This window comes from Callorhinus ursinus, unplaced genomic scaffold (genome assembly GCF_003265705.2).
Source record: "Callorhinus ursinus isolate GAN/ISIS: 27379988/994484 unplaced genomic scaffold, GSC_fseal_2.0 scaffold15, whole genome shotgun sequence".
Taxonomy (NCBI): domain Eukaryota; kingdom Metazoa; phylum Chordata; class Mammalia; order Carnivora; family Otariidae; genus Callorhinus; species Callorhinus ursinus.
Window position 1 is genome coordinate 9,511,043 of NW_027397077.1, and position 58,547 is coordinate 9,569,589.

The following is a 58,547-nucleotide window of genomic DNA, read 5'->3' on the forward strand; positions in this document are numbered from 1 at the left end:
GCAGCCCCAAGAGGTAGATACCCTTATTATCCCCATTTTACAGACCAAGAAACTGAGGCTCAATGAGGTTAAGGGACTTGCCCAAGGGCTAGTAAATAGGGGTCCTGGAATTTGCCTCTGGCATTGTGGCTCTCAGACCCCAAACCAGGACTGAACCAGTGTTCATTGTTAGTGCTGATTCCTGGGTTCCACCTCAGCAGTTCTAACTCAAGAGGCTGGGATGGGCCTGGGAATTTACACTAACGAGCACCCTGGGTGGTTCTGATACAGTGGATCAGGCTCTGAGAAGTACTGCCTAAGGGTACTTCTTCAGGCACCCTGCAGAAGCTGCCTCCTTTTGGGCGCCTGGGTGGCTCAATCCATTAAGCGTCTGCCTTGGGCTCAGGTCATGATCCCAAGGTCTGGGGATCAAGCCCCTCATTGGGCTCCCTGCTCACAGGGACCCTGCTTCTCCCTCTCCTCCCTGCTTGTGCTTTCTCTCGCTACCTCTTTCTCTTTCAGATAAATAAATAAAATCTTAAAAAAAAAAGAAAAAACAGAAAACTGCCTCCTTTGATGAGCTGAAAGAGTCTGTCTGCTTAAAGCTGGCAAAGCAAGTCCTGAGATCTGCCCCCAGGCTTGTCCAGCCTGCAAGGGGTCTTGCTGTCAGGACTGGTTTGTGGGTCAGTGGTCAGGGCAGCAGGGTCTGGAGGCAGTGCCTGGGTGAGGGCCTTGGGGAAATTCCTTGCCAGGAAGGGTGTACGGTGCAGCCCTGGGGTCCCAGGATCTGCCCATGTGTTGAGGGTGAGCAGCCATAGGCCCAAGGTTCTGCTGGCTCCTCTGGGCATGGACTTGTGCGGAGACAGGAGAGTGACCTGTCATGCACACAGTGTGGTGCAGTTCAATGCAGCCTTGATTTCGGAGCCACCACCCCGTGCTGTGCTTTGGGAGGGGGCACAAGGGTGAATGAGCCACAATCACTGCACTCTCAGAGCCTGGGGTCCCTCCCCAGGAGAATGCAAGAGCGATACCAGGCAAGCTGAGGTGGAAAAAAATGGGCCAGGAGAATTCAGGGGAAGGACTCAGATCTTTCTGGCTGGGGCATTAGCGAAGCTTTCCTGCAGAGGCTGTTTTTGAGCTGTGCGCAAACGGGCAGGAGGGCTTGGTCAAACAGAGGGCCATGCTGGGCCGAGAGAGCAGTAGCAGTGAGGGCTCATAGGAGGGAACTGGCCAAGCCCATTGGAAGACCCAGGCATTGGCTTCGACTGTCCTGGAGTTCAGAGTTCTGCGACTGGTCTGGGCCCCGGTGCTGGGCTGGTGGCTCCCAGAAAAACAAGTTTATGTGTGTGGGCATGCATGTGTGAATGAATACAAATTCAGCTACATGTGTTCATATGCATTTGCAGGTGTGAGCTTGCCAGGGTCTGCCTTCAGATATATAAAGTCTGCATGAGGCTGTGTGTGCACATGCGCACGAATGGACACATGCTTGTGAGTTCATATGTGAGTGTAGACACGAGAAAGTGTGGTATGGTCACGTGCAGAGCATGCGACGTGTGAGGACATGAAGGTGTGGGTGCGTGCAAGTATACAAATACGTGTGCTGCTCTGGGAGTCAGCCCTTGGGCTTTCTGAGTCGGGGTCCATAGCCCCCGTAAGTGTAATAACGGTTAATGTTGTGGAGTCAGGCCCCCACTTTCCACGCAACACCTCAGCTCATCCTCTCCTCAGTCATATGAGGTGGGCTTATACTAGTTATGTCATAATCTTATTTGTTATTACCCCCTTTTTACAGATGAAGAAACTGAGGCTCAGGAAATTAAAGTGATTTGCTTAGGGTTACTCAGCCAGCAGGTAGCAGAGCCAAGACTAGGCCCAAGCTGTGGGACCTCAGGGCCTCCCCCCCTTACCATTTCCTACAAGCTGCTGCTAAGTGCTTTGTGAAGCTCCTGTGAGGAGATGCCCTGGCATACAACGGGCCTGGGATTGGCACAGACACCCAGGGCTACTCATGGGCTAAGGGGGAAGGGACTGTCCCTGGGGCCTGGCTCTTGTAGAAGGGTCACACAGAGGTGAGATGGGGCAGCCCTTATTTATCCAAAACCCCAAAGAATTTGGCCTGGAGCCAGCAGAGGCCCCTAGCCAGAGCAATGTTGTGTGTCCTGCTCTTTGGACCAGCAGCCCAGCATGGAGGGTTGCCCCAGACTCTACTATCCTGGTTTCTTGGAGGCTGCTTAGAAGCACCTGCCCCTGCAGAAGGCCAGGATCCCAGACTGGGGACCAGTGTCCCCTCCCTGGGCCCTAACAGCCTATTGCCTGCAGCAGCAGCACCCCCTTGCGTTCCTGTCTTTCTTCTTGTGTTCAGGGTGCTGGTTGCCATGATAAAAAACAAAACAGACAACAAAGGGTCTCCCAGAGACATTTTCCCTACCATTTGGAGATGGACTGATCTAAGTCAAATGCCCTTTGGGCAAGTCATTTCACTTCTCTGAGTCTCCCTTCCTCATCTGTAAAATGGGGTTAACAAGAATCCCTGCCACGTGGGTCATGGCGAGAATGAAATGAGATAACGCATGCAGACGCCTCCACACTGCTGGGCACACAGAATGAGCGTGCCTGACACACAGGCACCCTCAGCAACATTTCCACTGGATTCACAACGACAGGGCTGACCTCATTTCTCCCTGTGACCCTGGCAAAGCATCGCATCTTCCTGAACCTCCGTCCCCCACCCCCATAGAGATTCTTTTGACTTCTTCTTGTTGCTGTTAGGCTTATTTAAATATTTTTAAATATAAGCTATTTTCATAATTCTGTGCCATAAAATTCACCCCTTCTAAAGTGTACAAGTCAGTGGGTGTTAGTATATGCCCAGAGTTGTGCAACTGTCAACCAGGATCTCATTCAGAGCATTATCATCATTCCCGAAAGAAACCCCATACTCATTAACAGGCACTCCCCTTTCTCGCTTCTCCTCAGCTCCGGGATACCAAGAATCGACTTTGTGTCTCTTTGAATTTGCCAATTCTGGGCAATTCATATAAATGGAATCGTACAGAACGAGATCTTTTGCACCTGAATTCTTTCCCTTAACATAGTGTTTTTTAAGAATGATCCATGTTGGGGCGCCTGGGTGGTCAGTTGGTTAAGCGACTGCCTTCGGCTCAGGTCATGATCCTGGAGTCCCAGGATCGAGTCCCACATTGGGCTCCCTGCTCGGCAGGGAGTCTGCTTCTCCCTCTGACCCTCTTCCCTCTCGTGCTCTCTTTCTCTCATTCTCTCTCTCTCAAAAGAAATAAAATCTTAAAAAAAAAAAGAATGATCCATGTTGTGCAATGTATCAGCACTTCATCCGTTTTTATGGCTGAACGCTGTTCTACCGTATAGCTAGACCACATTCTGTTTATGCACTCAGCCGCTGGTGGAGATTTGGGTTGTTTCCACTTTTTGGCTGGTATGGATACTGTTGCTATGAACATTTGCATAAAGATTTTTGTGTGGACATATATGTTTTCAATTCTCTTGGGTAGGTACCTAGGTGTGAGGTTGGGCTAACTCTGTGTTAATCTGACTTCCACAGTGACTGCACTATTTCATGTCTCCACCAGGATTAGAGAAGGGCTCCGAAGTCTCTCCATCCTCACCAATACTTACTATTGTCCATTTTTTTAAAAGATTTTATTTATTTATTTGACAGAGAGACACAGCGAGAGAGGGAACACAAGCAGGGGGAGTGGGAGAGGGAGAAGCAGACTCCCCGCTGAGCAGGGAGCCCCATGAGGGGTTAGGGTTAGGGCCCAGGCCTCCAGGATCATGACCTGAGCCAAAGGCAGATGCTTAACGACTGAGCCACCCAGGCACCCCCCTATTGTCCATATTTTAATCACAGTCACGCTAGCGGGTATGAAACGGTATGTCATTGTTTTGATTTGCATTTCCCTAATGACTAATGTTGTTGAGCATGTTTTCATGTGCTTATTGACCATTTGCATGTCTTTTTTTGGAGACACATCTGTTCAAATCCTTTGCCCATTTTAAAATTCTTTTTATTTTAGCCAATAGTGACTGAGCACCTACTGTGTGTTGTCATACTTAGGGACTCTGCTTGGGGCGTGAAACCTCGCCCTGCCCTGCCTCCCAGGGCCGTCGCATTGGAGCATGTGTGTGGGGGAAGGGACACGGATCCAACAAGGGGAGAAGGCGCAGACTGGACAAGGGCTTCAGGTTTCAGAGGCTCTGCCTGTGTGATGCACCCTCCCGGGGGCTACCCTGCCCAATGGCTGCCCTGACACCCCTCCCACCAGTGTGATCAATATCATGCAGCCAGAAGCTGACTGGGAGTGGCAGGGACCCCCTGAGTATGCTCCCTCAGGGATTCTCAATTTAAACCTCCTCCTACCCAACCAGGGCCAGCCACGTAGCCCCTGATCATCTCCACGCAGCTCTGCGAGTTGAGGGCTGGCTGTGGGTTCCACTGAGGCCTGAGCAATAGGAAGACAGAAGGACCCTGCTCTGTGCCCGCTGCTGTGTGCCCTCTGCATGTTCCTTGACCTCCCTGAGCCTCAGTTTTCTTTTTTTCTTTTTTAAGATTTTATTTATTTTTTTGAGAGAGAGAGAGGGCATGAGCAGGAGGGACAGGCAGAGGGAGAGGGAGAGAATCTCAAGCAGACCCCCCACTGAACGCGGAGCCTGCTCACCACCCTAAGATCATGACCTGAGCCGAAATCAAGGGTCGGATGCTCAAATGACTGAGCCACCCAGGTGCCCCAAGCCTCAGTTTTCCTCTCTGTGAAATAGGAGAATACTAGCACAATCTCTCAAGGTGGTTATAAGGCTGAGATGAAATGATGCACATAAAGGGCTTTACACAGGTTGGGGCAGAGGAAATGTTCACTAAATATAACTCATGTTCTTTGTTTTGTCATCTGAAAACTGTGAGGGACAAGATGATCTCTGAAGGCCTGACTCCCTTAGAGAAAGGAGAGGCTGACGGGGCACCTGGGTGGCTGAGTTGGTTAAGGGTCTGACTTCAGTTCAGGTCATGATCTCAGGGTCCTGGGATCGAACCCCACATTGAGCTCTGCCCTGAGCATGGAGTCAGCTTGAGAGTCTCTCCCTCTGCCCCTCCCCCCACTCGTGCTCTGTCTCTGTCTCTCAAACAAACAAACAAACAAACAAATAAATAAATAAATAAAATCTTAAAAAAAAGGAAAGGTGAGGTTGATAAGGAGCGAGGGACACCCCCAGGTCAGATGGAAGCAAAGGGGGATGCCAGACTCCCCTAGCCACCGTCCTCTCTGTGGGGCGTAGCTGCCCTGAGTTCAGAGTTACCCAAAAGAACTTCAGAGGTGGGGCCCCAGCCTGGGCAGTAAGACCATTCCAAGAAGCCCTCCGGCCTCTGTGGCTCTCTGGTCTCCATCCTGGCTTTGCCTCAGCCCTCCTGGCCCATACCATGGCAGCTGGAGCCTTCTCACTGATCTGCAGAGCTCATGGCTGAGGGGAAACGGGTTTCCAGATTGGGTGAAAATAGATCCTTCTCCAAATATGCTCATCATGACTAAGAAAATAAAGAGAACCAAGAGGGAAAAGGGGAGGGAGAAGCCACCAGACGAGGCCAGGCCTGTGTGGGTCTAGAAGGACAAGCTGCCAGACATCTGGGGGTTGGGCTTGTCCAGCAGAGGGTATGTGTGATTACGTATGAGTGTGTGCGTGTTTGTGTGACTGAATGAGTTTGTACATGACTGCATGAGTAAGCGTGTGTGCTGGTAAATGTGAACGTGTGCGTGTAAGTGTGCAGGTGTGAGGAGGTATGTGTGAATGTGTGAGTAAACATCTATGCATGTGTATGTGCGTGTGTGAATGTGTCTGAGTAAGAATGTACAGAGTACATATGTGGGCGAGTGTTCACCTGTGTTGTGTGGTGTACATGTCTGAACAGGTGTCCGTGAGTGTGTATATGCAGGTGTAAGAGTTGTGCGTGTGTGTGTGCACGTGCTCCTGTGTGTGTGTGGGGGGGTGCCCCAAGTCACGTGCTATGGAAGGCAGCCCTGAGGAAAGGGAGAATTCTTTGGGCTTAGTCACTCATGGCTCAGACATAGCCAATCCAAGAACATATTTCAAAACAGACCTGGCTGCATTTGTCATCGGACTTCCTGTTACCCAGTGGCAGAGGAGGCTTCCCCAAGTTGCAGTTGCAGCTTGGCAGGGACCCCTTGGGGGCATAAAATGTTGGAACCTGAAAGGATCTCTGATCTCTTCTCCCCAGAGACTTCATGGTACGCATGGGGAGCCTGAGGCCCAGGGTCACCCAGCCGGGGAGGGGCAAGCCTGGGAACTCAGGCCTTCTCATCTCCATCCAAGGTTTTTGTGCCTCCCACCAAGATACACCTTCTGCCTCCCTGGTCATCCCTCCTTTGTGCATTCAGCAAATGTCTACCAAGTACCTATAAAGTGCCACACACCAAACTGGGAGCTAAGGTACAGATAAGACTCTGTCTCAAGGAGCATCCCTCCCAGGGTGGAGAGGTAGACCACAAGTGGATACCCAAGGTGACGAGATAACTCTAGATCCCGGAAGGCAGGCTGATAGGATCAGAGGCCTGCTTCAGTGGGATGGTCAGGGAGGGCCTCTGCAGAGTGACATTAGTGCTGAGGCCAGGGTAGGGGAGCCAGCTACTCACAGCGGGGTATCCAGACCCATTTCCTGCTCAATCTCATTGGGGTGCATGAAACTGTCAGAAGTGCCACGGGTCAGGGGGCATCAGCCACTCCCCTACCCAAGTCTGTTGGGAAGTGATGGGAAACCAGAGGAACATTCCCTCAGAGAAGGCCAAAGCTGAGAAGCAAGTGGGCCTTGGGGTCCAGGAAAAACCGCTGGAGCCATGGAGGACCATCAGCCTCTACTCAGGCCTCCGAGCTCCTGTCTGGCTGCCATGAAAATGCTAGTAACCACGGATGTTGGATAACAGTGACTACGGACCTAGCTAAGCACTTAGCCTGTGCCAGGCACATGCCAGGCACTTCACCTGCCCCACATACCTTAGGAAATGGGTATTGATGATACCTCCAGTTTAGAGAAGAAAGTGAGGCCCCATTAAAGTCACGTGCACAAGGTCATACCACCAGGAAGGTGCAGAGCTGCCATTTGCACCTGGGCATCTTGGGACCCCAAAGGCCAGAGCCCCTGAGCACATAACTCAGCCCCTGCTGCCTGTCTGACCTTCACATTTCACTTGTATGGACCCTCCTCACTGCCCTCGCCTCCTAGAATCACCCTGCCTGCCCTTGGAGCTCCCTCTGACTCAGGCCTCAAGGCCTGCCATGTAGCCATGAATATTTATGGGTCCACCATTTGCAAGGCCACAACCAACATCACTGTCCTCCCAGCCCCTACTATGTGCCAGGAGCATCGGGACCTTTACATATGTGATCATAGTCTTCACAAGAACCCATTAAGGTCAGGATTATGTATCTCATCTTACAACTGAGGAGATAAAGGGTAGGCTACTGTAGTGGGGTGGGGGTGGGGGGTAACCTGACCCCAGAGCCTGATAGCCCACATGCCTTCCCACAGGGTGCTAGCGAAGAGCTCAGCCTACTTTGCTTTGCTTAAGCCTCCAAATCAGCCTCCCACCACCTGCCTTGACCTAGGCAAGGTTCAAATTCATGCCTCAGCCGCGCTATAGGTCAGTAACCCCTGACCTTTGGGGTTACTCTTGAACATTTGAAACCCCTGATGTTGAAATGGTGAATGCCAAGTGTTCACATCTATACCTCAGGACTGTGAGGGAATAAATGGAAAATAGTACAGCCCCATCATAGCATAGGGACCCAGGACCCTGGGCAAGTGACTTAACCCTTCCGAGATTCCATTTCCCATTTGTAAAATGGGGTTATATCATAATGCCCACCTCAACAGGTCTGGAGTCAGGTAAAACCAAGGTGACATAACAATGCCTGGCTCACAGTAGGCGCTCAGTAAATACTTATGGGTCCACTGGTTGATGGAGCATTGGCCTCAAGATCCCAAGGGGCTGGTGCTGTTTGGAGTTTAGATGGTGGGATGGAGATTTCAACTTTCTGGGTTTCTAGGGCCCTGCTCGAGGGCCTCAGTCTTCAGCCCTCTCCCCAAGTTCCTGGCATTTCAGCCCAGCAGCCTCCCTGCTTTCCCTCTGGATGCTGTAGGGGTGATGCACAGGTCCCAACCTCTCCAGTTCCAAACAAGCTGGGCGGAAGAAGCAGCCATTCTCCAGAGAGCTATGTGCCCTAGGGGAGGGAAGTATCTGCAAAATGGGGAAGTAGCTGCCACAAACACTCTGGTTGAGAAACATACGGGGAAAATCCAATAGGCTGCTGAACTCTGGGGAGGGGATCTCGGGGGGTAGCTCATGCATGCCACCCCCTCACCCGTTGTCCCTTTAGCTTGGGGATGGTGGTGGCTTCCTGCCGGTGTTACTCTCTGGGATGCCTTTCCATTGCCTGTATAACATCTCCACTCTTCCATTACCTATGTCATGGATTCCCTGCATTTAATTCCATCTATTTGAAATACATAGAGTGGCTTCTCTTTTCCTGCTGGACCCTGAAGTCCGGAGAAGTGAGGGCACTTGTCCAGGATGAAAGGGCTTGCCTGTGGCAGCCCACTCTCTGCTTCCTCAGCCCCCTCTCCGTTTGGAGATCTGCTTTCCTCACCCTAGCTCTGGGCTAGCTTCTCTGCTTTATGGAGGTGTGTCTGGGAATGCAGGGAACTGAAGGAACCCATCAGTTGATTCTCACTAAAGTATTCCTGCCTGATACCAGTGTCAGCCAGAGGAAACTGAAACCTCATTGGCTCTGTCCAGGGGGATCTGAGGCTGCGGAGAAGATGCAGCCACAGCTGGAGACATGCCTAACGTGTCTCTCTTCTTGTCTCTGTCCACTTTCCCCCGCAGTACCCCCACAGGCTAAACCAAACCACGCAGAAGTGCAGGGAATGCAGCCTGAAGAGACTGGCCCCCTTCCACAGACAAAGATCAGAGCTGGGGAAGGCAAACCAGGATAGGCACTTCCCTCTTTTGTGCACCGTGACCGGGGGTCAGACCAGGTGGTCCCTGAAGACCTTTGCTCTTTGCTCTCTGAAAGTCCACGGGTCTGTGACTCTTAGAACAAGGGTGTGATATCCCTGGGTTCCGGTCCCAATTCTGACCTGATGTGGCCTTCTGATCCCTTCTCTCTTTGACCTTAGTGTACCTGACTGCTCAATGGAGAGGTTGATCAGGCAGGTCCAGGAGGGCCCTGGAAGGAGACCCTGGCCCACATCCATGACCGGACTACAAGTCCCCAGAGCCTCTCTCAGGAATCTGCTGACCTCAGCATCCCTGCTCAGCTCCTACCCCGTCCATCCTGCTGTCCTAGGCTGGAGCCCACCTGGTCATGTGCCCACTTTCCCCAGCGGCGTGATCTGCAGGAGCCTGAGAGCCCATCCTCCATGGCCCAGACCTCCCACCCACAGGGCCAGGAGCCATTCCAGCTTTGGGAGGCTCTGCCTTCTGTCTGAGGGGTTGCTTCTTCTTGGAGGAAGAGGAGACTAACCTGGCCTGGACAGAGGCCACCGGAGCCCCATACCCCCCTACCCTCCCACTGTCTGGGGCTCTTTCTTTCTTCCTTTCCAGAAACGAACAGGAAACCGGGCCACTCTCTAGAAAGACTCCAAAAGAGGTGCTGAGCAAAGGAGGCTGGTCTCCCTCCCATGAAAACTGAGGTCAGGCCCCTCTAAGGTTTCTGCAGCCTGGGCTCTCAACCCAAACAGGTTACAACGTACCCTGTTCCCACATAAAACACTTTTGAATCCCTTTGTAAGAGTTGAGGTGTGCTACATTTGACAAGTTGTCCTAATATTACCCTTTGCAGACACTTAATGAAACATGTAGGAATTTCAAGCTTCTTGTCACTGAGCTCACATCCTGTGCCATGTGATCTCAATGTCCTCAAAACACTGCACTACTATTTACCCCATTTTACAGGGGGGAAAAACAGGGGGAGAAAGGTCCAGCACCTTGTCTAAGACCACACAGCCAGTGAGCACCGGGCCATCGTCTGGGCCTGTCTCTCCTCGCAGCCTGGACCTCTGTCACCCTGGATTCCTGGCTCTGCCCTGGGGACTCGGGTGAGCGCTTCAGGCCTGTGGGGCTCACACTTCATTAGAACTCAGAGCTGCCGAACAGCTTGGCTGGGGGGACCAGAGCCCTCCTCCTGGCCCAGTTAGGGGCTTGGCACCAGCGCCTCAGGACTCTTCCCAGGGTGAGCTCTAGGGCACGTGGTTTACCTGCCAGGAGCCCAGAGGTAGGAAAGCAAACACCATAAATCATCAGGAAGTCCGTGTAAATATTTTATAGCTGGGACAGTAAATAATGCAGCTCCCTGGACACACCCGACCCAGTTCATCTGTCCCACATCCAGCACCTAGGACACCCTGTCTGGGCCCTTCTCCTGTCTTGCATTTTTTTCAACAAATGCTGAAGCCCACTGCCAGGCACTTTCCCGTGCACCATCTTCACTGCTTAGCCTTTGCCCAGACTGTTCTCTCTGCCTGGAACACCTTTCTCCCTAAGCCTGGCTATTCATTCTCCTCCCTCAGGATTCGCCTCCTCCAGGAAGACTTCTTTGATTTTCTGGGTGGGGTTAGGGGTTCTTCTGGTTCTCCCAGTGCCTAGGCTTCCCCCATCTGGGTTCTGCTCACTCTGGTTTTTTCCTGGTGATTTGTCTGCTCTCCCTCCTTCTGTCAGCTCTAAGAGAGCAATCACATCCTTTGAGTTGAATGCAAGGCTTGGCATAAAGTAAGCTCTCAACAAATAGTGTTGAAAGATGGAATAAATTATCTTGTTTAATCCTTAAATAAGTCTGGGTGGCAGGTGTTACCAGGTTATGACTATAATCCTCATGTTACAGACAAGAAAACTGAGGCCCTAGTGGCAGTGCTGGGACCGACCTCCCACCTGTCTGATCCTGAGCCTAATGCTTTCTCAATAACCCACCTGGGAACACACCTCTTACCCTGCAGACCTCAAGCCCTTGAGTCAGGGACCTTCTGTTTCTGCTCAGGGAGGCCCCTGACCCCTGCTACAGGCTCTGGCATTCAGTAGGTGTTAATTCATGTGTTTGAATGACTACAAAAAGCAAGTCTGTGGTCAGGATCTTGTCCTTAACCTGGAAGGGAATGCACAGTGAGGGCCCGGGGGCAGGAAGCCAGGCAAGCGGACCGTGCTCCCTGGGCCCCAGGGCAGCTCTGAGAAGATGTGTGTCGGGGGAGGGTCTCAGGTTCCCAGATGGAGGCAGCCGTGGAAGGTGCTGGGATGCAGCAGCCCAGATGCCTTTGGTCTAAAGGCACTGCACCACTTTGGGGCCAAGTCCCTAAGCAGGCCATCACTGCCTCACAGGAACCTGAGATGCAATGACAGACGATCCTGTCTGCCCTCTCTCCATCCTGTGTTCGGCGTCAGAATGAGGACAGGAAATCAGGGCACAGGCAAGGCAAGGTGGAACAGGACAGGGATAGCTTAGCACAGGAGCCCTGGCCCGACCCTGGCCTCAGTCCTCGGCAGGAGGTGGGCTGCAGAAGGGAAGGTGAATGGGTTTCGACTTGTATGTCAGTTCCGGCTGGCTGCTGATGGCTCCCTGAAACTGTATTAGGAAGGATTCAGAGCTGTATCCCTCCGGGCTCAGCCAGGAGAGCTGTGATCAGTTAGCAAGACCTGCCACCAGCACCGAGTGCGGCGCACAAGCCCACGGCAGAATTTGCCCCCTCCTCTTTTCACCTCTCCTGGGCTCTCTGCACAGAGTCGGACTAAATAAAGGGTTGCGGGTTCCTTGTTGATTACTAACAACAAGCTCAGTTTGGAGTTACCATTTGTGGAGAGGGAAATATGAACGCTCGGCCTCTTTCCCAGTGTACCTGCAAGAGCCAGAAGGAGAGTAGGGAGAAGAGAATGGGAAAGAATAACAGAGAGCAAGTGGCAAGTCAGATTCCCATCAGGATTTCCCCGCAGTGTGCATGAGACCCTGAGCCCAGGAACAAGGGCAGGTCTGGCTCTGCCCTCACCAGTCAGCAGGAACCAAGAGTTTTCCAAGGCAAATTCCAGAGATAAAATGCAGGCAAGGGCCCAGGCAGTGGGGCCTTGTGCTGCGGAGGGTGGGGGGTAGGGTGGGGGGGGTGGCAGGCCCATGCCTTCTATGTCTGGCAGACCCAGGCATCCCCTCTGGCCCCAGGGCGGGGGTGGGGGGCAGTGCGAGGGGCACACACGGTGCTGGGTACCCTCACATAGCTTCCCAAGTTGTGGGGGAAGAATCTTGTGGGATTAGAGCTGGCAGGGCTGGGCAGGATGGCCCCTCTGGGCAGGCCCCGCGGGAGGTGGCAGGACCCAGAGGGCCCAGTGTGAGGTCCCCAGACCAGTGTGCTGCCCTTGTTCCCCCAGCCTCCCGCTGCCCCTTGGACACCTGCCCCATGAGGCCACATAGGCAGGGCCTGTACCAGTCTCTGCAGCTGGGGAAGAAGCCTCTGGCGGGGGAGCTCCGTCCTTCCCTGGCCAGCTGCCAGTGCCTCTACACCATCTCTTGTCTGGTTCTATCCGGGCCGGTGGCCAAATGTCCCACCCTCGCTCCTGTGGCTTTAGGGCAGCCTGGCCTAGTGGCTGTGAACTCTGGCCTGGAATTCGGAGCAGTGCGGGGTGTGAGGCTCAGTTTGGCTCTGTCCTGCGCATGTCACTCGGCCTCCCTGGCCCTCCCTTTCCCCTCCTGTGAAATGGGGCTACTGATGGTGCCCACGTCGTAAGGGCTTTGTGAGAGGCTTGTCACTTAAAGAACATGGAGTGTTAGCTCAGGGCCTGGTACGTCATGAGCACTTGATATGTGGGGGCTGGAATTACTGTTACTATTTTTCTAATCTGACACCACGTTCATGCGCTCCACATCTTCTGCGGAGTCCAGAGTCTACCTAGACTCCCAGGGGACCCCTTCCAAGACTCGTAGGCATGTAGGCTGGTGGCGGGCCCTGGAGCTGGGGACTTGGGATGCCCAGAACCTGAAGGCCAGGGGCCCTGCAAGATGGGGTAAGCAGGGGCTCCCCACAGCCCTGTGGGCCCCTGGGCCTGCCAGGCTCTGCTCTGTGGACAGAGTCAGCTATCCTAGGCCACTTACAATTCTCTTCTGGCACAGCTCTGGGGACTGAGCAGGAGCAACTATTTTCACGTCTTATTTTGATGCCCAGACGGTGTTCTCAGGCAGCTCCATACCAGCAGGCCATTGCCTAGTATGGTTAAATGTTGAGTTCTTTGGGGAGAAGGTCCTTCCAAAGAAATTGACCTCTGAATGCCGGGTGCAAATGGGTCAGGAGCCCATGGTCTCTCCAGACCCGCCTCTGCTCTGGGGAGCCCGGGCAGCTGGGGAAGCCAACGCGGAGCACAGAGGGCACTCTTGGACATGGTATGAAGCCATAGTATGGAGAGGGCTGGGGAGCCGGGGACCCACAGTGGACTCTGCCCTTGTTCTCCTCCCTTCTGTCCCCCTTCCCCCTCCCCTCAGCCGCCCAGGCCTTGGTCTTATGCAGGAAGATGTTGGCGTGACTTCCGTTGGGGTGGCTAGGAGTAAGGGTGCCTCCAGGGCAGACCCTGAGCTGGGGAAGCCGAGACATGTGTGGTGGACAAACACTTCTGAGCACGGTCTCTGGGCTCAGGGGTGCCACCGTAGGAAAGCCAGTCTTCGCTAAGTGCCTACAGTGTACTTGGCCCTCACAGGGTGGTGCCACATGTGCAGTTGTGGCATTGGGAGTGACCAGGAGAAGCGGACATGGCCCTTAACGGAGTGATCCTGCAGCTAGGGAAGGAACAAAGACATACACGGTCTAAGTCTCAACCCTACTGTCCCCAAGAAGGTCACATGCCAGAATGGTGGTACCGGGCGAAGGTTCCAGAATCAAGAGTGAAGGAGAGGAAGGGTGTTCGAGGTGGCCCAGGAGCCCCCTACACACACCCACACCCCTCCCCATGAGCTGCTGGTCAGGTTCCTGGCAGCCCGTTGTTGAGGGCTGAGCCACCGAGCTCCCAGAGCAAAGGTCAGAAGGGCAAAGATTAACAAAGCCTCCCTGGACCCACACCCACTCATGCCTGCTCATGTGGCCAGAGCTTGTGCTCAGGGAGCAGGCTGTCGTCAGCCTCAGGCACTGCCTTGAGGGAGGGAAGCTGGGCCTGTGGGCCAGTGGAGTCCTCTCTGTGACTCCACCCCTGCACGGCCTGGGCCATTACCAGCATGGAACAGGGCACTCTGGTCCCTGCCCTGTTGGCCCTAGGAAAGCCAGGCAGCATGAATATGACCAATAAAGGCCATGCCTTCATTTAGCCATTCATTTAAAGCTGCTTATTGCCGTCACTCCTACTGCTAGGCTTTCCCTTTCGCCGTGTTCTCTGCTAGAACACTATTCTCCTGATCTGCTCTCTCACGCCTGCCTGGAAAACCCCTTCCCCAAGGCTTCATTTCCCACTGTCTTCAGCACAGGCCTACATGCAGGTTCAGGCCTCTGCATGGAGCCCAAGGCACTGAGGATGTGAGCCCCTCACTGCCCCTTGGGGTACCCTGTACAAGCCCCACAGGCCTCCCTCACTGTTTCCTGGAATCGGCCTTGAATGTCATGAGTTCATTAGCTGGGAGTCTTTGCTCTGGCTCTTCCTTCTGCCTGGAGTGCCTTCACGGCTTCTCACCACCCACCCCGGAAGGAATTCGTCTTTGTCCTTCTGGGCCCCCGGGGCTGAGGGCACCTTTGCTGTGGAGCCTTCCCTGCTTCCTCAGCACCAGTTCAAGGCCTAGCACACCGTAGGTGCTTTTGTGAAATGATCACAGGAAGGAAAGAACAATGAATTACGTTCTATTCTGGACTCTGTTGAAGTCTGTTGCTGGTAACCTGGGCAAGTCGCTTTGCTTATTGGGACCTTAGTCTTCCACGACAGTGTTAGATGAATTAGATGAAATGGCTTGCATTAAGCTTCTAAAAACCTTAGATTCTATGCAGAGGGCTTCAGGCTATGGAAACTTCCCTGTCCTATCCCCCAGTACACCCTGGTCATAACAAAATTAAATCATATAACAGAAGTCGCAGTGATCTATGGAGGATGCATCTGATCCAGGCACTGTGCTAGACCCTCCTCTGGTCCACACTCCCCGAGTCTCTGAAGGCTTACAAAAAGCCCCATTTATAGATAAGAGAGTTGAAGCCAGGAGGAGAGGTGCCTTGCCCAAGGTCAGAGCTGAGTGGTTGAGCTCCCTGCACAGAAGGCCAGCCGCCATCATCCCCGGGGGACCCCTGACCTCCTACCAGGGCCCCCTGTGCTTAGACACTGCCCTCCAACAGAAGCTGTAAGGATTAGTCCATTTACTAATGTTTGCTCCTGGTCTCAGGAGGCTCAGGCTCGGGGTCCCGGGCTGCTTTGTGAGCTGGGAAGCCCACAGGTGTGTGGAAGTGAAGAGAGGTTTCTAGAAGGCAGTCATCCATGCGTTCGGCAGCAGGGATCCTCCAGCTGAGCATCCCTGCCAGCCAGAGGAAAACAGGTGTCTGGCCTAAATCATGCTAGACTCCATCCCCTCTTCTGGTGGAGACATGGGCCAAAGTCCAGGATGCCATCTGGGTCCGGCCCAGGCAGTCTTGTGAACGTCTGCCCCGTTCCAGTTTCCTGAGAAGCTGTCCTGGCCGTGGCCCTGTCAGAACCCACGGCTGGGCAGGAGTGCCGACCCCCACCTCAGCACCCAACCTTAGTCTAGGGAAGGGGCCAGGGACCCTCTGCAGCACAGGTGGCCGAGCCAGGCCCTGGCCTCCTGCCTCAGTCTCCTCCAGCGACTTGTATGGCCTAGAGCTAGGATTCACCTGAGCCTCAGTTTCCTCATCTGTGGGGTGGGATCAGAATGCCTGCTCTACCCAGGTGCAGGCAATTAGACAGCAATTGGGGGCTCTCTGTGGAAGTTGGGGGAGCAGAGTGTCGCTGGGCCAAAAGGCAGGACATGATTCCAATACCCCTTAGAACTGCACTCCCATGTCGGCCACCCCCGCCCCTGCAGACCCTCATGCATATCCGGGAAGGAGGGAGAGGTGGGTTAGGGGAGGCAGAAATCCTCTTCCTCCTTCCCTCACTTGGTCAGTTAATCCTTGTGACCATGGAGACTCTCATGATCACTCCATTGCGCTTCAGAGAAGCTGAACCACCTGCCTGAGGTCACGTGGCCACTGAGGGCTGAGCAGGGAGGGAAACCCAGCTGCCTGGGACTCAGGCTTAACCATGAGGTGCCCCTGCCTCTAAAGCCGCCAGGTTATCCTCCCGGAAGCCTGGAGGTCGTAACTTCACACAGACCTGGGGGCCTGACCCTGTCCCCTGACCTGCCAAGCAGCCCCAGGCAGTGGCCTCCCCTGTAAGCTGGTGCTACCCTTACTTTGCAGGTTGCCCTAAGCATTCAACAAGAGGCTGTTTTGAATGGCTCAGCTTGTCCCTGGCAGGAGCCAATATCATCCTAGTGGCAAAGTAATGCGTACCAATCTGTCACCTCCCTTGTACAGCTGGAGTCCTCAAGGCCCAGAGGGGCGGGCACCTGCCAGGATCTGGCAGCTGGTCAGAGTCAGAGGCATGGCAGGCAAGTCTCCAGCCTGTGGTGCTTGCCTAGGCATCTCCTCAAGCATGTCCACTGGGGCCCGTGTCAGCCTCAGCTCTGCCACCACCCTACCCCGACACAAACTCACTCACTTGCGTGTGCTTAGGCTCACGCAAGCCCAGCCCAGTGGTTGGTTACTCCTTCTCCAGAAGATTTGCCTTGTGCCTACCTCCCATCAGACAAGACACAGGAGGCCAAGCCCGCCCTCAGCTCCTAGGGTTTCCTCTGAGCTGGGGCTCAGCTAGGGGACTATGATCAGTGGGGGAGCCTGAGGTCCAGGTAACCCACGACCTGAAAGTTCTGGAGAAGCGGACTCAGGGGACAGTTGGTGGTATCAGCAACCTGGTGAGGCCTCAGGGGGCAGGGGGAACAGGGCTCCAGGAGGCAGCCTAAAGCCCCCTGCTTGTCCCCTGCCCTCACTTCTTCTTGATACCCTCTTCTCTCTTCCTCAGAGACATGGGGGCTGAAGCTGGTGCTTGGCAGCTGGACCATACCCCAAGCCCAGGGTGTGTGGTTCCCCAGGGATAGAAGGCACACCCTGTTCTGATGTCTGGGGTCTACCTAACCTGGTATAAGGGGTTAGGGAAGGCTTCCTGGAGGAGGTTAGTGAAGCTAGGACCTACCTGAGGACTGAGAAGGTCATGGTGTACCAAGCAAAGGGAACAGCACAGGCAAAGGCCTGAGGTGAGAAATTGCAGGATGTTGTCCAGTGGGAACTGAAAGAACTTCCTTTCACTGGAGCTGGGGGGCTAAGCCATCCTGGGCCTGGGGGTCATGTCTAGACACTGTCCTTTGTCCTGAGAGATCCTTGGTCAGCTTCAGAGTGGGGAGTGCCCACTTCTTGGTATGTTAGGAGTATTGTGTGGTTGCTGTGAGGAGAAAAAGTTGTCGAGGGGGGGGTGGTGAGGTCCTGAGTAGACAAGACTGCAGATGGCCAGACGAGAGACCCCAGTGGACCTGGCCAGGGTGGGCAACAGTGGGGACAAATGAATGGAGAAGCCAGAATGGGAGACTGAGGTACCAAGGGGACAAACACCTGTATGAGCTTCCACCATGACCTGGGGCCTGGCTGGAGTGGCAACCTCTGCATGTGGGAGAGTTGAGCAGCCTAAGTAACAGGGCAGAGAGCTGCCCAGTGCAGGCCCACTTCGATCCATCTGAGCCTCTGGGAATCCTTTCTCCCCTCCCCCTCTTCTGGAACAAAACTTCTGTCTCAGGGAAGATAAGTTCATATTTCTTCCTTTGTACCATGGCTGTGCCAGGCACACATACGGCACCCCCAACAGGGGCTGAAGTTTGGCCACCACCTGCCTTCTCGAAAGCCTGGGGGGAAGTGGAGGCTTCCTTGGGGCCTTCTTCTCTAGATTCCAGAGGCTTCACGAGGGTGGTGTGGAAGGAGGGGCCTTGTGGAACAGGAGGGAAGGCTGGGCATTTCTGCCACTCTCTTCCTTCCAACTACCAACACCCCCCCCCCACCACATGCATACACACCATCTGGCCCTTAGGTGCATACACAGGAACCCAAAGTCAGATTCCACAGAACACTCCCACTGCAGCACCTAAGGCCCAGTATTCAAACCCACTCATGCTTTCCCTGAGTTCCTGTCTCAACCTCGCTCCTGGCTTGCCCTGGAGAGATGCCCGCGAGGCTAGGGGTGGTGCACACATGTGTGTATACACACGGGGGAGCTACCCTCCCACCCTGGAGGACACACCAGCACGGTTGCTTTGCAACACGATGGAACTAGAGCAGACATCAGCATGAACTTCTCAGGCTTCCAGGTTGTGAAACCCGAGGCCAAGTTGAAAGTCTAGTTCATCTTCTTTGCAAGGCCCCCAAGCATGATCCCAGATCTCCCCCACACCTGGCAGCTCCTGTGATTCTGGGCTTGGTCCCCGAAGCTAAGACCTCAGTTCCAGTGCCCATCCTGGGGAAGCTGGCTGGTGCAGCTGGACCCAGTTGGCCTGAGTCCTCACCACACTGGCCTAGAGTGGGAGTGTAAAGGGCCCCACATAAAACCCACCTGAGGGCTTAGATTGTGTACCCCAGCCCTCGACCCAATGCCATCCATTATCCAGAAATTGCAGCCTTCTTCCTCCCCTTCCTCCACTGCTCTGGGATGAGTGCCCAGTGCTCACAGGCCTCAAGGGGCTGGCCTGGGAACTGGCTGTGTTTCTTGCCCTAACGGCTCACCATTCCTGCTGCCCAGCAGCCTGGCTGCCTGCTTAGCTGCTGTGGCCAATGTGGCCACAGGCTCTGCCCACAGAAGCCTGCGGGCAGAGGCAGGGCTCAGGCGTGTGAAGGTGGTGGGGTGGGCAGTAGTCTGAGGGTGAGACTCTTCTCCCTGGGGAAGCTAACCTCTGCCTCTGCCCCCCTGCAGCCTGCTGGCCATTGGGGTGGAGGCGTGTCTCAGCCAAGGGAGCTCACAGTGTGGGGGAGGTGGCATGGATAGCCCAGCGGCCTGTTTCTAGCCCTGGGCACAGGCTAGAGCAGCCCCAAGGGGTAGGGAGCCCCAAGGGAGCTGCTCAAGGTCACACAGCCAGTTAGTGTGGAGGCTGCATGCTAGCTCTTCCTACTCCAGAGCCTCTGCACCATGTGGCTGGTGCCTCAGGAGAGGCCCTGGACAATGCACGTGTGTGGGTGGGTAGACCTGAAGGGAGGGCTCATAGGAAGCAGAGGACCTCCTTGGTGAGGGGCGTCTGGGAGGCTCCCTGGAGGAGGCATCTGGGAAGCTCCCTGGAGGAGAACTTTTTGTAGGGGCCCTGTTAGATGGTTAAGAGCTTGACGGAATGGCATTCCAGGGGCAAAGCACAGCTTGAGCAGAGGCAGAGATTTTGATGAGCAGCGTGTGGGGGGAAGGTGAGTGGGCTGGCAGGGGTGTCCTGGTGCCCCGGGGGGGTCTCTTATACCCCTGGAGGACCTGGGATGGAGGGTGCTGGCTACGCGAGTATGCAGGCACTTGCTCAAGCTCTGCTGGTCCAACTGGCCCAACCACTTCTCTTCGGGCACTGCCCACTGCCCCTGCTCACAGTCCTGCTCAGAAGTATTGGCAAACCCTGGGTGAAATCTGGATCAGGAGCCCAGGATCCCGCCATCCTGGTCCCAGGGCAAAATTATTAAGGGGTCCTGAGCCCCAGAGCCCTCTGTCATCTCCTCTAGAAAGCCTGCCCTGATTGTGGCCTCCAACAGAACAATTTCTAAGATATAACCACAGTGTGGAGAGTAGGTCTGTCTGGGGAGGTCAAATTATCCGAGCAATTATGGGAGACTTCTACTTTCCTCTGTAAGTTTGTCTTTATTTTCCTTATTTGCTGTTTTTCATCAGAACAGCCAATGTGTGTCATTACTTTTCTAGATTTCTGTGATTCTCCCTCCCCATCTCTCATCCCCCATCCAGCCCCCTATCCTCACGATCTTCTCACAGGTTCCCAGCTAGGGGGCAGGCTACGGTGCCTTGGACGACTCTCACTCCCAGGACGTCGGTTGCGCCATCCATCAAATGGGCGTACTCAGGTCTCCCGGACTTTCCTGGAAGGAGCCAGCAGCGGGGGAAGGGCGAGGAGGCGAAGGCGCCGCCCGGCGCCGGGAACCAGGTGGCGGGGCCAGTCCAGCCTCCAGGTGGCAGCCCAACCCGGGAATAGAGCCGGCTCTTTTATAGCCGGGCTCGCGTCACAGGGTTGGGCGGGGCCTCCGGCGCGGCTCCGGAGAGGCTTCCCAGGGGCGGGGCGGGGCGGGGCGGGGCGGGGCCTGGGGCCAGTCGGTACCCGGGCACCAAGACGTGCCTGCGGGGGTGCGCGCGGCGGTCTGGGTGCGGATGGGGTGTGTGCGGTCCTTTCCCGCCCTCCCCACCGCGAGGGCCGCCCTCCCGCGTAGGGCCTGTCCTCCGTTCCCCACGGGCCAGGGCCAAGCTGGGCTCGGTGAGCTGCCCGCTGTGGGGGGAGGGGGAGGGGGGCAGGGCGGGGAAACTGAGGCATGGACAGGCGAGGAGACGAAGGGGCTGGCGAGCCCGGGTGTCAGAGCCTAGTGTGAGACCTAGCAGATCGGAGCAGAGGGTGCTGTTGCTTGGGGGTGGGGGATGGGAGAGGTTGGAGGTGGTGATGGGGAAGAGCTGGGGGCTCCCTTGGGTCTCTTTGACAGGGAGAAGCTGTCGTTCTGTTTCTGCCTCAGACAGCGCTGATGTCCATCCAGTCCCCTTCCACACCCCTTTGGGGGCAGAGGGGCAGAAGAGCCAGAAGTGGGGACTCAGGTGGGCAGGGGCTGTGCCATGGTCAATACAGGACTGGGGCGGGCCAGGGGCTGCATGCTCTTGAGAGCCCCAGCAAAGCCCTGTGCCCCACGCTGTCGGAAAACACGTTTCCCCTTGCCTACCCCAAGTATTTCTCAAGTTTCACCCAAACACGAATGTACGGAGGACAGGACTTGGGGACTGTTAGTTGGGCCTCACCAACTCTTTGTCAGTTAACACTGACACAGATTGAGTCTCACAGCTAGTACCCCTTGAGCTTGGTCTCTCCCATCCTCCCAACCACACACCAGGCCGGTATTACCTTTATCATCTCCATTCCACAGGTGAAGAAGCTGAGGCACGGTTAAGTCACAGGTCCAGGTCAGAGCCAGGATATGAACTTGACCCCTCTAGCCCTTGGCCTGGCATTCTCCTACCATGTGGCACTGTTCCCAAGGCCACTGCACTTCCTTGCCCCCTACCCAGTGCCTGCGGCTGCAATCCCTACTCATGACCATCTTGGTGGCCTGAGGTATGGCCACAGGTTGGGCCATGTATCCAGTGCCCTTTCAATTTGTACTACGGCCAACAGAACCCTCTTGGCTCTGCCATTCCCCAGCAATGGCCCACACACAACATCCCTGCTGGCCTGGGCCTCCTGCTCGGAAATATGAGTGACTCTCTCATGCCAGGCTAGCTCTCTGGGTGTGATGAGGATGGTGCCCGCAGTCAAAGCTTTAGGGACAGGGATGATGATACAGAGAAGCAGAAAGCGAGCGACAGAGGGGCCAGGACAAGGACCAACTTTTGGCAGGGATCAAGGAGTGGGGGGAGACCCTATCCTGCCCCCCAGCTAGGTGGGCCCCAGGGACAGAGGAAGGTTCAGGCCTTTTCCAGGCGGCTTGCCAACTCCTGGACTTCCTGTGGAGGGGCCTAGGGGCCCCCAGGGTTCATGGCCTTTGGGTGGGGTAGGAGCTGCACTGGTCAAGCCAGCGCTCCTCTGGACAAACCCTCCAGGGAGCCCACAGAGGAATAGCCCTGGATATGTGCCAGGAGTAGGAGTCTGGACACTTTCTACCAGTATCCATGATAGGCCCGCTTTCTTGGCTGCAAACCCACAGGAGGAAGAAGAGAAAGTACCACTTCTGGGTGGTTGCTAGGGGCCCAGCCCTGCTTGGGGATTTACACCCGGTGTCATGAGAGGCCATCAGGTCTCTTCAAGGCTGACAGTCTGTGACTCAGCAAAGTGATGGTACCTGTGCCCTCGCCACTGTGAGCTGAGGCTCACCAGGTGTCCACCCTGGTTGAGGTTTCCCATACCTCATCTCACCTAACCCTGACTCAGCCCCTGATATGGGTCTGTCATGAGCAGAGAGGTGTGGTCGCCTGCCTAAGGTCATACAGTTAGCAGGCGATACAGCCAGGGCTTGCTCCCAGGCCTCAGTAGGCCCTTCCAAGTTGGGGAGCAGGCAGGCTCTGGGGGCACAGAGGCAAGCTTGTATGGACTCTGCCCTGGCCTGCCCAGTGTGGCACTCAGGAACAGTTCACCACGCACAGTGGCTCCAGCTGAGCTTAGCCTGTTCTCCCTGGGGCCCCTGGTTGCAGGGCTTGTCTCTGGACAGAAGCCCACCTCGTGCATTCTTCCTCTGTCCTTGTCACACTGTGCCTACACAGCTTCAGCCTCTCTGCCCCTCTTTGGGTGCATCACACTTCCCCTTGAAGTTTCCAGAAGAGAAAGATTAGCTGAGGCCAGTGTGTGCTCACAGCCTCTGAGCTCATGTGTCTGCATAATCCTGAGGGCCCAGAAAGTACTTCCTGGTGTCTAATTTAAATCTTTCTGACTCCCACAACATGCTACCAGCCCTGCTCGAAAGCCATGGTTCTCAACAAGGTGAGATTTTGCTCCCTTGCCCGCCCCCCCCCCCCCCCCCCGCCAAGGACAGTGTCTGGAGACATTTTTATCTGTCACAACTTGAGGGAGTGCTATTGGCATCTAGTGGGTAGAGGGCAGGCGTGCTGCTAAACATCCTGCAAGGCACAGGACAGTCCTCACAATAAGGGATTGTTTGGCCCAAAGGCCGAGAGTGTTGAGCTCGAGAACCGCTGATATAAAACATGGGCTTTGGAACGGGACAGCCTTTTGCTTGAATCCTGTCCCTGGCATTCACTAGCTGTGTACCCCTGGGCAAGTGGCCTCGCCTCTCTTTGAGACATGGTTTGCTCTTCACTCAAAGTGGCACTAATAGTGGCCCTTACCTTGTGGGGTCTTGAGGACTGAGTGGATTGAACACGTCCAATACTGGACACAGGGCCTGGCACTGGGGAGGCTCCATCAGGAAGAGCCATTATTCTTCCTTTCCGTGTTCTAAGGTGAACCTCAGGGTGTGGGAGCAAAAGTCTGGTGGCTGGACCTGGAGATCCCAAAGGATCCAGCTTAGCACAAGGTGGGCCTACTGTTGATGCTGAGGGAGACGGTAAGTTGGCCACTGTGGACCTAGAGGAAGGAACCAGAACAGAAACTTGATCCCAGGTGGGCAAAAGTCCCCGGAAGCTCACCTCGATCACCCTTCCCTCCAGCCCAACCCCAGGGAAGCCATGGGTGGAGGGTGAGAGGACCAGGACACAAAACACTCTGATGAATACAGTCCCTTAGCTCAGGGAAGTGTTCTGGATTCACAGCTGGTATCAAGGAGAAGTGGTGTGTGAGTGGACACAACCAAGACAGAGAGAGACATGGGGTGAGTGGGAAATGGTATTTGGGCCCAGGACACAGCATGTGTGAAGGGTAAGGCATAAGGCTTATTTCCCAAATGATATTCTATGTGGCCAGAGGGGTCCAGGTTGGTGGACAGAGCCTACCCCAATGGGGCATCAGGATTAAGAACCTGGACATACGCCAGTTTTCAAAACAGGTCCCCCTTCCCAGGTATAGGGTACCAGGGCCCTCTTTTTTCTCTGTGGTGGAAAGAATCATAGTTTTACTCTTTCCAGCCCAGCCCCTCCCAGCCCCCCCCCCCACCATCCCCCTCGCCCCCCTTAAAACAGAGTTTTGGGATCCACATCTCCGCCAGGGCTCTCCATCCCTGGAGGTCTCACTAGACTCTTCCTCCTCCCCGTCCATCCACTGTCCCGTGACCCACCTGGTCTGGTCCGGTCTCCCCACCCATCTTCCACAACCCAGGGTCTTCTCACCTGAACAACAGGCAGCCCTTCTGCCCCCATCCATGCTCTCAGGAGCCCACCCCGTTGGGACAGTGGCCACCACCTGCTCCTTGAGACCAAAGTCCTAGCCATGACCTCTCTCAGCCATGAGCCCCTTGATCAACTCAGGCCTCCTCAGGAATTGCCCCCCATTTCCAACCATTAGGCTTTAGCTGGGAAGAGCTGTCTCTCTATCCCTTCTAGGTGATCTCCCAGAAGGCCTGGGATCTGGAACCCTCTTCTTTGCCTCTGGAAAAATGAAATCTCTTGGGAGTATGGCCCCATCGGCCTTTCCCTTTTTGAGCTTTTGGGACAAGTTCATGGGATCCCTGGGTCCCTCTCCATCCTCAGACTTTGGGCCCAGAGGGTACCCAGTGAATGAATGAATGAATGAATGGAGTGAGTGAGTGAATGAATGAGTTATGCCTGACAACCCAGTTTCAAGTATGGAAAGGAAGCTCAGGCGCCTACGAGGGGCAGTGGGGAGCTCTGGAAAGTGGGGGCAGGAGAGAAGATTGGGGGATCAAGGTAGGGGCTGCTCCTAGAATCGCTGGACCAGCAGCGACAGACCAGCGAGAGCCTCCCACCCTGGAGTCTTCCCCGCTCCTCTCAGGGGCCGGGCCGGGACCAGCCGGCCTGGCGGCGGGCACCGGGCCCGGCCGCGTCCGCACTCCGGCCAACAGGAAGAGAGAGAGCGAGGCCGGGCGCGGCGGGCCAGCTGGCGGGTGGGGAGTCCCGGGCGTGGGCGCTGGGAGCTGGGGAAGCCCCGCCGGCGCCTCCCCGACTTCGCTGTGCGAGAGGTGGCGAGAGCGCCCCCCTCCCGCGGGCCTCAGCGTCGTCCTCCGTAAAGTGGGGCCCCTTCTGAGGGGCTAAGGGCGGGCGGGGGCCGAGGTGCGCCGGGGAGGGCAGAGAGCGACCGGCACCGGGAGCCGGAGGCCCGGACCCCCTTCCTCGCTGCGGCGGGGGCGGGGCCTTCGGGGGGGGGCTGGCCCTGGTGAAGGCGGGCCCTGAGCGGGGGCGGGGCCGGGGCCGGCACCTGGGTGAGGTCGCGCCGCCCGGCCCCCTTGCACTTCCGTGTGCAGCGGCGCGAGAGAGGGAGGCGGCGGCACCGGGATCCCCGGAGCGACCCCCGGCATCCGCCCGCCGCGCTGAGGCCCGGACGGGACTCACCGGCCTACGGGCCCGTCCCGGTCGAGCCCGCAGCGAACCCCTGTCCGCGAGCGCGCCCGGGGACGGCGCCCGCAGCTGGACCCCAGCCGCCGCGACCCCTGGCGCCTGGCGGTGCGCGGGAGGTGAGTGAGGGCCGGGCCCCGACGTGGGATCCGGGCTACCCTTAGGGCGCGCCGCCCCTCCCTTCCCCCTCCCCGATCCGGTTCCCGTTTCTGAAACTGAGAAACTGAGCCGCGGCCAGCGAAAGTCCCGTCGCGCTCCGAGACCCGCCGGTGCCTCCGTCCCCCGTCCGTCGGTCTATCCCTCCGTTCAGCCGTAGGGGTCGAGGCCTTCTCGTCGGTCTGCTCCCGGCCCCTCCACCCGCGTCTGTGCCATAGACCCTCGGAGCGTTCGCCCGTCCCTCGCGAATCCCCGGGGCCCTCGGTCGGTCCATCTGACCCCACCCCCTCTATGTTCCCGCGTCCGCGTCTTTCCAGTCGCGATCGGTCAGTCCGTAGCCCTCCGCGTGCCCCACCCCCACCGCACCTCCCGCCGCCCCTTGGATCCTGTGCTCCCGGAGCCGCGCCCCCGGCCCACGCTCGTCGCCCCCTGCCGGTCCCGCCGCCTCTCCTTTTCTACTGCGGACTGGAGGCCGGGCCCCGCGCCCGGCCTCGCCGCCCGCCCCCCAGCCGTGGGTCCCTGCCGGGCCCAGCCCGCGCGGCGCCTCCTCCTAGCTCTCTCTCTCTTCTTTCAGTCTGGGTGTCTCTCTCTGCCTTTCTCCATCTGTCTCCCGCCTGGGCGTGGCTCCAGTCTCCACCATCCCCCTCGTACCGCCCCGCCCTTACGCCCCTCTGAGTCCCCTCCCCTGGTGGCCCCCTCCAGGTCCCATCGGTCCTGGCCCCTCCGCAGTCCAGACGCCACCCCCGCGTGGGGGCCCGGCCAGGTGAGGGGAGAGGGTGGAGGAGAGCAGGGGTGAAGAGGCAGGAGGTGGACACCGTCAGAACTGTCTCACTTCTCCGACTGTCCCATTTGTCCTCGCCTGGGAGGGGAGAACCCCACTGAGCCCCTCCACTTCCATCTGGTCAGAAGGACTTGGTGGGGTGGGGGGCGTCCCCTTCTCTGGTCCCTACCCTGATGGTTGGACTTGACTCCTTGTGCTGAGTCGCCTGTAGCTGAGCATGTAGGTATGTTATGTATCTGTGCCTCCATGTGTGTTCTCTGTCACTGTGTCTGTGGTCCTTTTGCACATGGTGTGACTTGCCTGTGTGTGCGTGTGTATGTCTGGGTGTCCTGAGGCTCTGTGTGCCCTTTGCAACTATGTGTGTACTATGTCTTGGTGTGTTCTTTGTCACCAGACTCCCCTCTGTGTGTTGGTATGTGTGTGTGTCTTCGTGTGCCTGTGTGTCCCTCGTGTGTCTGGAGGGTCCTGTGTTGCACACTGGTTTGTGTCATGGTGACCCACTGGCCATATACATTTGAGCTGTTAATTTTGGGAGCCAGTGGTGTTGGAGTGTCAGCCCACCATGCTCTTGTGTGTGTCTGTATGAGTGTGGATATGAATGCACACTCACTTGTTCTTCCTCTCCCACTGCCACGGAGCTGCTGTGACCAGGCTGACCTGGTCACCGAGGGAGGGGACGGGTCCCTTGAGTTTCCTCGTTCCTGCTGTGGACTGAGTTGGGGTGCGGTGGACAGGCCGGTAGAGGGCAGCTCTGTGTGTGTGTGTGTGTGTGTGTGTGTGTGTGTGTGTGCACACGCGCGCGCACCATGTTGAGGTGTTTAGACAGCTGTACCTGCTATAGGGTGCTATAAGGGATCTGGTGTGTTCCGAACTGTGGCTGAGATGAGACTGGCAGGGGTGAGTGTGTGACTGGTGGGAGACTCAGAGTCTGACTGTATGAAACTGCCAGTCTGGGTGCTAGGGAGTCCCTGTGATTGTGGGGAACCGAGAGTGTGGTGCCTGCGCCCCGGGGTGACAGTGCTGGGAGGGATGGTGAGAGCCCCAGTGTGTGAGAGCATGTGGGAGGCTGTGGGGGTGTGGATGTGCACGTGGCTCCGCAAGCCCAGCCCTAGTTCCTGGGGAGGCTGGGGAAGGCCTCCATCTCTCACTCCCCCAAGCTGAGGGATACCGGAGGGCAAGTCTTTGGGTTTGCAGTGTTGTGACCAAGACCCAGGGCTCTGGACCCAGGAAAGATGTGGGCTCAAATACTCGCTCTGCCTCTTATGGGCAAGGGACTGGAGCTAGGCTTCTCTAAGGCTGCGTCTCCTTACCTGCAGAACAGAAAAAGCTGCTGTGAGGACTCAGGGTCCTATGTCAGTGGGCCTCTAGCACAGGCTTGGCCCACAGGCAGAGCTTAGCACATGCTAAGTCTTACTTGGTGACCACTCACTCCCGCCCCCAACTCTGTATGAGTATGGTCCCCATTCTCTGTGGAGTTGGGCTAATAAAAGCCCAGATAGTCCCCAACCCAGTTTCCTGGCTGTGATGTGTCTGTTGCCCATCCCCTGCCCTTGACCAGACTGCTTACAGGAGGGCAGATGGCTGGCAGAGACCCCATGAACCCTGTTCAGCCCACTCGATGCCTGCCCATTCTCAGCAGCACTGATCGGGGAGATAGGGCTAGGGAGTGATTTGGAGCTTGGCTGCAGGGTACTGACACCGTTTAGCTGCCACAGCTAATTGGAGTTTAAATTAAAATTAGGAATAACGTACAGACAGGCCTGAGGGTGCCTCATTCCCCAGGGAGTGGTGATGGGGGTCTTCAGCTGGAGGAGGAGCTCCCATCTGGGGAGGGGAATCTTTTGTGGAGGCCTGGCCTGGCCTGCAGGAAAAGTGCTCAGGTCTTTCAGCCAGGAGACCCGGGATACCTTGCTGCCTTTGCCATTCCTTCCTTCCAGGGTCTCTCTGAGCCTCAGTTTTTTCAGCTATATAACGGGCCCAATATTAATGGGAGCGTCACCTGGACTAGGAGGTGCGAAACAAGGAATGAGAAAGTGTCCCTGTTCATTCGGTCCTCCCAGTGTGAGTCCAGCACAGGGGCTCTCAGGCCACGTCACTGGGGCCTCAGAACTACCTGGGGAGATGTAGTCTCCTCATTTTGAAGATAAGACAAACAGAGGCTCAGAGACATTGTCCTAGACCACAGAGCAGTGGACACCGCTGCCACGAGGTCTCCTAAGTCACAGGGCGACCTCTTGCAGACAGGAAGATTAGGAAGCGCTTTCTTGGTATGTCTGTAGTCTGGAAATGCTCCGGCGTCTGAGACACAGTGATCCAGCCCCTAGCATGGAGAGGACACATAGCCGGTGCCTTGGAAAAGTTGGGCCCAACACCCCATTTCCACAGAAGAGAAAGCCGAGTCCAAAGAGGCCGAGGTCTCTGAGCCAGACCGGGCCAGCTGATGGGGAGAGCCTGTTTGGGCTCCCACCTCAGCTGCTTCCTCTCGTTCCTGCAGGTCTGCCTGGAACTGGCCCAGGTGAGGGCTACAGGCCTACTTCTGGTGGTGGCTGCAGCAGGCTCCAGGACTGAGGGCAGGGGGGAGCCAGGAGCCCCAGGTAAGACCAGATCCTCCTAGACAGATGGACATATGGACAGTTGTGCATGGGGTGGCCCTCCTCTTTGGGCTCCTCCCCTTCTGCCGGGGTGGGGGCTGGGTTGGGTGGGGGGAGGGTCTCACAGAGTCCTCGGGCTGGGTGTGGGGCCTGGGTGCCCGGAGGGGGCAGCACTACGCCTGGCCTATGAGGGCTCCCTGCCTTGGAGCTCAGAGGCCTGGGCCCGCCAGCAGTTTGGGGTGAGGAGTGGTGCCACTTTGCTGGTTAGTTAGAAAGATGGTGGTGTATGTGCCAAGGGTTGAGGGGGGATACATCAGCTTTTCTGTGGCCCCTTGGCTTGGCCTCAGGCTGTCTTCATCATCATCACACAGGGGGCCTGATGGTTGCCCTGGGCAAGCTGAGAATGGACAGAGGTTTCCTGCACTCTCTTCCACACCCCAGTTCCCTCATTTCCCCAGCCTCTCTGGGGTGGAGGAGAGACTCAAAAATCCCCCTCCCCAACCCCCAGATTCTGGGTGAGTTGGAATACTAGGGAAGGCTGTAATCTCTCAGGCCCCTTATAAAACTAGAGATTCCTTCCTTTGGGGCCAGACTTGCCTCCTTCAGCCCCCAGTGCAGTGAAAACAGTCCTGTGAGTTATCCATTGAGTGTCCAAAGTCCAGTGGACAAGGTTCTGGGGGTGTGATGGCGTTGCTAAGGGCACCTGGAACCTAGGGAGTGATGGTGGGGAGGGATAGCCAAGGTGGTCTTTCCTCCAGGAGGCCTCCCTGATCAGCCCCCACTCCCCTCCCTACTGGCTGTTGGGCACCTACAAGTTTGGGGAGGGGTGTGAATGGACCAGTGGGGGCTGAGTTCTCAGAGCTTAAGTCTGGGGGGCGGGGGAGCAGGAGGTCAGGGTCCTGGCTCCTGGGATGGGAGTGGGCGCTGAACAAAGGCAGGGTCATCACTGGGTCTGCTGTTTATTCAACTTACCATCAAACCTAGAGGGCAGGAGGTAACATGTCCGTGGCTGGCTGAGGGCCTCTGCTGCCTGAGGTCAGGGGGCCACCCTCTCCCAGCACGGAGCCTCATTCCCTAAGACGTTCAACCAGCTAGTCGTGGAGCCAGCCCACTTTCAAAGCTCAAACATCACTTACCTCGCCCGCGCAGACCTAGGTATGCTCACACAAGGACATAGAGACTGAACTGCATTCGGCACCCATGCCCGCAAAGCCGTGAGTGCCCACACACACACACACACACCGCACATGCACACACACGTCCACAGCTTTTCACATGCACTCACCCACAGGCACGCTCAAACACGCACACAGATGCTCACCCAGTCATCCTTGTACACAGAGGCCTGCCCACACACACCACACGGCCCATTCTGGGTCAGGAAGTGGGGGGTCCTAGGTCAGGGTCACAAGCCAGCCTGCGTCTGGCACTGAGGGTGAGGTTTGAGGTGTGGCGGTGACCACAGGTGCGCCAGGGGGCTGGACCACATGGGGAGGTGGGCTCTGCCCAGGCGTTCACCAGCCATCCTGCTCACCTGGGCCAGACCCCAGACTGACCAGGACTCGGTGTGGGGGAGTTGGGGATGAGGGGGAGGGACCATGTGAGCTGTGCCAACACTGTTTGTGGCTGCCGCCACAGAGGAGGAAGTGGGCTGCCTGTGGTCATGGGGCCAAGGTGCTCGCAGGTGGATGGGGGTCCAGTTAGCCCCGCTGTCCCCCGTAGCATCCATGCCTGGCGGAAGCAGAGTTACTGGGCTCTGGCAACCGGGAGGCAAGCAGGATGCTTCTCCCAGAGCGGTGTGTGCATTTTCCAAGGCCTGGGCCCAGGGAGAGGCCTGTCCATCCGAGGTGTTTCCGGAGGCTCACTTCCCCTGGGCTGCCCAGGAAGTGGTTTCAGAGTGGGACTGACCAGCCCTCTGTCTGTGGCCTGCCCCGCCCTGGCCTTGCCTGTGAGGGGAGCAGCGCCTGGCCAGTGGGTTAGGCTGACTGACCAGGCTTCCCACTGCCCGGGCTGACTAGGCCTTGCCGGAGGCCCAAGGAGAGGGCTCGGGGGCTGAGGCCACGACCTCCCCTGCGGCCCCTAGAACCCCAGCTCCTCCTTCCCTCCGAGCTCTACCCTGAGGCTCAGAGCACTAACTCTGGCAGGCGCAGCCGCCTTGTGTGACTTGGCATCTGCTGGGTTGCGTCTCTGGCATCGGGCAGCTCCGAGCAGCCGTATGAATGAACCTGGGCAAGTGGCTTTGGTGCCTGGTGCCTCATTTTTCTTCTCTGACAGATGAGACAACGATAGCATCCATCTTCACGGGCTGGTGCCGGAAACTACAGATAATGTATGCAAAGCAGCTAGCTTCGTGCCTGGCGCTTTATTAGTGTTTAAAGAGTAGAAACTGTAGTTATGTAAAGCACTTAGCACTCGGTTTGTGGTAACTATCCCCCAAAAACAGCAAGTGGTCTTGATGATGGGGTTATTATTGTCTGAAGACCTGGACACCCGCCCAGTGTCACAGGGCCAGGTGGCCGCACAGCCCGGCTAAGAAGCCAGGTCTCAGGCTCCCTCATTCCCCCCTTACATCTGCCTCCCAGGGGCAGTCCTGCAGGGCGGGGAGTGTTCTATCCATGTCCTCTGAGGAGAGGAGCTCCGGGGTGGAGCAGCTGTGCCCACTCAGCAGCCCAGCCCCCTCACTCCCTTTCAAAGGGAGAAAAATAGATCTCATGACAAATGGATGCAGGGAAGAGAAAGGCAGCTGCTTGCTGCCCCCTCAGGCCTCCCCTGGGCCCCTTCCCCCACCATGGTCCCCTGCAGGACGCTGGGCTTGGAGAAGTTGAGGCTGGCGGTGAGGGGTGGATGGTGAGCCCTCCTGCCAGCCTGCCTACCCTTCGGACCCCTGGAGTCTGCCTGTGAACTGGGAAGGGGGTGGATATCCAGGGCTAGAAATTCCCCCTGCACACATATCCCTACATACGTCCTTGACACCTGGCAGCTGGTGGGCAGGGACCTGCCTTCCTGGGGACATGCAGAGGGTCAGCCCAGGGAGGGGGAGGCCCTTTGCTTTCCAGGGCCAAGAGGCTGGGGGCCTCGGGTGTTGGTGTGATAATGATGGTGGTAGAGTAGGTAAGGGCCAGGAGACTGGAGGGAGGGAGAGGGGCAGGGGCCTTGGGCTAGAAGTGTGAGTGAGGGCATGCTGGAGATTGAGGAGCAAGACCTCTGCAGGTGTCAGACAGACCTGGGTTCGAATTCTCACTTGATATTTACTGGCTGTGTACCCTTGAGCCAGCGACTGGACTGTTTTGAGCCTCTGTGGCCTCATCTGTGCAATGGGCATATCAGGGAGTTTCCATTTGAGACCTGAATGATAAGGAGCCAGCCTGTGTTTCAGGGGAGGGGCAGGAAGACGGAACAGCAAGTGCAGAGGCTCCTAAGCAGGAAGGAACCCGGCTGCTCAGGGAACTGAAAGGGGTCACTGTGGCTGGGGCAGAGGAGTGAGGGGAGGGCAGTGGCCGAGGAGGTCAGGGAGGTAACGGGAGCAGCTTGCGTGGGTCAGCCCCAGGAGAGGCGTCTGGGCTTATTGGAAAGCGAGTGACGAGAGATCTGCTTTAGTCCCTGGGGCAGAGGGGCTGTGGGGCTGGATCAGAGGAAGGAAAGCAGGTGCGTGCAGATCCTGGGGAGGGTGATGGGGACAGGTTGAGGGCAGTGGTGGAGAGACGAGAAGAGACAACTTCAGGACAGGACTGAGGGCGGTACCGCGTGGGGAAGAAGCGTCCTACCCTCCCCCCACCTCCACGGCGTCTGGCCCCGCTAGCAGATGAGGTGGCACTTGCTTGGGGAACACCAGGAGGCCTGCTTCACATGTGTTTGAGTGCCTCTAGAGCCTAATGAGTCTGGGGAGGCAGGGGGGCCCACAGGTAGGCCTGGAGTTGGCGGGCCTGGGCCGAAAGCGGAGACCTGAGAGTTAAGAGGTAGCAGGCAAGCCTGGGCTGGGGAGGACGGGGTTCTGTGGGTGTTTGGTAGAGAAGTTCGAGAGGCCCTGGACACAGGGCTGGGATGGTTGTCCCTTGAAGGTCCCTGCCGAGGTGTCCAGGAGGGCAGGTTTGTGGTGGCTGAGCCACTGTTTTCAAAACAGCACCGGAAGCTTTGGGTCATGTCACCGGCTTGTTGGGTAAACAGGCACAGCCGATGGCTGGATCAGCTGTCTGCTTGATGTGGGGCCAGGGCGGGGGTGGGGGGAGATAAGAGGATTGCAGGGGCTGCCAGTACCGGGGCTGGAGAAAGCTTTGGGGTCTCCATTGTTAAGACAGGGAGACTGGGGCCCTGAGAGAGACGGCAGCCAGCCCAGGGTCGGCCGAGGGTCTTGAGCTGCCTTTGCCCAGCCCCGTCTCTTCCCAGAGCAGCAGTCCAGGGCAGGGCCACTGCAGGGCAGGAGGCTTGAGAGTGCCCCTTTACCCACTGATCCAAGGAAGTTTGGGGGTACCTGTGGTGACAGGATGACTGGAAGTGGGCAGTGGGGCAGGTGGGGAGAGGGCCAGGAAAGAGGACAGCGGTGGCAATAAGGATGCTGGTCTTGCACTCAGACCAACCACCTAGGCAGGGCAAGATCATTCCCTTTTACAGCCGAGGATGCCAGAGCACCTTGGCCAAGTTCTCCGGGCACCGAAGGCAGATCGGGTCTGAACTAGACCTGTCCAGCCCACACCCAGACCCCCACTCCGAAGTTCCCGTGTTTACCGCCTGCCGTGGGATGGCACACCCTGGCTGTGCCTCTCTCCCGTCCCTAGAGTGGGGAGGTGTGATCTGGGTCCTGCTCACCTTGTGGGGACGGACGGCAAAAGTCTTCAGTGGCCATCTCACCTTTTCCCGAGCAAAGATGAATGTCAACCGTGGGGAGAACCACGGGTACAGAGGGACAGGGTGGAGGAGCAGACTTGGGGCTGCCCTCTGGGGAGGCTGGCGGAGAAGCCATTCCCATGGCCAAGCACACACCATTGCCCTCACCCCATAGGAGGCAGGTGGCCAGTTCCAGGTTTAGAACTGGAGGGTCCCTCTCTGCCTCCCCCTGGGGCTGCCCCATCGGCTTTGTGGTTTTGGGTGAATTGCTCCATCTCTCTTTGTTAGGTTCTGCCCAGTGAGTCTGGAGCTCAATAGAGGTCGTGTGTGGGGTGCTTGGCATGGCTGTCCTACCCGCAGCAGGTGTACGCCCTCCCCTTCTCCTGTGTACCAGGCCTGTGACCGCCACCTGTGACCCCTAGCCTTGTCCTTGGCCTCTGCTGTCCCCTCAGACAGGTGGGTGGGGAGGCCTGCCCAGCTATCTGCCTGACTGGCCCCCTCCTTCCCTTGTGCACTTTGGACTTTGCTCTGGGCCAGGAGGGACTCTCTCTGCCTCCCTCAGCAGGGAGGCCCAGCCGGCCGACGGCTGCCCTTCCCTCCTTAGCCATTACCCCCAAGGGCTGTGCTAGAAAAAGCTCCATCTGGACCTCCCTGGTACCAGCGCCTAGTCAGATGTGTGTGGGTCCTTCCAGGCTCCTGCGTTTGTGCCCGCATCGGCCTGGAGCATCTCTTCCTTGTGTACCTTGTGCTCATGGTGTGCCGTGTGCAGCTGGATCTCCCTGTGGTGGGGAATGCGTGAGGGTGTCAGAGTCCTGGGTGGCCTGCGTGGGCCTGAATGTCTGTCAACGTGGGGGGGGCGGTGTTTCTTAGTGTGTGTCACTGAGTCATTGTAGGCGTGCGTATGTGCCTGTGGTTTTAACCGTATGCGCGCGTGTCCAGCTGCAAACAGGGTTCCCCATGTGTGACTGTGTGTTTGGGCTGGTGGGTGTGCCCGTGTGTGTGCACATGTGTGGTTATTCTGGGAGAGGCCCCCATGTACCCCCCACCCCAGCTCCTCACAGAGGCCCCCTTGTCCTCAGTCCTACCATGAAGGGGCCTTCGTTCCTCCCTCGGGGGTACCTGGAGCCCTCCCTGCGGCTGACCCCGGGGCTTCCCCAGTCCTAGGACTAGCTGAGTGACTCAAGGCCTGGGCCTGGTGTGGACTCTGCCGCCAAGAGGGCCTGTCCTCCCTGCCCCTGGCTCCGCGTGCCGGCAGGAGTGAATGTGAGCCCGTGACAGCTGGTCCCAAGTCCTGCCCTCGGACTCTTCCAGCCCCTCTGGCCAGGTGGGCCAGCTGCACCCCTGCATGCCTGTCAGATTGGAGCGCATCCTGGTCCCCACTGCACCCCAGCTCCTCTCACTCCCTTCCTTGTACTTACTGCCTGAGCAGCACTCATGTCGCCCTCTAGTTACACGTTTATGTGACTGTCCCCCAACGAGCTGTGAGTCCCATGGCCCTGTGCATCTTGTCACTGTGGTGCCTGCCGGCGGGGCCTTCGGGACTTACAGCCCCCCAGCCCATCGTGTGCGGAGTTATGTTGCCACCAGCGCGTGTTTTCCTGGGAAGAGGACCCGAGTCCTTCACTGGTTCAGGGTGTCGCGCCCCCCCCGCCTTTTGTGAGTGCAGAGGCTTCATTCGTGCTGCCCAGGCCTTACCTGTGATTCCCACTGGATCCCAGTGGGCTGGGCCAGCCCAGCAGTAGGATTTTTGAATGTCTCCTCAGGGCATTCAGATGTGCGGCCAGGGCTGAGAAGCCTGAGCCGGGGACAGAGACCGTGTCCAGAGAACAGACCCGGGTCCTCAGCATGAGCTTCCCAGGCAACTGCAGAGGGTACCTGCGGGGGGAGAGGTTAACATGAGGTGGGGGAGCAGCCGGCTTCCTGGGGGAGGGAGGAACGATTCCCCAGGGATGGCCTTTAGCACTGTCTGAAAGGATATATAGGAATTATGCAGGACACGCTGGCTGAGGGAACAGCATATGCAGAAAGAGGGGCTTGAAAGAGACAGGAGTTCACAGAGCAGCCAGAGGTGAGGTCCAAGGTGGAGAGCAGGCCAAGGCCAGACTGAGGTCTGGGCTTTCTCCAAGGGCAGGGGGAGCCCGGGAGTTTCCACGGGCTGGGGAGGGACCAGGAGTGGTAGCAACTGGGAGGGGGTCACTGGAGAAAAGGAGGAGAGTTCACTGCAGTGGGTTGGTCTGTGTGGTATGAGGGTGGGGGCAAGAAGGAGCATGGCAAGGGGATGAGGGGCTAGTTCTGGGGAGGAGCAGGTGTCGGGAGCATCCCCTGCTCTGGGACTTGGCCATGACCTGAGACCATAGTTGGGCCTCCTCCCAGGACAGGGCTGGGCATAGGGAGGCTGGGGCACAGGCTCCGGTGGAAGGGCATTAGAAGGGCCTTGCTAGCCCTTCCCCTCCCCCACCTCCTGCTCTTCTTGCTGAGCCCATTTCCTGGGTTGGGAAACCCCTGTGGCCTCCTTGACTTGCTTCCGTCTGGAAGGCCATCTGGGGAGGCCAGCCTCCCTGTCAAGCCCGGCTCCCTTGCCCTGTTGCAGCGCTGCCAGAGCCAGCCCAGCCCCCTCCTATCGATCACACTGCCTCTCACTCTCCTTCCCTGCCACTCTCTGGGCCTCATGTGTCCGCCCTCCTTCATTCACCCTTCAAGGCCCATGGGGGCTGGATATTGAACTCCCCCCTGGTGATGCTGCCCTCTCCAGCCAGCCTTGACAGGCAGCAGGTGGTGCCTTCCACGGGCAGGCGGCAAGGGCTGGCCCCAAGGTTGGGCAGGTATGTGTGAGAAAAGGTTGCATGGGAGGGGCGCATCTTCCGCCCCCAAGGGTCTGTTCATGGAAGAGCAGACCCAGCAGGTGCCTCAGCTTTGCCGGCTGGCTTGCTTTGCTTGACCTCAGCCTGCTCCAGCAGACTTTCTCGGAGAGCCCCCCTCCACATTTGCCCACATTCCCCGAGAGCCTGGCCAGGTCTGTCTTCTCAGGGCCCCGCTTTGCTCCTCTGTCCCACCCTGTGGCCTGTAAGGAGAGTCCCATGCCAGGGGAGGGCTGGGGTCAAGGGGACCAGGTGGGGTCTGGGGCCTGGAGACTCTCACCGAAGGACCTTGCCCTTGGTTCCCACCTCCCTGTGAAGAGGAGATGTGCATGTTAGTCTCTAAAGGCCCATCTCTTGGATACATTTTGACTTGTTGGGTTTTATTTTTCACCATTTATAAAACTATTATCAAACAAATTACCATGATTGCTGTAGAAAAATTGGGAAATACATTTCTGTTCCTGTTGGCACCCCTCAGGCTACGTCTCCTACCCCACCCCCTTTGCTGGAACACACTCACGTGCATACATGTGGAGATACGCAACATGCACACTTGTCCTCTGCTCCCTGGGAGCTCCAACCATCAGGTTCACTCTGGCCACCTCAAGGTTGGCCGTGTCCAACTTGCCCTGAGCTGCCTGGGAACAGGTTTCCATTGCCCTGGAGGAGGTGACCTGCCTGCTCTCGTCCGGCCCAGCACTACCTTTCCTTACCTCTGGGTGGCTCGTCTAGGGCGGGGCAGGGGGTGGGGCAGAGTCAGTGGCCCTCATGCCCTGGGACTGGAATCTAGAACAGCCAAGGCTTCCCTAGGTTTTGAGCAGTAGAGGCTGGCCCTGGGGGCTGGGACTGGAGGGAAGAGAGCAGTTCAGGGGTTAGTATCACCCTCGTACAGAGAAGGAGGAGGTCCTCAAGGTCAGGCCTAGGACCAGCCCACAGGGGTTTGGGTGAACAGACTCTGGTTGAGCACCAGGAGATCAGTGCCCTTACCCCTCTCCTTGGTTCCTCTGTCCTGTGTTTGTGTGTGTTGCTCCTGGCATGTTTCTCTGTCTCTACCTTTGCTCCCTCTTTCCCTTCATCAATTCTTTCTGGCATGGCATACTGGAAAGAACATTGGTTGCAACATCAGGCAGGCCTGGATTCAAATCCTTCTACCACTTCCTGGCTGTGTGACCTTGGGCAAGTCACTTAGCCTCTCTGCACCTGTTTACTCATCAGTAAAATACCCACTTCCAGAACCAGCACAGGGATGAAGTGAGCTAATGCCATGATGAGGTTAATCTGGTATGTGTTGGCCTCAGGGAAGGATGATCCTTCTTGTAAGTGGGGGTGCTGAGACTCACCCCCAGATCCTCTGACTCTGTCTGGTCCTCCCTGCTTCGTAGGGCTGCCTCTGGAGAAGCAGGGTGGTAGAGATCCAGAGCCCACTGGTGGCTGGGAAAGGGCTGGCTGGCCTCAGTTGGTCCCTTTGGAGGCCCGTGGGAGGTGTGCCCTTGCCCCCTCTGTGGCCCTGCAGAACAGCATGAGGCTGAGCCAGTGGCCTCCCTTTGGGGCCTGTGGGCCTGGGCCTATTTGCATGGGGGCTATAAATAATCGGCGCACCCTGCTTTTGTGCCGTTTCTTCACTCCCTGGTTTCCCCACCAGTGTTCAGACTCTCTGCAAGGTAGATGGGCAACGCAGGCTCTGCTGTGCAGGGGGGGCACTCGGTGTGCAGGGCCCGACACCTCTCCCAGGGTCACGTGGTGAGGGAAGAAGACGCCGGCTCATGGTGTCTGTCTCCCTCCTGGGGTCTGGGCAGGGCAGTTGGGTGGAGGGCCTGCGCTCTAGTTTTAGTCTAGGAAGTTGGGGCCGGGTGACCTAACCCAGGGGTCACTGCCAAGTAGCCCCAGGGCAGCCCACGGAACACCTGGGTGCCCCTCCTCATGGCACTGCGGCCTGGCTGTACAGGTTTGGGGCCAGAGCTGGGGCTTGCTGTGGTTGTGGTTTCCTTCCAGTGGCTTCTAACTGAGCAGCAGCTGCTCGGATCAGCAAGAGCCAGAGGGCAGGTCTGACTGGCAGCCTGCGGGGCTGGGCTCTGCCTCCCATTCCCGGGGCTTCTCTGATTCCGTCTCCTCCATGCAGCCCCGGGGTGGTCCTCACAGACAGCTCTTGCTGGGCGACCTAGAGGTGGGAGGGGTCATGGAGTCCGAGGACCACCTGGACTGGGCCCCAGGGGGAGGCCTTGGGGAGGCAGCTTGACCACTTGGCCAAAATGACCAGGTCATTTTGCCGCCTGGGCTACCCTGACCCCCTCTGTCCCAGGAGCTCAGGTCCCCTGCACGCGACTATTGCTCCTTTTTCCCTGCCTGCCCCCTCAGCCCTCATCCTCTGAGACATTCAGAGAGCCCATTAGTGCCCCACCTGGGTCTCAAGGTTATCCTTTTGGGAAGCACGAGGCCCAGCCATGTCTGCTGGGGTCAGGCCCTGGGATTGTGGATTCAAACTTGTGGCAAGTGTGTGTTGTGCAGGGGCCCTGCTGATCATTCTGGAACCCCCAGGGAGAACTCCGTACCTTGGAACCCCAGGCCCAGCAGGGTGGCAGGAGGGGCACGGTGTCCTTTTTGGCCTGAAAGTTTGGGACACTCACCCCGACTCCTACACCCAGCCAGCCAGGCCCGTGCAACTTGCCCTTGTCTTCCACGTTAGCTCAGTGCCCCCCACGTGCCCCCCACTCACACGTCCTTGCAGGCACACGTGTGCACACCTTCATACACACCATCTCATGCACACCATGTGCTCGAGCCCAGGGAGGAGCTAGCAGCCGCCCACAGCCAGCTCCTCCCCCCTGCCTACCAAGAGGTCATGGTAGCTGGCTTGGCTGGTCTTAGGCTGAAGGCTTTGGGACCTGGGCTCCCATGTGAGCTTACACACCCCCTCTTGCTCCCGCTGAGGCGGAGCCAGGCCTGGGCCGGAGACACGGTGGGGTCTGCCTCGCCCGGCCCCTCCCCTCTCCTCTGGCTGCTGGCCACGGAGGGCTGGTGGGGCCCCTGGGCTGGGCTGCAGGCTGAGGTCAGGGTTTCCTGTGAGCTCATCTAGGCTGGGAACAGCAGAGCCCGCTATTCCTCCGGCTGCTTTGTGGAGGAGCTGGGGGAGCCATCCCAGGGGTTGGGGGGCTGCTGCGTGTGCACATGTATGTGGGGGGGCTGGGGGTGCGTGTGTGAGACTGCCGCCGTGCTGGCTTCTGCTCGGGAAGGAGCGAGCACACACCCGTGTGCGTGTGCGTGAGTGTTCGTTCAACCACACTTACCGAGGGTCCTCATGTGTGCGGCCCAGAGCCAGTGTGCATGTGTACCCGTGGGCTTGCGCATGTGACCATCCTCCAGGAAGGACAACCCAGAAGACCCTCAGGGTCGCCTTCTCTAGTGAGCCTTGATCTGAGGAACAGCGAGGAATAGGGGAACGCGGGGCTGACCTGTGCAGTCTAAAAAACAAAGTATATGTTCAACTTTAAAATAGTTTTATGTTTGGAAAAAAATTAGTTTGAGAATGCAGGCAGCCTCTGTAGGTGAGAGGCACCTGCCCCCAAGGGGCTCAGGTTCAGAAGGTGAGGGATGTGGCTGGGCCCTTTCACTGCCCTGCTCCCTGAATGGAGTGGGTGCTTTGTTTTTTTTGTTTGTCTGTTTTTTGTTTTTTTAAGATTTTATTTATTTATTTGACAGAGAGAGACACAGCTAGAGAGGGAATACAAGCAGGGGGAGTGGGAGAGGGAGAAGCAGGCTTCCTGCTGAGCAGGGAGCCCGATGCGGGACTCGATCCCAGGACACCGGGATCATGACCTGAGCTGAAGGCAGACGCTTAACGACTGAGCCACCTAGGAGCCCCTGGAGTGGGTGTTTTGTGAGTGGAATCTCGGCTTTAGGCTTTGGCTCAGCCTCGGGCTTTCAGTTTCTCATTCTGAAAAGTGGGGATGGTCATCTTGGCCCTGTCGGTCTGCCTGACTAGTTATGAGCAAACTTTGAAACCAAGAAGGGCTGCAAGGAGCAGGGTGCAGGGAGGTAGGGTTACTGTCCTGCCCGTCTTGGCCGGCACATGCTGGGTACCTCGCCCAGGGTAGTGCACCGCGGTGGGGCATTAAAGGAGGCCTTAAATGAGCCCCCAAATAAATGACCCGGGGTCACAGACTCACCCGCCTCCAGGGCCCAGGTAAGTTTTGGAGAGGAGTTGAAAGGGGGCCCCTGGCCTGGAGTAGACTGGCAGGTACTCAACAAAGGGGGCCGTACCAGCCAGCTTCTGCCCGGTGGGCTTGACGTCACAGCCAGCAGTCTTACCAGGGATGCCACAGATCCAGACTTCTGGAAAACTTCTCAGGTTTCCCAATGGTAGCTAGCACTAGTGTCTTGTCAGCACACCATGGGAGCCAAACTCAATGCGGTGAGAGCCCCTGGGGTCACCTGAGCACCTCCCAAGGCTGTCCCTCGCTGCCTGGCTTCACCCCTTCTGTCTTGGCAGCCCCACTGCAGGCCCCAACATGGCACCGTTCCTGCGCATCGCCTTCACCTCCTATGAGCTGGGCTCCCTGCAGCCCACCGATGAGGCCAGCCAGCCCTTCTGTGCCGTGAAGATGAAAGAGGCGCTCAGCACAGGTAGGACTGGGAATTGGGGCCCAGCAGGAGGCCCTGGAGGACCCGTGCTTTGTTCCCCTAGAACTTCTGAGGGATCCTTCTCTTCTTCACGCTCCTCTCCCTGCCCAGCCCCGCTATGGATGCAGGACTGTAGGTAGAGGCCACTGAGTGCCCATAGAGCCTCCAGCACTGGCTCCCTCCCCCCACTGGTGGTTTCACCCAACAATTTCCTCATGTCCATCTGTGTCAGACTCTGTGCTGGGCCCTGAGGACACTGCCATGCTCCAGGGCTGACTTGGCCTTGCCCTCATGGGGCTCACGGTCAGGTGGGCAGGTGTGGGAGCCAGACATTGAGTCCTGTGCTAGGGAAGCCCAGAGCTGGGGTCAGGGAGGTCTTCTTGGAAGAGGTAAGTATCTCCCACCATTCCTTCTGGCTTTTGCCCTCACCTGCTGACCCCTGACTCATCCCTTAGGTCATAGCTGAGCTGTCCTTTCCTCCAGGAAGAATTCCCTGACCCTTAGGCTGGGGCACACCAGCTGACCATGACCCAGACCAGGTCTAGAACCCTGGCCCTGCCCTTCTTCAGTCTCATCCCAGCTGTGATTTAATGTTTACTTGAGGGATTAATGGGCTCGTGTCTCTGTCCTGGACTGGGCTCTCGGGGGACAGGCACTGGTTTTAACTTCTCTTTCTGCTGGGTTCCTCACCTCCAGCACCGTGGCTGGCATGAGGGGCCTCGGTGTGTGCTCACTGAGTGAGTGCACTAGGGGAGGTGACAGCTAAGTGGGACCAAAGGACGAGGGTCACAGGACCAGGGAGCAGCAGAACCTAGGTGGGGCCTAGTGGGACATCCTCGAGGAGCTGCTGACAGTTCCGTGTTCTGGGGTGTTAGAGATGACACGAGGCTGGAGAGGTGAGCAGAGCGCAGCTGTGAAGGCTGAGGAGTGGAAATAGCCTCAGGAGGGCCCTCAGGGCGGGGTGGGGTGGGGAGCCAGGCCGACTCCCGGGGCTGAAGGCTGTAGGGAGTCGGGGGAGGGTGGGACAGACGGGCCCCAGACAGACCTTTGCCTGGCCATGTTGCAGAGCGCGGGAAGACGCTGGTGCAGAAGAAGCCCACCATGTATCCCGAGTGGAAGTCCACATTCGATGCCCACATCTACGAGGGCCGTGTCATCCAGATCGTGCTGATGCGGGCAGCCGAGGAGCCGGTGTCCGAGGTGACGGTGGGCGTGTCGGTGCTGGCAGAGCGCTGCAAGAAGAACAATGGCAAGGCCGAGTTCTGGGTGAGGGCGCGCGGGCTGCAGCGGCGCAGGTGTGTGTGTGGGGCGTGGGCACATGGGCTGCAGCGGCGAACACGTGTGTGTGTGGGGCGTGGGCACACGGGCTGCAGCGGCGCAGGTGTGTGTGGGGGGCGTGGGCACGTGGGCTGCAGCGGTGAACACGCGTGTGTGGGGGGCGTGGGCACACAGGCTGCAGCAGCAAACACGGCACACGGGCTGCAGCGACGAACACGTGTGTGTGGGGGGCGTGGGCACATGGGCTGCAGTGGCGAACACGCATGTGTGTGGGGCGTGAGCACATGGGCTGCAGCGGTGCAGGTGTGTGTGGGGGGGCGTGGGCACACGTGCTGCAGCGGCGAACACGCGTGTGTGTGTGGGGTGTGGGCACATGGACTGCAGCAGCGCACACGCGTGTGTGGGGTGTGGGTGCACAGGCCGCAGCGGTGCACGTGTGTGTGTGTGGGGGGTGGGCACATGGGCCGCAGTGGTGCACGTACATGTGCGCGGGCGTGGGTGAGGGTGCATGGGCCGCGGTGGTGCACGCATGTGCGCAGGCCCTGTCTGGCCTCCTGAGTGGCTGCGCAGCTGAGACCAGCTCTGCGATTGATCGGATCCCAGCCCCTCTGAGCCTGTGTGTGAACCCGTAAGAGAAGCTAGGAAAAGACCCTACCTCAGGGTCAGTTGTTCAGGGGAAATGAGCCACTGGATGCCAAGGGCTTACTGGAGCGCTGGGCACATGGTAGGTGCTGAAGAGAGCCACCCTCGCCACTGTGACTACTTTTTTCCCTTTTAGTTTCATAGAAGCAGGATAGGCACATGGTAAGACATTTCAAAATGTACGTAGGGGGATGTCCTGGCCACCCCCCGCCCAGGCACCAGGCCCCTCTCAGAGGCACCCAGTGTTGCAAGTTCTGTTTGGAACCTTCACTGATATTCCAGGTGCAGGCAGGCATGAGGCAGCATAGTTATGTGTCTTCGACGGTGAGAAGACAGGAGAAGGAGAAGGCCGAGGGCCACCACTCACCTGCTGGGGAGCCTGGCCTCCACACGCGCACGTGGCCCCGTGTCCCTCATGGCCACAGGATGTCTGCATGGCCAGGGCGTCTCTTGCCCCCTGGGGTTACATGTGGGCTCCTGCAGCCAAGGTATCCCCATGGGAAAAGATCCTAGACCCTCAGGGACTCTGGTCAGCCTCCAGGGAGGCGTGAAGGGGCCAGGCCAGGAGAGAAGTTGACCCAGGGCTGTACCAACCCTTGGCCGGTCAGGCAGAGATATTTGCGGCACTCTCTGTGCACTCTACCAAGGGACAATGTCAGGCACCAGGCGTGGGTCCTGGGAGCGGTGAAGGTCCTGCCTTCAGAACTGTGTAAGGAGACTGGGCATGCAGAGCCCCCTCCACAGAGAGCACCAGCGCGGGGGTGTCAGCATGCATGTGTCTGTGTGTCTGCTGTGGGGGGGCTCTATTCTAAGATCCTTGTCAAGGGGTCAGCCAGGGGAGGTGGTGGGGAGTTTCCCTTCCCACTCTGTTCCTGGGCCATGTGGCCGGGCTGGGTGTGGGCTGGATCCTTTCACTTCCCCAAATGTAATAATACCCCTGGGTCGGGGGTGGGGGCGGGGCTCAAGGGCGGGGCCGTGCCCACACTGGGCAGACAGGTGTCTGGCTAGGCTGCCAGGACTCCCTTGGGCTTGGGGGACCAACCATGGGGGCAGGTTCTGAGTCCAGCTTGGCTGGAGCCTGCCCTCATTTATGCCCCCCTCCCCCAACCCTCACCCCTGCAGCTGGACCTGCAACCCCAGGCCAAGGTGTTGATGTCTGTGCAGTATTTCCTGGAAGATGTAGGTAAGACCCTCCCTGGGCTGAGGACGTAGGTTCAGAGGCTAGAGCCAGGGCGGAAGCTTAGAGAAGCAGTCCCTATCAACAGTCTACCCGGAGCCACCCTGGGAGGGACTCCAGGAATGTTGTCCTTCCTGGAGCTGGGACTGACCTCTCGTGTCTCCACGGTCCCCAGATTGCAAACAGTCTATGCGTGGTGAAGACGAGGCCAAGTTCCCAACAATGAACCGCCGTGGAGCCATCAAACAGGCCAAAATCCACTACATCAAGAACCACGAGTTTATTGCCACCTTCTTCAGACAGCCCACCTTCTGTTCTGTGTGCAAAGACTTTGTTTGGTGAGGGCTGGCTGTGCCTGCTGAGGGTGGGGTGGGGGTAGGGAGGGCCCCATAGCCAGCCCTGACCTCGCCTGGGGATTTGTCTTTCAGGGGTCTCAACAAGCAAGGCTACAAATGCAGACGTAAGTGTCTCCTCGGCCTGGTTTGCACGCCCGTGTGCCCACCAGCGCCCTGTGTCCCTGTGTTAGGACTGTGTGCCTGGACGGGGGCGCCCTGTGTGCTTGAGGGTGTGTGTGGAGATTCCCACATCCGAGTGTCCATACGAGAGCCACGTCCCGCGGGCGCACAGGCGGGCTTTGCTCTGGCTCTCGGAAGCCAGTTCCCTGCGTCGCTTCCCTGCCCCTCACGTTTGGAAGTGTCACCCTGGTAGCCTGAAATGGGCCTTGGTGTGGTGCGTACACAGAAATCAGCCGATGCCACCCATCGTGGCTCTTTTCCCCCAGACAGGCTGTTCGACCTTTTCCAGTACACCCCTGGCTGCGTGCATGCTTCTGTGGGGGTACGTGTGTGTCCGGGTACACATGTACACACCATGGCAGTGGCTCTGAACACGGGCTCTGGAGCCAGATGGCCTGGGTTCGAATTCCAGCTCCACCACTTCCTATCTGGAGGGCCTTAGACAGAATGACTTCACCTCTCTGTCTCAGTAAAATACGGAGAGTAACCATTATGAAGGTCAAATGGGATAAAATGTATAAAGCTGCATTTTAGGTGACAGGCACATAGTAACAGTTCTATGCAGAGAGCCCACTGTCGTTATTATGCATCAGTACGTATGTCCCAGGGTCTTTGTGTTGGGTGTGTGTGTGTGTGAACCCACGTGCTGGAGCATGAGAGAGAGCTTGGGACCCATTTGCTGTCCTGCCTGTGGTCCTCTTGTAGCAACACTCCGTGCCTCTCACCGCTGCGCCCCCCCCCCCCCCCCCCCCCCGCCCCCCCCCCCCCCCGCCCGCTAGGCCCCCTTGAGCCTTCCCTAATCTCTGAGATCCTCCGGATTGGACTGTCCTCCCTGCCACTACTCTTTCCAGGCCCATCCTGCCAGGGCGGGCAGGAGGAGAGAAAAAGCAAGCTGTGGGCCCCAGCCTCTGTGGGGTGAGGGGGTGGGCGGTCAGGGAGAACAGTGGCTTTGTAGAGGAGGGCTGGACTGGCCCAGCGGCACCAGCTCATAGCCCTGCCCCTCCTGCTGCCTTCCCATCCCCCCCCCCGGCCTGTGCCTCCTCAAGAATGCAACGCGGCCATCCACAAGAAATGCATCGACAAGATCATCGGCCGGTGCACCGGCACCGCAGCCAACAGCCGGGACACAATAGTGAGGCTGGGCCCGGAGGGGGCGCCTGCGGGGGGGGGCTTCGCCACCTGGGAGGGATTCAGGCTCTCCCCAGCCTTTCCCTGTGGAGCTCACCCTTCTCCCCATTTTTCCTGGTCCATCCTGGGACTTCCGGATTGCCCAGTCCCCAGTGGAGCCCTTTTAGGGCTTGCCATGCATGGGGTTGGGGGAGAGCTAGGGGTTGAGGAAGGAGCTGACGCTGGCCTGTGACCCTCAACATGTGACCCCCCCCCAGTTCCAGAAAGAACGTTTCAACATTGACATGCCGCACCGATTCAAGGTTTACAACTACATGAGCCCCACCTTCTGTGACCACTGTGGCAGCCTGCTCTGGGGGCTGGTGAAGCAGGGATTAAAATGTGAAGGTGCGTGCTCCCCAGCTCTGGGGGCTAGGGCAGGGCAGGAGGGCCCTCCCCGCTGGCGCCGACCCACCCAGACCTCGTAAACTCCGACTAACTAATGTAGCCGTGGCTCCGTGGCTGGAGGAGGGGGGCTCGGTGGCCCCTCTCCACTGGCCCCGCCACCTCTGCCTCTCCCGGTTACCTGCTATGTGACCAGGAGGCCCCACCCCTCCGAGCTCAGTGTCCTCATGGGTAAGATAGGGTCAGAGTCGAGTGGGGCCCAGAGAGCCGTGAGGGGCAAGCAGAGAGAAGGTGTTCAGCTGAGGCCTGATGCACACTAGCAGGTGCTCAGCAAACATGCCTCGCAGACCCCTGCCCCCTCCCCAGGCTTTAGCGAGGCGGAAACAGGAGACCTCCTAGAGGGAAAGTGACTTGTCTAGGTTGTCCCTAGACATTCTTTAAAGGGTTTAGAATTAGGTCTCATAGCTTCTGCTTTTGTTTTTTCTTCTTTAAATAATGAAAAGTTTGAAGTGCTCATGGTGCTTCAGATGCATTTTTTTCTAAAGACGGGAAACCCAGCAGACCCCACCAAAGCTCTGCTTCCTCCTACTCTCTCCTCCCCTCCTCCCTGCCCTTGGCTGAGCCTGGGGGAAGGGGGACGGTTCTTCCGGAGCCTGCTGGTGGCCTGTCTGGTCCTGCCTGGGCAGGGGCCCTGATGGCCCTGTCTGCTTTCCCCCAGACTGTGGCATGAATGTACACCATAAGTGCCAGAAGAAGGTGGCCAACCTCTGCGGCATTAACCAGAAGCTCTTGGCCGAGGCGTTGAACCAAGTGAGCCAGGTGGGCAGGCACTATGGAACCCTGGCCGGGGGGCCGGGGCGGCGGGGGGGAGTGTTTATAGAGGTGTGGGTGGGGCTTGAGGAATGCCATAAAACTTCAAGGTAAAATTCTAGAATCAATTACAAGTGAAGGCAACACAAATAATCTATTGAGTAAGTGGTTGGGAGGGTGGGGCTCAGTGTACAAAACTTTTGTTTGTAATTGGTGCCTTCGAGACCATCAAGGTGTCCCTGTGCCACAGGAAGTGTGCGTGTGTGTCCATGCACACGCACGTGCACTACCTGGAGGTCCTGGACTTTGCCCCTGCTGGCCTCCATTGGTTTTGAGAGTAGAGTTATGGATGGTGGGGGTCCTACCTCTGGGCTGGGAGTTCTGATGATGGTATGACTGACTGTCTGCCTCCCCAACCTCTATCCCTTCCTCCAGAGACCCTCCCGGAAATCAGAAACAGAGACTGTTGGAATCTACCAGAATTTTGAGAGGAAGCCAGGAGTCTCTGGAGATATTGTCCCAGGTGAAGGTGGGCCTATTTCCCCCAGGAAAGCCCCCACTCCCCACTAGGACTCGAGATGGGGGCCTGACCTCCCTCCGTGGCCAAGACCTGACAGGAGGCACCACTCCTGGAGAGGGAGCCCTTTCTTCTCTGAGGCCCCTCACCCCACCCCACCCCTTGGCCCTAAGGGAGGGGACTCGGCAGATAGAGACCTGAGTCTAAAGCACCATCTCTTGGGCAGACAGCGGGACCTACGGCAAGATCTGGGAGGGCAGCACCAGGTGCAACATTGAGAACTTCACCTTCCACAAGGTCCTGGGCAAAGGCAGCTTTGGAAAGGTAAGGGGTCGTTGGGCCCTGGGGCAGCTCAAGGGACCTGGGCCCAGCAAGGGCACCTGTATCCCCACCCTACCTGGCTTCTTCCTGATGGGGTGGGGTTGTGGTGCCCTGGCCCTTTGGCCTGGCTTTCTCCTGCTCACCATCCTGCCTACCCATCAGGTGCTGCTCGCAGAGCTGAAGAGCAAAAAGGAGTTCTTTGCTATCAAGGCCCTCAAGAAGGATGTGGTTCTGATTGATGATGATGTGGAGTGCACCATGGTGGAGAAGCGGGTGCTGGCACTCGCCTGGGAGAATCCCTTTCTCACCCACCTCTTCTGCACGTTCCAGACCAAGGTGCCCGGCTCTGCCACTGTTATTGCCTCTGGAGCCACAGCCTCTCCCTCAGCCCCCCGGGGCAGGGCCACGTCCTCTGCGCCCCCGGGTCCTCCGGGGCAGAGGTGTCCCCTACTTCCTGTTGGGGCTTGCCCCCGGTGGCCCTCAGTAGACAGCCTTCTACCCTTTACCGTGCCCCTGTTCACCCCTCTTCTCACCGCAGGACCACCTGTTCTTCGTGATGGAGTTCCTCAATGGGGGGGACCTGATGTACCACATCCAGGACAAAGGCCGCTTCGAGCTCTACCGTGCCACGTACGTGAGGGCCCTGTTGCGGGGGGAGCCCACTGCTGGTCTACCATCTGTTCCTTCTTCCCTCTCCCCGGAGAAGCCAGCCTGGGCTAGAGCTGGGGATTGGGGGACTTGGGGTAGCTGGGACTGTCCCCAGCATATGGGAAGCCATGGATGGTGAGCGAGTGGCTGGTGGCACAGCACAGACGTTCCAGGGTCCTGTCCCCTCTGTAGCCTGGGCCCGGGCAGCCTTGCAGATGGTGATGTTGTACAACACAGGCCCCTGGTGTGTGGCCCCCAGCCTGGCATGTACCCCCCAGCTGTGTGTGTGTGTGTGTCTCTGTGTGTGTATGCACGTGTGTACATCTGTATAAAGGTATACACTCTTAGGACAGAGAGTTGTCTCATTTGGAGCTTTTCCTTCATCATTTTCTTTTTAGCCTTGTTTGCCAGCCCGTTCCTGCCTGATACAAGATGTGCTTAATCAGGCCCAGGTTGTCCATGGAGTTATTTGCAGCATTTCCTGACCCTGGGGGCAGGGATGGGGGCCCAGGGAGAAGCAGGAACTGGTCACAGAAATCCCAGAACACTTTGTCTCTCTCTGTCCTCCAGGTTTTATGCAGCCGAGATAGTCTGTGGACTACAGTTTCTGCACAGCAAAGGGATCATTTACAGGTGCCGGGGGGGCGGGGAATGGGGGGGTTTTAGGAGGGAAAGCTCCAACCCCATCGTATCCTCCAAAATGCTCTGCGTGAGGCCCAGCCCAGCCATGGCCCCGTCTCCACTCGGAGTCAGGCTTTAGTTGGGTATTTGCCTAAGCCTCCTACTCCATTGCTCGGATTCCTGTGGCCCCTCTGCTGAGGCTGGCCCAGCGCCAGGGACTGGGAGCTCGTTGCCCATACTTGGCGCCATTGGCGGGAGCGCGGAACTGCCTGGGACGCCTTCTCCCTTCCTGGGAGCAATCAATCTTGCTCCCAAGCCCCATCTGAGCCGTCAGTAGGGCCGGCTTCCATCAATTCTCGCCCAATAAATGACAGTCCCATCCCGCAGTGGATGAGTACAGACCCCATCAGTAAGGCTGATGCTAAGCTCTGGGCACTGATGTGGGACAAAGCCGAGATGCGTTGTCAAGGGGAAATGGAACCCACGGGACAGTGTGGATCGAATGTTGGGGCTCGGGTTTGACAAGATGCTGGGGGGAGCCGCAACTGTAGTGTGCTTGCCCGTGCCTAGGACCGCTCTGGGGCGGGCCTGGTCACCGAGGTTAGTGAAGATGGACTTCTGCTGTTTGCCCTTTTCTAGTACCCCATGTGCATCTATTATCTACTGAAACCACAAACTGTATAAAACAGACATGGTCCCTGCCCTTATGGAGTCAGGCAAACCTGAGCCCAGGGCCACATCCGTGGCTGACCGCTAGGTGACCCTGAGCGAGTGACGTCGCCTCTCTGAGCTTCAGTGTGGGCTTTAGGAAGTCAGGTGGTGTGTATCCAGCACGTGGCACACCAGCAGGTGTTTCGCAGGAAACGCCTGTTTTTAGCACCTCTTTCTCCTTCGGCTTCCTTTTCTCTTCCTCGTTCCCTCGTCCTCCCTGGGGGAGGTCCTAGGCTTACAGGGTTGGAAATGGAGGCACGGCGGCTGGGAGGAGAGGAGGGGAACTGGCCCCCGGTGACTCCCTTTCCTGCCCCCTCTCAGGGACCTCAAGCTGGACAACGTGATGCTGGACCAGGACGGCCACATCAAGATTGCCGACTTTGGGATGTGCAAAGAGAACATATTTGGGGACAAACGGGCCAGCACCTTCTGCGGCACCCCGGACTATATCGCCCCTGAGGTGAGTGGGCGTGCTCCCGGCCACCAGCCCGGTCCGATCCCTTGCGTCAGCAGGGTTGGGAGACAGTCCCGGGCCACAGGTGGGAGGATGAGGAAGCCTGGCCAGGCCTCCTGCTCGGGCGCTCCTCTCAGCTCCGGCCCCCCTTCTGCTGCCCCAGATCCTGCAGGGCCTGAAGTACTCATTCTCCGTGGACTGGTGGTCCTTTGGAGTCCTCCTCTACGAGATGCTCATCGGTCAGTCCCCCTTCCATGGTGACGATGAGGACGAACTCTTTGAGTCCATCCGTGTGGACACACCACATTATCCCCGCTGGATCACCAAGGAGTCCAAGGACATCCTGGAGAAGGTGGGAGACCCTGGGCCAGGCTGGCTGGGGCAGGGACCAGCAGACATGCGGGTCATAGGTAGGCCAGGAGACCCTCGTCTCTGGAATGGCAGCCTCACTGACGCTCTGGTCCTAACACGCTGGGGGCATTGCTCGCTCTGCACGTTCCCAGGAGCTCCTGAGTCCGCTGCACCGAATCAGCCTGGTACAGTGATCATGAGCTTAGGGTCAGGAGACAGACCTGAAGCTGAACTCTGAGTCTGTCTCCCTATCTGCCAAATGGAGGCTGTGGGAGAACCTGCCTCGCAGAGTTTTGGGGAAGGGAACATAAATATGTGGTGCTCGGGTCTGTGCCAGGCAGATCTTAAACACCCAGTAAACACCACTGCTTTTGGTCACGGGCCCAGGGCAGAAAGTCCTGGCAGGCCTCCTGCATGGCCTGTTATGTCTGGGGGACCCAGGAGGGTAGCAGGCCAGAGAGGACCCTCTCAGGTCCAGAGGCCCTGGGCTGGGCTACAGGGCTGGGCTAGACCTGCCTGGACACCCCTGGGCCTGCTTGGGGTTCGCTGGGGCTCTGGATTTCCTGACGTCCTCGGGGCTAACCAGGGCCCCTGCTGGGTTGCAGCTGCTTGAGAGGGATACAACCAAGAGGCTAGGAGTGAACGGGAACATCAAAATCCACCCCTTCTTCAAGACCATCAACTGGACTCTGCTGGAGAAACGGGCCATGGAGCCGCCCTTCAAGCCCAAAGTGGTAGGTGATCCCACTCCTGTGGGGGTCACCCACTTGCTGTTGCCCTCCACTGCCTTCCAGGCCCTGCCTCTCCTCTCTCTTCACTTGCATGTTTTCCTCCTCTCCATTCTTCCAGCAAGCCTGCTTCCTTGGCAGCCCCGGCACCTTCTGTCTCTGCCTCTGCCTTTGTGTTCCCACCACACCACCCCCCCGTCAGTCAGTCAGTCAACAAACAGTGGGAACTGTAGGTCCAGCCACCCTTCAGTAGACCTTCTTTAATGGCGCTGTATGCAGGGGACTATGCTTTGGGAATCAGAGTTAAGGCTTCTCCCTCCCTCCATTCACCCAATCCATCTTCCAATACATCTTGGAAATGCTGAGTGCCTCTTGGGTGCAAAGCACAGAGCGGGAGGCGCAGAGCCAGAGGAGCTGCAGCTCCTCGGAGAGATAAGAAGCTTGCTCACTGATGATGGTTTATGATATAAGACAACAATGCAAGAACTGTCACAAGACCACACATGATCAGTTGTCACCAGGGGAGTCTGTCAGCAGGAGCCCAGATGCAAAGAACAGAGTGGGTCTGAGAAGAAGCGGGGATATGGGTGGGGGGGGGGAGGGCAGCCGGGAGGCATTCCAGACGGAGGAGGGATGTTCCCACAGAGGCCCGGGATCTACAGAGGAGCCAGCAGGAGAGCAGAGGCAGGTTGGGGCCAGAATTCTCAGATAAGGAGTTGGACTCCGTGGCCCTTCTCTGACCGCAGCTCTTCCCTCTGGCTTTCTCTCTGTCAGGACCCCCTGGCAGCTTGTGTAATGTGCCCCGCATTGTCCCTTGAGGCCGGAGAGCTTCCCCAGCTCCAGGGAGCTCAAATTCGGGGGCCTCCTGGGCCGGGCACCTTATTACTGGGCCAGGCTGGCTGGAGGAGAATCACACAGTCTGCTCGCAGTCTCTTGCTTTTGATAGAAAGAGGGGTAGATTTCTTTCTCTGCACCAGAAAGCACAGGGCAGGTGTGTGGGTCCGTGGGAAATGGTTGGGGGCGTAGGGCGAGCTGTCCAAGGGGACCTCCACACCAGGAGTGCACATGCCGGGAAATGGGCCCAAGGCTACCCGTTTTCCAAAGAAGCCAGAAATCTGGATTTTTACATCAAATTGCCCAATTTTAAAATGACTGGCTCAAATCCCATTAAAACCCAATGCCAGTCAAAATGATTGTACCTGCCTGCTTAGTTTGGCCTAAAGGCCACCGGCCTGAGATCTCTTCTATTCCCATTTCATTGTATCCTTAGAAGCGGAGAGTTGGCAAACTTTTCCTGGAACAGTCTGATGGTACATATTTTAGGCTTTGCAGGCCAGACGGTCTCAATAAAGCAGCCGTAGAAAATATGTCAACGGATTGGTATAGTTTTGTATGAATAAAACTTCATTTACGGACACTGGAATTTGGGTTTCATCTCGTGTTTACATGTCTTAAAATATTAATCTCCTTTTTGATTTTTTTCCCTAAGCACTAAAAATGTGAAATCTGTTCTTAAGCTCTTGGGGCCTATAAAAACAGGTGGTGGGTGGGGTTTGCTCATGGGCTGTCGTTTGCTAGAGCCCTGTTCAGGACGATGCCCACCTCTCCTGATCCAGGCTCAGGGCTCTTTGTTGGCTTCCTTCATCCCCTTGGGGGGATGATAAACTGTCCAGCTGGGCTCCTCTTTGGCTGTTGGGAGAGACTCCCTTTCTGTTCTCACTCTCTCTCTCTTTTTTTTTTTTTTAATGCAACTTAGTTAACATATAGTGTATTATTAGTTTCAGGGTAGAGTTTAGTGATTCATCAGTTGCATATAACAGCCAGTGCTCCTCACATCACGAGCCCTCCTTCATGCCCATCACCCAGTTACTCCATGCCCCCCACCCGCCTCCCCTCCAGGCACCCTCAGTTTGTTACCTAGAGTTGAGTCTCTTATGGTTTGCCTCTCTTTCTGTTCTTAATAAGGCCAACTCTGGCCTAGCCCAGCACCACAGGGATTCTGAGGTGTGTGGGAGGCAGTCTTGGGAACTTGGGGACCTTTGGAGGGCCACCCCTTGGGTCCTGCTCATGTGCCACTTCCTTCTGCCCGCAGAAGTCCCCTGGAGACTACAGCAACTTTGACCAGGAGTTCCTGAACGAGAAGGCACGCCTCTCCTACACTGACAAGAACCTCATCGACTCCATGGACCAAACAGCATTCGCTGGCTTCTCCTTCGTGAACCCCAAATTTGAGAGATTCCTGGAAAAGTGAGGCTTCCAGACATGCCCCCCAACCCACCCCAGCCGGGAAGCCTGGGTCAGCCAGCATGGCCTGCTCACACAGCCTGGGCAGAGCAGGCTGGGCGGTGTCCCCATTCATCGGCACCTGCCCGCCTCCCACAATCAGCAACAGTGTGATTGTCTGGCTTCTGCTGCTGCTGCCGCCTGGCCCCCAAGAGGGGCCTCAGCTCCTGTCTGACTGGGCTCTTACGGTACTTCTGTGAACTGTGTGTGAATTTGCTTTTCCTCTGCCATCAGAGGGAAATTGTAAATCCTGTGTTTCATTACTTGAATGTAGTTATCTATTGAAAAAATATATACACACACACACACACACACATATATAATAGGGCTGTATATATTGCTCAGTAGAGAAGAAACGTATGGGGGACTGGTGATGTGTTGATTTAAAAAAAAATACACACACACACACACACACGTATATATATATATATATATATATATAGGAACAAAAAAATGAAAAAGGATCACAAACTGTTTGAACCGCCAGGTTCTTTTATCCGTGTGTCTAAATAAACACCGAATGGTACTGACCTGGCTGTCGGGACACGTCTGTCCCAGGAAGCTGCTCCCACCTCTGGCAGCTCTGTCCTGGAAGCTGAGTAAGCTGTTAGCGACAGACACAGACCCCTGGGTTTTCATGCAAATGTATTTGTTTTTATGGGTTTCCTGTGGCTCCGAGGCCCTGGGCCTGAAGCAGAAGGCTTTTCTGGGTGGCTGAAGGGACCCCTGAGTGTGTCTGTGGGGCAGTGGTTGGGAGGAGGTGGGCCCAGCTGCAGACAGTGTGTCAGGAGAGTGAGGGCAGAGAGGCGTGAGCAGAGGCTCAGAGGCTGGCCCAGACTGGGGAAGAGGAAGGAAATAGAGCTCAGGCCTCAGGCCCATCTGGATTCAAGTCCCAGAGTAGCCAAAAGATGTGGGCATGTCAGTCGTCTTAAGCCTCAGCTTCCGCATCTGTAAAAGGGGGCAAGGCAAGGGGATGCTAGCTGGGACTCCACATCTCATTGTTACGTATCCCTGTCCCTGCCACAGAAAAGTCTGTGTTAGTTCTAGAAGCTACTTCTCCAGAGTCCTTGTTACCTGGGGAAGGGGAGGGGAGCACGGAGGGAGAAGAGGATGAGAAATGGCTGAGTGGCCGTATGGAGGCTGAGGGCCACGCCCCCGTGTGCCCACAGTGCCCCGAGGACAGGGGCTCCACGACTCAAGAGGTGGCGGCCCTGAGCCCTGAGCCTGGGCAGCTCTCCCTTCCCACCACCTCAGTGTCTCCCACTCTCTGGCTCCCCCGCCACCCCGCCTCTGTTCCCCTGCTCTCCGGGGTCCAGGCCTTCTGGGCCAGCCCCTGGCCCTCCAGCCCTAGAGGTGGGCCAAGTGCCCCGGCGCCTGATTGGCTGGCCCTGACAGCCAGCAGCCGACTTCCAGCAAGTTCATTTTTCTGGGCTGAGGTACAAGTTTCCAAGGCTGGGGAGAGGTGGGAGGAGATGGGGTTGGTGCTGGCCAGGGGAGGGGGCTGTGGGGGTGGGCGGGGCAAACTCCCTAGAGAGAATAAAGCCCCCCTCCCCTCTCCATCCACCAGCCGTCTGCTTCAGGAAACACCCTCATTGAATCCCTGCTCTGCCCTAGGGCAGGGAAAAGCCCGGAAGTGAGGCTTGGTCCCTTGGGCTCACAGTCAGGTGGGGGAGCCAGCATGGCATGGGCTGTGCTGGGGCACCCCTGTCCCCGACCTCTGCTGCGATACACACAGGCACCAAGAGCTCCCCTGGGGCTGTCCAGAGTGGGTTTAGAACAAAAATACGGTTGGTTGGTGTTTGAATTCCCCATTGTCTGTCAGCTCCAAGGCAGAACCTCGCACCGAGAACCCCAGCTTCCTCCTGTGTGGAGAGGGGTAAGTGGAGGGCATCAGGGAGAACATGGTGCCCAGAGTCAGGAGCCTGGAGTTTGAGTTTCCACTCTGCCATCCTCAAGTTTTTCACTGGGACTCCATTCCCTCATCTATAAAATGAGACAATCCTGCTGCTCTGAGGAGCTCCTGGTTCTGGGGACCCCCTTAAGGACGGATGCTGGTACCCCACGGTGCCAGGCAAAGCCCGAGAAAGGGCAGAGGCTGGGCCTGTGAGGCCCACCTCAAGCAGCTGGGGGACGGCGACGGGGAAGCAGCCTCCGGATGCTGCCCAGCTGCCTGGGAGGCTGGAGGCTGTTGCCTCCAGGCCTGTTCTCAGAGCTGGGGAGGTGCCAGGCCTGACCCAATGGCCTCAGGAAATGCCTCTTGTGGCTGGGCCCCGAGCCACATTTTCCCTGGAATCTGGAGGTCCTCTAGAAGCAGGCAGCCTCTTCCCCTCCACCTACCAAGCAGGTGTGCAAACAGCAGAGCCGTTGGCCCCCACGGCAAGGGCCAGGGGGAGCGCTATGCTCACTGCACACCAGGCCCCACTGTCAGAGCTGGGCAGGGTAACACGGATGCAGGAGGGCTGGGGCGGGTGGGGGGGAAGGAGCATGGGCTCTCCTGTCAGATGGCTCTGGGTTCAAATCCCTCGTGTCCCTAGTTGGTGACCTGAGTGACAACCTCCCAGAGCTTCAGCTTCCTTTTCTGTCAAATGGGGATAACCATGCCGCTGTGTGTGGGAGACGATGAGGTCTGTAAGTGTACCCCACGGACACACAAATATGCTTTGTGATCAGCAGCCACTGTGACTCCCTCCCCTCAATGGGATGAAACGTGCTCAGGACAGAGGGCCTGCCAGCCGGGCTTCTCACTGGACTACAGGGGGAGGCCACTTGGCAGTTTGGATGAAAACCTACGAGGCACCCGCCCCATGTACCAGCCATCCCCCTTCTTAGGCAGAGCTGTGCAGAGGACCCTCACCCACAGGCCCCACGAGGCTGGCCCAGGATGCCTGGCATTGCATGGACTAATTGGGAAGTAAGCAGAAAGCCCAGCAGTGGGGGAGCTGATTGGATACCAGCAAGGCCAAGGGAGCAAAACGAGCAAGTTAGAGAGAAAGGTTCAGAATGATTCCACCCTGTAGTTCCATGTGCCAGCTTAGGAAGGCACCCAGAGGTCTGGAAGCACAGGGCGGGGCTACAGAGAGGGGTGAATGAGTGAATGCGTGAGCGAATGACCGCGGAAGTCCCTTTAAGGCAGTGGCTCTCAAATCCGGTGTACTTTGCGTACGGAGGAGACATGGCCACCATGCCAAGTTCCAAGCAGCAGGTCTCAGTGCTGGCGGCACGTTGGAACCCCCATGCCTGGGCTGCCTCTGGTCTAATAAAATGGTGATCTCCAGAGGAGGACCCGGCCTCAGTATTTTCAGAGCTCCCCGGAGGGTCCAAGCTGCATCAGGATCGAGAGCCAGGAATCTGCATTTTGCCCGGTCATCCAAGTGAAGTCAGGAAACGCTGCTCTGAACAGGCCACACCCTGGAAGGCAAAGTCACCAGCCTGTACCTCCCAGACCCGGGGTCCCAGAGGTCCCCGGGCAGAAGGCCCCGACTGGCTGGGCTACAGCGCCCTCTGGTGGTCATCCGGCTGGCGGGCGCTGCTGCCGGCTCAGGCCAGGGAGGACCCGCTCTGCACTACATACTGTGTTGTGTTCTTAACCCACCTCTGTGTCATTAGTCCCTGGGGAAAAGTTCCAGCAAGCAGGTGTCGGGGGACCATTTTGCAGAGGCTCAGGGATGCGAACGTTATACATCTAGATGTTTACCCTGACCTTTAACAGGGTCCTGGGGCTAGTCCATATCTCCAATCCAGTCTGGCATTCATCCCAACATTAGGGTCACATTTCCTCAATTTATTCCTTATTAAGGTGTGCACAGCTGATATGAGCTGGGAGGTTTATCGCAGGTTTTAATAGCAGGAAATAAGGAGGTGTGTCGCATTTGCCAAGGTGGGAGGGGCTAGTGGGCTCCAGGACTTCCCTTTGATGCTCTTGGTCAGCAGGCTGGGGGTTTGCCCCTCTGCAACCCACCACGTACCTGCCTTCTCCTTGGCCCCTCCAAGCTGGCTGGGACCCGGCTCCCTCCTGCACCCTGAAGGTACCCAGCAGGGGACCTCAGGTTGCCCTGTGTGAGGCTAGAGGCTGAAAATCCAGTTTTGGTTCCTCTGAGTCCTGACTACCCTCCCAGGCACCTCCTTATCTCCTTGATGCTGGCGAAGGGGAGAGGCACACAGCTGAAAAACGGAACCTGGTGGCAAAGAAGGGGCAAAGGAAGACCCCCAAAGGTGGGAGCCAGGCCTGAGTCAGTACAGCGCAGGTGAGGCCAGACCTGTGAGGTTTGGGGCACTGGGCTACTCCCTGGATCTCTCATATGATCGAATCCAACCCTCGCCAGCTGTAGCCTCAGTGATTTGAACCTTTGGAACTTTAATACCAGTCCCCAAATCAGGCATTTTCAGCAGGCTTAGAAGACCCCCCAGTTTCTTCTCTTTCCCTGCCGAGAAATACATATTCCAAAAGCCCTGCCATTAGCCGCTCAGCCCACATTAAGCAGCATGCAAAGCTCAAAGCCTTCTGCGGAAGGTATTTTCCTTATTCATTTTCCTTACACCATCCTGTGCCTCCCTCTCTGCTCCCCTGCCCCTGCTCTGGTGCAGGGAGGGGCCCAGGGTGATGAGTAGGCACAAGCAGGGGAGGCTGCCAGTTCTGCCTTGTGGACTTAGCAGCGGCGGGTGACCAAAGTCCAGGGATCTCAGAAGACAATGTCCACCAGCTGGTGAGTGGCAGAGGCCCAAAGCCTCAGCTGAGGGTTGGGACCCCGTTCAAGAGCAAGGCAGCTGCGGCTGGCAGAGTCCAGTACAAACCTGCCATCCAAAATACTGGCCAGGCCTCTCCAAGCAACTTCCTGGGTTTTAAATTATGAATTCAGAAACAATTAAGTGAATTAGGCGCACTTTGTGTCAATAATAAGTTAAAAATAACACACTTCA

At 57.5% G+C, this 58,547-nt stretch overlaps 1 protein-coding gene across 4 annotated transcripts; it reads left to right on the plus strand.

Moving 5' to 3' along the window:
* Positions 1 to 25,135: 25,135 nt before the first annotated feature.
* Positions 25,136 to 54,160, plus strand: PRKCD (protein kinase C delta). Of its 4 annotated transcripts, none has more exons than XM_025884871.2 (19): positions 25,136 to 25,357; positions 28,670 to 28,769; positions 40,932 to 41,065; positions 42,129 to 42,328; positions 44,105 to 44,165; positions 44,335 to 44,497; positions 44,588 to 44,619; positions 45,721 to 45,806; positions 46,060 to 46,189; positions 46,905 to 47,005; positions 47,432 to 47,525; positions 47,740 to 47,837; positions 47,997 to 48,170; positions 48,373 to 48,464; positions 49,053 to 49,115; positions 50,136 to 50,274; positions 50,432 to 50,620; positions 51,225 to 51,353; positions 53,440 to 54,160. In XM_025884871.2, exons 3-19 carry the CDS (start codon positions 40,951 to 40,953, stop codon positions 53,596 to 53,598), a joined length of 2,025 nt encoding a protein of 674 aa, XP_025740656.1. In that variant the 5' UTR covers positions 25,136 to 25,357; positions 28,670 to 28,769; positions 40,932 to 40,950; the 3' UTR covers positions 53,599 to 54,160. The 4 variants fall into 4 exon arrangements, with proteins under 4 accessions (XP_025740656.1, XP_025740657.1, XP_025740658.1 ...); XM_025884872.2 differs by having other exon boundaries at positions 47,432 to 47,519; XM_025884873.2 differs by having other exon boundaries at positions 46,905 to 46,996.
* Positions 54,161 to 58,547: the final 4,387 nt, after the last annotated feature.

Coding starts and splice junctions, on each gene's coding strand:
- PRKCD (XM_025884871.2), top strand. CDS start 40,951: ATGGCACCGTTCCTGCGCATCGCCTTCACCTCCTATGAGCTGGGCTCC. Junction 44,166..44,334: donor GTATTTCCTGGAAGATGTAG/GTAAGACCCTCC, acceptor CACGGTCCCCAG/ATTGCAAACAGTCTATGCGT. Junction 50,621..51,224: donor CCAAGGACATCCTGGAGAAG/GTGGGAGACCCT, acceptor GCTGGGTTGCAG/CTGCTTGAGAGGGATACAAC.